The sequence below is a fragment of the Bactrocera dorsalis genome, chromosome 2 (assembly GCF_023373825.1).
Source record: "Bactrocera dorsalis isolate Fly_Bdor chromosome 2, ASM2337382v1, whole genome shotgun sequence".
Taxonomy (NCBI): Eukaryota; Metazoa; Arthropoda; class Insecta; order Diptera; family Tephritidae; genus Bactrocera; species Bactrocera dorsalis.
This window is the reverse complement of record NC_064304.1, coordinates 80,674,171-80,746,259: the sequence shown is the minus strand read 5'-3', so window position 1 is coordinate 80,746,259 and position 72,089 is coordinate 80,674,171. Positions and strand designations below refer to the sequence as shown.

General features: G+C 35.8%; 2 protein-coding genes across 2 annotated transcripts in view; both read left to right on the top strand.

The window, feature by feature from the left end:
* Positions 1–23,666: 23,666 nt before the first annotated feature.
* On the top strand, positions 23,667–26,050 carry LOC105226619 (monocarboxylate transporter 9). Its single transcript, XM_011205586.3, has 5 exons — positions 23,667–23,820; positions 23,889–24,929; positions 24,990–25,134; positions 25,634–25,754; positions 25,819–26,050. The coding sequence occupies exons 1-5, from the start codon at positions 23,743–23,745 to the stop codon at positions 26,030–26,032; spliced, it is 1,599 nt and encodes a 532-aa protein (XP_011203888.2). The 5' UTR covers positions 23,667–23,742; the 3' UTR covers positions 26,033–26,050.
* A 42,879-nt stretch (positions 26,051–68,929) lies between these two features.
* LOC105226620 (dopamine receptor 2) overlaps positions 68,930–72,089 on the top strand; it is a 17,429-nt gene continuing 14,269 nt past the window's right edge. The window contains 2 exon segments of the mRNA XM_011205587.3: positions 68,930–68,982; positions 68,984–69,660. Of these exon segments, the coding sequence (XP_011203889.3) occupies positions 68,945–68,982; positions 68,984–69,660 (715 nt within the window). The 5' untranslated portion in view covers positions 68,930–68,944.

Genomic DNA, 72,089 nt, shown 5'->3' with positions numbered 1-72,089 from the left:
ATCCGTATGTGTGCATGTTGAAAGTTCCGCTAATGGACCACATGCTCTTGCGGCATCCTTCTTCAAGTGTGACTTGAAATCTTCTCTCCCAACTAAAATGTAAGGGTATGTTTTTTTTTTATCCATCAACCTCCTGGTACCTTTATATGAGAGTTTGGGTTTCCACCGATTTCATTATTATTCATCTCGTGGTTATAAAAAACACTTAATTGCAATAAAATACTCCACATATTGACATTAATATACTGTATAAAGTTAATCGGAATGACGGAATCACTTTGTGGTATATAAATGATAATAGAAGTATTAGCTCAACTGTTATCATTTTCCGCACAGAAACAGACAATTATCGTAGAAAGACGCTCTCCCATTTTATCTGTGATATTTTACATATTGACCGATATACATATACGGTACAAAGCACGGTACATTTTTTACACAAGAGAACATTATTCGGAAATTGAGAATCCAATAATATATAATATTTTAAATGATTGGCATGTCGAACTGAGACGATTTAGCCATTCTGCGCTGTCTGTATATACGCGAACGCCGACACCCGCTAGAAGAATTACAATAACACATCTCTTTCACCACCCAGTTAATATTGTGCAATAAGTTTCTATCAGTTGCCATCAGTTACAGTCACCTGATTATTCGAAAAAAGAAAAAGAAAATCCTTGTTAATGAACAGAACAAGGAGCGAACCATTCGCCAAGAATAAAGTTCTTACGAAATGTTGTAGCGAGTTCCCAACACAATGCCGAAAACGCTGAAAATTCCTAATAATCCGGATTGACTTTTATCAGGTCGCACTGCCGCTGTTAACGACTTATTGACGTTATAATTCGTGTTCTGTGCAATTCCCTTTTCCCTTTCATTCTTTTCATTTCATTTATTTTTAGCATTTTACATATGTATATATAAGTAAGCATATATATTTATGCAAGCCCATGAGTAAGTCTCTGCGTTGTGTTTACCCGAACGAGCTTGAAGGCTGACCACTTGTTTGTATAGGCATTTACTTATTGAGTTACTTGTTTTCAATCCTCGGGCGAATAACGGGAAACCTTTTTGTGCACACTTTTCTATTGGCCACACAATGGCAGAGTCGGCGAAATCGTCGGCTCAATGAGATTAGCGAACTCAAGTTGGCCGCTCAAAATGACACGCACTTTGATTGATGCAGTGGACCTTTAGACGAGCAGCATCTTTCAATCTAAATTGTTTTTCGGTGTGCCATTGACGCTGCTTTCTTGAGATATGCTGTCGTTAAGCACATTCCGAAAATCTTTAATGTATATTAAATATATGTACATCTGTGTGTTTGGATGTACGTATGTAACTAATTGGAAACATTGAAATACTGCACAGTTGATTAATTTTGTCGTGGATTTTAAATTTGCTTTCCGATTGTATTTTATTCAGCACAGCCTTGATTTAAACTCATACACACACATAAAATGCATGCGTTGGCACCTTTTTATATGCCCACAGGCATATATGAAGTTGTTATTGTATGTTGCATTCTTCGATCACTCACACAATTCAATTTCATGCCGCACGCATTCAAATTACTCAGCCTTTTACCAGCTTTTGTTCTCTTCATAATAAAAATTCAATTTTTCTGCCTGCTGAGCACTCGAAAGAGAAAAAGGTGCAGGTCCAGCGATATTGTGCAGTTTTTAATATAGCCCCTGTCCCTGTCATGCCTAAGGCCTGTGAATGGATTGGAGCCAATCTTTATACGGATTTTAGCCAACGGCAAATAAAGGCGTGATTCGTATTGTTTTAACGGTTTAAAACAAGTGGCAATCGGGTGGTGACTATGTGAATGCCAATACCTCCACAAATGGACCCGATTACTGTGCGATATTTATGCAAAAGGTAAAATCAAATAAAGATTCAGTACTGCAGGGATGCATCTGAATACAAACCTGCCACATACAAACTCACAGAATATGGATGTACCTTTTAAGGAGTGGGTGAGTTTACTTTCGCGTTTATAATATTGATTGCCGTGAGAGCCCAATTACTATAATATTGAAGCTGTGCTTTGGTGTTGCAGTGAACGAACCAATTAAAGGGGTATAAGGGGTATTCAGACCGAACTTGTTAAGGGGGTATTCTACTCTAGAATTTTGAAAAATTCGATTTTTTCATATATTTAAAGTTTAGACCCTTAAGAACATATCCTCCAAAGGATTTTTAAAAATTAAAATTATTTTAAGAGCTACAGTTACTTTAGTGACGCAGTTCCTAGCCCGGTAGGAAGGTAGACTCACTTTTTTAAACGCGTTTTTCTCGAAACTACTTTTTTCCACACGGTACCGGCATTATCTCAAGTTCTATACAACCGATTTACTTGAAATTTTGTGTGAATCTTCTCTATATAATTCTTAATCCTTTGTTTTTAATTTTTTTTTTAAATTCAGGAATTTCAAAATTATTCAATTATTTTTATTTTCAGGCAGTCGCCATTTTTCAAAAAAAAATTTTTCGTGTTCCCTGAGGTAGGGATTATAACAGCATCCTTATTGATTAAGAATTTCTTTTGATTTTTTTTCAGACCACCAGGAGAGTCAGGATCAATGTCACCAGGATGCGCCATTTTATTTTTACACCTGTCTCTTCCCCCCTCTAATTATTTTAATTTTTAATATTATTTGTAAATTTTTTTTTCTGAATTCTTAAGATATCAATAAAAATACCATAAAAAATGGATAGTAAAAATAAATAAAAGTAACGACTAACGAATTAACAAAGCTGGTCTGAATACCCCAATAGACTTTCGGTTCTTTATGTTTTTAATTTCAGATGAAAAAAGATATTTGGCGCATCAACACGTTTTTTGGTTCGTAAGAAGTTTCGTAGAGTATAATAAAATAACAGATAGATATAGAGTTGTTTGTCTCAAACAAAGCCGAAGACGATGTCTGTATGTCTGCTCATTCGTCTTTCCGTGCGAGCGACAACTTGAGTACAAAATGTGATATTTATTAGCATCTTAACATGTTTTATGTAAATATCACACAGAGACCTAAGTCTAAACCGAGTGCCAGATTAAGATCAAGGCCGCGGATCGGGCCTCACATTCTGGCCCACAAAATGAAAGAAGAAAATATCTATCAGTAAAAAGGATTCTGCTTACTTTAGCATTTTGGTTTCATTTTTGTTACTGGGCTGATTTAAATAGAGGAGTAAAAAAAACGAAAAACTTTGGAATAAAGAGAAAGGATCATTCAGAAATCTGTGTAAAGATTCCAAATTTAGTCAGTTTTTCCAAGCCAGGACTTCATGTGATCAGAAACAGAAAAATTGCTATTAAACACAAATTCACAGCAGAACAACGGGGGCGGAAATGAAGTCGATACAGCAACTACAGTGTTTTAAAACGTGAAGAAAAAATACACTTACTGAAGTAATGTAAGATTTTTGGATCAAGCAAGGGTCGACTAAATTACATGCGAAGAAAGGGTTCTTGAAAGTTGTTCTAATTCTGCAACCAGGGATGATATACTTATATACTGGAATAGGACAATAAAAGAAAACCATTTACAGTTTACATTTGTAAATTAAGTGTATTCATCGAGAATACCTGTCTATGTTCGTAAAGAACTGGTGAAAGATCCCATTCCAAGAAATTGATAAAACATCTATTTTGTGCTAGTTTGGCGAGAGATCGACTCATCGACTTAATTATTTTAAGTTCAGAAGTGATTCAAATTTTTTTTTTTTTCGATTGGTACTCGGAAAAATAAGTTCCTAGACATCTCTAAGAAAGCCTCTCCAAATATGAGTTTGTTTAGCGAATTGTAACGGGAAGGTTCTCCTACATACAGTTTTCTATTTTTTCTTATTATCAGATGGAAAAATTTATATCTCGCTTTCAACTACTTGAAAAAATATCTTGTTCCTTAGATTTTGTAGGTAATTGAATGCCCTAAAAAGGTCTCGTAAGATTTTTTCAGAAACCCAACCGTTTAAAAGATATTAATAGTTAAAATTTGATTATTTTTGGGAATTTTTTTTTATTTTTTATGGATTTTATATAACTCAATGAAAAAAATCATTATGAATGATGAAACTCATAGGTTTTTTGGAGAGGCTTTTTTAGAGGTGTCTAGGAACCTATTTTTCCGAGTACCAATCAAAAAAAAAAAACATTTTTTTGAATCACCCTAATACATATATATAATGTTATACACTGTAAATAACTTAAAGTATTGATTAATGTGGAGACTTCTGGTTATATTATTAACAAACATGTTGCTATAAATTAATAAGAAATTTTTCGTTAAATTATGTGTATGATGTATGATATGTAATGTAAACCCATAATAGTGTGAGGACTGACTAAAAGATTAGCTCGAGAAAAAAAAAAAACAATTAAAATACCCCACCCCTTTCTCCTTATGCACTATTTTCAACGTCATCACTATAATCTCAACGAAGAAATCGGGAGAAAACTTAACTCGAGTGACCTTACAATTGACAACACTCATCTAGAGATCGAGTCAAGAAACCAGACAGTGAATAAGAGGATCTCTGTGCTTCCGTATATTCTTTCAATATATTAGATATACAACTCTTACTGATTATAATGGGGTCGGGTTTACCCTTGCTCTAGCCCTCATATACTATTTTCGTCGTAAGATTTCGGGTGAGTGCCTAACATAAATTTAATCGATTCAGTTCTCTCTAAACCATCAAATGCCTCATAAAATGTTTTGCACCATTGGTATAATCTGTTTTGATTTGTCCTTACTTTACGGTGAAATTATAGTAACATTCAAAGTGAATTACTGACTTACAAATCTGTATACATTTGATATTCGCGCATTTTTTCACCTACATAACCAAGATTTTCAAATATGAAAAAATAAATTAGTTGGACAGTAGCATAACGCTTTGGTAATTTACATTCTGTCGGCTTTTTGCATTCAAATGCTGGAAATAAACGCTTCCAAAATGTTAAAAATGAATTCTTTGTTGTGATGTTAGGACACTGGAAATGTTTTCATAGCGCTGAAAGCTGCTAACAGCTGATGTTGTGCGCAAATTTTTAACAGTGTTTTAACAGCGTTGGCGCAAAAAATCGTGCATGGCTAGTATTTTTATTAACATTATGCTTATTTATTCTCATTAAAATGTCCACTTTTTACATTTAAGTAATTTGATTTACACGAGGAATATTATAAACACACCGGTGTGTAACTCAAGATAAAAAATGTGTCTGCTAAATTAAGAATTTTTAAATAGATTGTCTTTTCTTGCAGTTTTGTTGTTTTACATGTATACCTATATCTTCTTTTCAAGGATCTTTGTTCATGAGAGTCTTTTAAGGGGGATTCAGTTCTTTATTGAGAACATAAACATTCATATAGGATACAAACTAGAGTAAAAACAGGGTTTTGCGGAATGCGTAGCGAGCAGCTGAAGAAAACTTGTCGCAACCTTTAATGCCCAAATTCAAATTAACCTATATGTACAGTGAGTTCAAAAAGTGCTCACATATGTTAAAAACAAGAACAAACGTTAACTTAGGCTGGTAAACGAGCCCTTCATTTAATAATCTCTAGTGGCTATAGTACATTTAAAGTAATACAATTCATATGAAGATTATTTGAACCCAGAGATAAACTTGAGTCCAAAGTTCATCTATGGGCTTTGTTGTTTCCTTTTGAGCAATGAACCGTTTTTTAATAATCGCCCATAAATTTTTAATAGGATTAATATCGGGTGACTGAGTTGGTCACTCCATCAACATTTTGCATGTTCACATCCGAAAATTTCAAAACTAGGTATAAGTGAATCCTATAGAATGCTAATATAGTCCGTCGGCCACAGAAACAACCCCATAAGTGAACCACTTCCGAATTTAAGTAAGGGCAGCATATTCCTATCCGTGGGACCACATCGCTTGTCTTACCGAGTCCAAATGCGTCCATCTGTCTGAAAATTTAATAGTTTTGATATAAGACCAATTTTTCGATCTCTAATTTTGGTAGAAATCTTAGTAAATGTGAAATTCTTCGCGCAATAAAATTAATAAAAAATGTTGAAAACTATTTTGTAACAACGGAATTATTTAAATACCGCTGCACACCAGCTCAGAATGTGTTCACGTGCGCTAACGCATTTAAACGAAATTTATTCAAATTTAAATAAACATGGAAATCAATAGAAGTGAGCTTTGAAAACTAGAATGTCGATGCCACATAACAGCAAAAATAAATTCTTGTTGCCAAATTCGGTTTAAATTCAATGAGAACAAAATGTGCATTACATGAATACATATACATAATATATATTATGTGGAATTTCTTTAAAAATTCTTAAAATACCTTAAATTCCACCGGTGCGGCTTTGGGGCTTTGACACTCAAAGACAAATGTATTTTCTTGACACTTTTCTGCAAAATAAACTTGAACTGTTTGATTTTCTTCTGTTTTTCCATCTTTTGCATAAGAAAACATTGTAGTTCAAACAGTGGCACTAATGTAATGCATTTTTCTCCAACTTCGTCGCCATTACGTTGCACAGACCAATATATATTCCATGCATGTTGTTATAATACACATATATGTACACACATACATATATATTGGCGATGCAACTGAAATATTAGAGCATTTATTTGTGCTCGACATTGGCTTTTATTTCAGTGAAAAATTGTGTAAAAAGAAAGAAATTACCTCCGACGCAGTCACTAAATGGCAGCAACATTAAATGGATTGAAACAGCATAATCAAAGTCGAAATTCTCAAACAGAATACGAATGAATCAGCAGCAAATAAACCGTATATATGTATTCATGTACATAGATCGATATAAATAAATCTTTAGTCGTCATTTTCTGCTTTGGCTGTGATAAAGCACATATAAAAATATGTATTGACATACGTACATCCAAGTGGCGGACCTGCCGCACTCCTCAGAGGTCGCCAAGGAAGTTTTTCTAGTCATGATTCTTCTGTTAGAAACAATTTTAATTCAAAGTCACGCTACGATATTTCTTTATTTATTTAGAGTAGGATATCTTTCTTAATTATCATTTACTTTTCCCATACGTTTTACATGAATTTTTTTATACTTTGCAATAAAGTTCTTATCTCCAAAAAAAATTCCCCTACAACTTTTAAAAATTATATTATAATACAGAATTTCTCGCTCTACAAAAAAGTCGAATTATCTTTTTTAATAAAAACTTTTCTTTAAAAGTTATACGCAATTGAAATTATGCTATAAATGTTTTGTATCCATACAGCACACCATGTCGTATGAGCAACATTCAATGTAAATATAAACCGCTTGATGAATGTTCAGGTCATTTGAAATATAGTTTTCAAAGGCTCCAGTGGTAAGTAAAAAGTTTTAAGGCTTACGATGCCAAAACGCTTTGAATAATCCTACATTTTTTTTTTTATTAATTTAATTATTTCAATATTGAATGGCTGGATAATGGTATACGTATACAAAGCTATACACTTCAGCTTGTTGAGACCAGTTTTCTATGATTTTATATTTCCTTATAAAGTTAGTTACAAATGTCTCAATTTAGGTTAGGTTATGTAAAATTCTGATTTTTCGTGAGTCTACTAATAATCTCAGTTAAGCAACTAAAGGTGACTGTCCGTTATGATACCCAGAAATACGTGGGATGGATCAAAAAGAGCGTCGCATATCTACAAAGCGCCTAGAGCGAGTCGCACATTTATTGAACTGGTTAATATCTACTCCACCCGATTCGTCGGATTCGTAAAAAGTATAGCAACTGAGATGCTTCAAGCTTAGTTTGTCGAAAGCTGGGCAGTGGACGCGAAAATATATAAAAGCTGTGTCCTCCAAAATCCAACGCACAAAGGCAGGCGAATAGCTGCTATTTACCATACTGATGATACTTTTCTTACTTCTTACTGCTAGTGAGGTCCTGTACTTGTTGATAAGTTCTGAGCTCACTCTCAGCAAGCTTAAAGCATGTACAACAGTTCTTATATTGAAATGGATGCATACCTTCTTAAATGAAGCCGAATTACTTCTGATGCTACCTTAATTTTCTTGAAAAATGTTGCAGTGGTTTAGCCGTCTGGAACGAAAGTTGATTGAGAGGTCCCGGTTTCCCGCTGGAAGCACCCCAGAAATGTGTGACTATATTCAACATCTGAATAAAATAAAAATTGATCGCATGCCGAGCCATTACTCTTTATCTACTTAGTCAAAGAGTCAATTATTTTAATCTCTTCTCGTGAGATATGTACAACGGATTTTTAAACATATTTTTAATAGCATATGTTTAGGACATAAATGTGCTATCTCTTTCTACATCGCTAAGAGTTCTCTCCAAGGAAACACCACCAATCGCTGAAGGAACACATAGGAGTTGGCGAATCCCTTTATTCATGATAGCTTATTAATACTCGTTCTTGCGAATTCGCGGCCGACATGAAATATAGCTTTTTGCTCTATATATGTATGTATGTAACTTTATAGTATATACTGGCTGGTATAGTAAGAAAATGTATGCATGTACGCTTGTATGTGCGTTAAATTCGCTGATTTAGTTCGACCAACAAACTTTCTGAGCTTATCGTATTTTCGCATACCTAATACTGTATGTAGATTTGTATGCACATGTGGGTATACTTGTATGTGTGTCTGCAGTCCTTCACGTTTTATTGCTCGATGCCTCACAGCTAAGTAGCCTCAAATGCGTCGACGCCCCGACAAAACGGGCAATAAATAAGAGATGTAAGTAAATTGTTGGATGCACCACAACTTGGGCCACTTGTGCATCCATACATAAATACATACAAACGGCCACAAGCATTCACCGCATAAAAAGCAGGCTTAAGGTCGATTGCATTTTAGTTTTACTTAAGTTCACACGCCTTTTACATTGCAGAATAAAAAAATGTGTACGGGGCCTTACCAAGTTATATGTGCATACTATGCAGTTATTTGCCTCGAGACGGGCTCACGAAATGATTAAGGAGTTTCTTTCTTTAATGGAAATGGCAGTCTTTAGTAATTTCTAACAAGCTGGAAAAAATACATTTCGAAAAATAAAAGTTTTTTGGAAGTTGTCCCGAGTATTACATAGCTGTGTACGCCAAGTACCTGACTGTCATTTGTGAGGCGATGGGTTCAAATGCTCTTCTTGAAGCCTCCAAATTGAAATGTTTTATGGCCCAATACACTTCACAGAAGATGAAAATATCGCAAAATATAAATAATAACTCTCCAAATCCTTCATTATCAATAAATTATTAAATACAAATCACAAATTTAAATTTTCTTATTTCCTTAAAAATTTTCCTTTCGCCACAGCGTATGAATTTAACTCTTCAAAATCTCTGACTCGAGCGTTGTCCCGAATGAGGTGCCCTAAGCTACCGCACGCTCATGCATGCTGCCGCAAGCTGCAGCATCTTCTAGAAGAATTCCCCTTCGGTAAAAAAAAATAAATATTTCCTGTTGAGCTACGTCAGGTCTATGGTCTATGCCAACACGCCAGCAACGATTGATTTACTTCATACGAATATTGAACGTGAAATTGCAGCAGTATCGGCCGATTTATGCCTGAAAACTGTCGAAAATGGGGTTCAACGTTTGGACTTCTGCAAGTGTACCCGTGGTGACCATGCAAAAGAAATCGAGGTCCATACATAATGTCATCAAATGTACTTTCACAGGAATAAAGAATTTCATTGGCATCCCAAGCCGTTTTGGTTTTTTTTTTAATTTTGTAGCGCTCTTATTGAAAACCCCGTTATGTATAAGTGTGTAAGTGTTGAGCGTTGATGTGAAAATAATATCAGTCCCCTCGACAAATTGACCTCCGATTAATTGCTTTTACAAATTGCTCATGAAACGTTCTTAAACGTAGACACGAGTATATTTGTATTAAATCTTAATATCACACCAAACTGGATATTAAGTGTCAATCAGAAATGTCGGATAGTTTCACCGTTGTATTGAATTTAAACAGATTTCCGGCCAATTATTTAAAAGGCCACAAACTGACGAACGCTCGGTTTGCACGTTATATCACTTTCATTTAACTGATGGCCAACTGCTGTCATTTCAGGAGTGAGTGAAAAGTGAAATTTAATGCAATTTCGACGGACTGGGATATTTTAAGGATTTCTGTGTCTCTAGCCAAAGTAGTGCCTACTTGAGTTCTTCGACACTTTTTGTACAACCGTTGGAGAACCGAGTGACTTTTGAGATGGGTGGCAGCGGTTGAATATGTGGGCTTTAGTGAGAGATCGTAGCTCCTCCGAAAAGAACAAAAAACTCGCACATCTCCCGAGAAATGGAGTTTTATCAATACGTGCATTTTTTTCCACATACATATATAAATCGCAGTAAATTCTTAAAGAAATAAAGTCTTCGGTTGTGTTTAGTGATTTCAGGCACATTGCAAAGCAATTACTCTAAAGCAACAGCAGAAGCTGGAAACTCTTAAGTTGAAAGTGAAGGTGCGCATTTTCATCACTTTAATTACCTAGTCACTTCTCGCGGATGAACATGCAGAGAATATTCCCATTAATCTCTGATCCACCCATTCCATATGCATAGTGATGTAATTCGTAGAACAATGCGCACCAGAAGTTGACTGCTCACTCATACATATTCACAGAAATTAGTGTGTGCGAGGTCGTCTATTCACGGTACATACATTCTCACATCCAGTGGGGAAGTGCTCAAGCATATGCGAGCGAGATAAGGCGCTTAAATTAATCGCGGATAATAACAGTTAGTACGTATTAATTGCAGAAATCTTCGGCTGAGAGATTAGCTCCAGCACATTACAGGAATATTTCCCTTCAAAAAACTGTAAATTCAGTCAATTGTATATTAGGTATATGAGAAAGAAGCCTACCAGATAATCGGAAATCAGTTTATTAGGGATATGAGGTTTGAAAAACATGTCCACTTACCTTCATTAAAATAAGGTGCGATATTGGCCAAAATAAACGGTTTAAGGTTAGCTGGCACGTTGGAAATCACTATATCGGGTATAATGAGACTAGAGGAAGGTATGGATTGTTTGCATTAACTTTTAGTATTACTCAAGTATAATCGAGAAAAAGTTTACAAAGCTTCTTTGTGAAGATAACTCATACATTTACTGACATACTCAGCATAAAGTCTTCTAGAATAGCCAAAATCATTATACTTATGTGCTGAATATGGGATAATTCTAATTTTCGGTAGTATATATAGTTTATTTAAGCGTCTTATATTTTATACTTTTACATAGTTTTGGTAAGAAATATATAAATTGGTCGATATATGTATGTATGTTTACGATACAAAGCTAACCGGTTGTTTAAAGTTCTCATAACTGGGAAGTAGGTGTGGTTGCAATTTGATTTCTTTTGGTTTTGAAACGTCACTTAAAAACAACAGGATAATGTGATGCATTGAATTCGAATTGCATTGGTCGACTAGTTACTGAGGTATGACTTGTCACCTAAAACTAGTCAACGCCACGCCTTTTTAATTTTTTACTTAGAGGTCTATCATCACGAGTGTGAAACTTAATACTTGTGACGAGTGAGTAATCGCATCTTTAGTAGTTCAGAGGGCTGGGCAACATCCTTTTAGCAAATTACAATAATGTACTTTAACCTGAGGCTTAACACTTTATAAGTTGCTTAACGGTGTTTTTCAGGCTTACAGTTGGTCCAAATTAGCGGATCCGCAATATCAACCTCTCAAGGGTGCTAAGGAACACCACAGATTACCATAGAAAAATACAAAAGTTTTACTCAAGTTATCGCTTGAACGGATGGACGGACTGGAGAATGGAAAGAAATTTATTTAGACTTACATATATTCGTATGATGATCCTGGTTATTTACAGTTAGGTGAACGAAACTACGAGGGTCCCAATATTAACACAATATTTAAATTTGGCGCTTTTTATGAGTAAAGTGTTGACAACCCTAAAAATTTCAAAAATAATGAAGGATTGGTGGCCGCAGTTCGAAAATATCATACAAAATATTGTCGGAATGGTGTTTCCTCATCTCATCTGTGAAAATTAATTGGGATGCCGGCAAATTAAAATCTTGAATTAATTTTGGGACACCGTGTATTATACTTCGGAGCAATATCTTGCCAAAGCTTGAAAGCACAACAAGGTTTTGTTACGATTCTGTAAATACAAGTAATACCATCAAATATAAAATGTAATCATTTGTACGTACATTTATTTTTAATTGAAGAAAGAAACAAGAGAATATAAATCACTAATATATATACAAGAAAGTTTGAATATTAATATATTTATAAACTAATTATCAATATCCGATCGTATCAGACGAAACTTTTCCATGTAAAAGCGTGAAATTTCGAATAGGAAACAAGGAAAAACGTTAACTAATACCCAAATACAAAAAGCAACACAAGAGATTATTTACAAGAATTTTAGTCGGCCAGTTTGTATGGCAGATATATGCTATTGTCAGCAGATCTGAACAATCTCTTCGCAGATTGCACCGTTGCCTTGGACAATAATTCGTGCCCAATTTTTTGAAGATATCTCGTCAAATGATTGCATCAATATGCGACAGTGGTCTGATATCTGGCGTTCCGACAAAATGAGTAACTTCTTGAGGATAAGAGAACGGATGAAAAATTTCAGATAGAAGACTGAATAACTAACTATTTCGTATATACAGACAGGCGGACAGACGAATATGCCTAAATCGACTTAGCTGGTCACGTTGATCTTTTATACAGATAATTTATGTGGTCTTTGATGCTTTCGCTTTTGTGTTACTAACTTCGTGGAAAACTTAATATACATTGTTCAGAGTGTAAAAAGAGCGAAGTTGAATTACTAAGAATAATCTCCCTGAACATTAATACACTTGCTCCAACCATCCTCCAATCTGTGGCCCCCATCCCTGAAGTGAGAATCTGGTAGGTCTGCAAAATACGCTTCAACATCCATTTTGACCCCTTCATTTGATGAAAAACACACGCATAAATTTTTTGAGTTTTGAAAAACAAATGGAAGTCGCTTTGGGTCAAATCTGGTGAATAAGATGGAAGCTCCAACAATTCGGACTTTAATTCATGCATTTTAGCCATTGTCAAAATGGTGTTGTGACACGGTGCATTGTCCTAATGAAAAAGGATTTTTTCTTCTGCAAACCGGGTCTTTCTTCACGAATATTTTCCTTCAACTGGTCCCCAAGGTTGCAATAATATTCAGAATTAATTGTATTACCAGTTCGCAAGTAATCCACAAACAAATTCCATTCGCATCACAAAAACTGATGCCAGACCTTCTTGGCCGATTTCCGGAACTCGTTTCGACACCGCACAACCAGGTTGTTTATGAAGAATCATGGTGATAGACTCAAGTCTCATCCATAGTGATGAATCGACGCATAAAATTTACTTCATCCTTTTAAAAACCGCCAAATGTTGCTGAGAAAGTCGCATTCGAATTTGTTTTAGCTCCATTGTTAGTGAATGCGGCACCAATTGTGTACACAGCTTTCTAAAACCAAAAATTTCACTGAAAATATGGCTCACATTGTCTAATCAGATGTATAGAGCCTCTACTAAATCTCTCTAAGTCAATTGACCGTATCCTGCATTTTGACTATGCTTTCTGGTGTTGATGCGCTTTTTGGACATCCTTCACGTGGATCGTCTTCAAGACTTGTACGACCACGTTTAACAGTCTTTCTACTGTTCTAAGTGAATAATCATTATACACTTTTAATATTCGTTCGTGAATTTCTTTTGGTGCTACACCTTCCAAAAATAAGAATTTTATCACTGCACGATATTAAATTTTATGCATTTTAAAAAATACTGTGACATGCCGATACTAAATGGCTTGTGAACAAAGAATAAATTGACGATTGAAATGAAACTTCACCGTATGTGAATGTTGGGCTAGTAGCAACGCCCTCTCTTATCGAACGACAAAACTTATTGAACAATCTGGTACATCCGTTTAATTTTCCAAGTGGGAGAGCCAAACTCGAAATCAGTTTAAATTAAATAGATAAATAACTTGTGGGGTAAGAACTTAATTCTCGCAACTTAACTTAATAGTTGATCATAAGACCTCACGAGCCATTTCAGAAAAAATGAAACCTTTCAAAACCAAATAAATCAAAAAGCACAGAGACGATTTGCTAAATTCGAAATTTGAACTTAAAATAATTGTTTTTCGCACAGATAGAGCTCTTCCCTACCTGCTGTCACTTTCACTTTTTCTCACAGTACAGAAATTAAAATGCAGCTACAGAGACAGAAATATTGCTTGTGAAGTAAATATTATGAGATGCAACACCCAACAGGAAATAAATTATGTAACATATGCACTTTTTATATTTCATTTCGAATGTATGAAGCCAGACACACCCGATGTACTGCTAAATAGCTAAGGTTTGTGTTTCTTCGACTAAACTTTTCGGGAAAAAAGTTTTTCATTTACCAAAGCTAGCCACAAAGTACAAGCAGATGCACCATTAAACTTGGTCTAGCAGAAGCTGTATCCAGAAGCTATAAAAAGTTTTACACAAAACTTTCTTGGTTATAACAACTGACCCAAAAGCGACTGGCCACTACAATCCCTACAACAACATAAACAGATTGTGGCAGACAATGGATGGCACTTGTACCAGAAGACAAGGATTTATACGTCACATTCACTGCTCACTCCACACGCGCACACATATATGTACTATATACATACTCACACATACCAGCCTGGAGCAGTTTGCAGACTAGCACTTGCAACTTGAAGTTAGGAGATGCTACTTTTATTTGCTTCCGACAAAAAGGCGAAAAACCTTGCACACCAGCGCCCACGAAAAATATGTGCGCAAGTGTACTAGAGTGGAGGCATTTTTAATATTTATTAATCTTTATTTTAGTATTTTAAGTTTGATAGTTCACTGTAAAAGGGTCAGCATTCAGGCGAAGTCATGACCGAGGATGCTTATTCTTTTCCGCATTCTACTGGAAAGTAACACCGACCTATGTACGTTTCCTCTTGTACAGAATTTAATATGACGTAATGACATTTATGTTATCCGAAAATTAAACTTATTTTCAAAATTTCTGCATTTGTAGTAATATGTAAGTGTAGTAGATTAAGATCTCGGGTTTCCCTACAAAGGACCTTTTGGAAAGCTTGATTCCAAAGAGACTAAGCCGAGATTATTAGATTAGATTAAAATAATTATTTAAATACTAAATACGTTTTCAATAAAGCTTGAAAGAGAGAACTTCGGATCCACATTTGTTGAGAGTGAGAGCAAAATAGTTACTGTAAATAAATAGCTGTAAAATACTCACCAGGTATGGTATCTCCATCAAAGATTCCACTCAATCGATTCTGTTTATGGGCCCAGTCTTAATTAGCCACTTCATATAACTAAAAAACAACGTCAACTACAAAAGTTAGGTCTTTGGCACATAACTACCAAAATAGTCCATTTGAAAAAGTTAAAAAATAAAAAAAATCATAGTAGGTTGAAACCCATTAGACACGAAAGAAAAAATAACAGAAATGAAAGGAAAAATTATTCACAGACGATCTGAGGTCGGAAGAAGGAAGGTAGAGGCGTGGATGAGTTTTTAAGGGTTAAAAACCATTTATCTCATGAAAACTTTAATGAAAATACAAATACCCAAGCTTTTGAGTTTTTATTTTTATTTTCTACAAAAGAAATCTTTACGAAATTTGGTTTAAACTTACTTTCTTATGTCCAAAACCGACTGCATATTTTTTTAATCAAAAACTCTCATATCAAAATATATGTTTATTATATAATAACGCTTAATGTTTGTTGAAATCTATATTTTATGGTGATATAAAAAATATATACAAGTACCATACATCACAATGGTAAATTAGCATTTGTTAAGTAACTCTATGTTAAATGTTCTATGAGACTCGTAGTTTTGCTGAAAAACGAGATAATCCGTTTTAACCCTTAACAATTTAACTACGCCCCTTCCTTTCCTCTTCCTTCCCTCAGATAGTCTGTAAATTATTATACTCTTGCAACCAGTTGCAAAAGAGTACGAGTATTATAGTTTGTTCGCCCAACGGTTGTACGTATCACCTAAAACTAATCGAGATAGATATAGGATTATATATGATCAGCGTGACGAGAAAAGTTGAAATCCGGTTGACTGTCTGTCTGATCGCAGTGGCAAGGGAAACCTGTGGACAAATTTTTTTGAAAAAGTGGCCATGGCTCCGCCCTCTAACAAGTTTAATGTGCATATCTCCTCAACCACTTAAGCTACAACAACCAAATTTGCTGAGTACAAATATTATAAGACCTACAGTGTGAAAATGGATTAAATCGGAGGATAACCCCGCTTACTCCCCATATAACGGTAGTTTTAATAACTAATCCCTTTAGTACGCCTATCACCACTCTAAAAGTGGATGAAATGGAGGATACCCCTGACCACTCCAGCCAGAGACTTTAAATTTTACCAGTGAGATGGCATGAGCAGGTTTATGGAACCGGTGTGAAAATTGGACGATGGGCGTGGCACCGTCCACTTTTTAGTGAAATCGCATATCTCGGAACCCACACGTGGCATTCTTTTTACATTCTCATGTCACATTGTGAAAATGGACGAAATCGAATATTCAGACTCTGGCACCTATATGTAGTTGACTTTTGATCGAAAATGTCGGTCAATGTGTGATATACATAGCTAACACTAAGGGATAGTCCTTCTCTTATAATGGTATATCTAAATGTCAAAAAAGCATTGAATCGGACCAATACTTCCCTTCGCCCCCATTTACCTAATATAAAGATTTTCGAACTTCGGGGTGGCTTTGTGCCGCATATATCGGCCAATATGTGAGTTATCCCATTGAAAATAAGAGAGCGTGTTTTACTCTCAATAGTGTATCTTTGTGCCTAAAATAGGTAAATATGAGCGAAAACTTGTCCTAGCCCCTATATAACTAATATCAGGATTTTCGAACATCCGACTGTCTTCACTCTATATGATTGTTTTTTTAATATGGGGAATGGTAATAGTAGGTGGTATTGGGAAAAAAAATAAAATTGGGTCGATACTACCCAATAAAATTTTTGGTTTTCGATCCTCTCGTTGACGCTTTACATCTTAAGGTGTTTCTCTGGCTTTGATTCTTGCAAGTTGCTAGAGTACAAAATGTTTGGTTGCACCCGAACTTAGCCCTTCCTTACTTGTTTTTCATTTATTTTTGGTTATTTCATCTCTCATTTCAAAATAGTATTTTTACCTTAGTCTAAATTATTCAAAGTCTTTGCTATTTTGTTTGTAGATTTTCATTCTTATGTAAGTATATAATTTAGAAAGCCAATAGTTCCGTCCGTGTGTAAACCGGCACTTAACAAAGTATTTTCCATTCTCTTGAAATTTTTCTATTGTAAAGAACCACAATAATACTCACACACACATACATACATACATGTGTCTGCAATTACGTGCTGCTTGTGCCCAGCTGCGATTGTTTTAATAATAACTTGCGATTTTATTTATTTGACAGTCACCAATATTCTCTTCAGAGTTGCCACATGTATTTGATAATTAATGCGTATTTAGGAATGTCAGTCGAAATTACTTCGATGCCGACAAGTTTTAAATAACAACAAAACGGACACGCGGTGACAATAACAACCACTTTCAAAAAATAATAGCAATTCCCAGGTCATTTGGTTCGAGTATAATCAATTTTTATTCGTCTGCAGTTGGCATTAATTGTGCGAAAATTTGCTTCCCACCGCACGCAACAGGCAACAACAGCAAAGTGGCGGCGTCTCAGGCAGCAGTTGCGGCATGCACTTCGTGGCGACTCTCTCCCGGTCTGTTCACCAGAATTGAGTCAAAAAGTTTTGCCGAGCAGCAGTTGCGCGCAAATAAACAAACACACTTACACATTTCCAATAGAGTCTACATTGGAGTGTCGTGCGCTTAATGCATTTAATGCAAGAAAGCCTCCTGAGGCAAGTTAATTGGTTGCAAGCGGTGGCTGATATGATATTGATAGCATTTTGAAATTCGAAAACTTTGCTACATCAAAGGACAACTTTTGAGAGCTGTAGCAGATTCTGCGGATCCGTGTAGCTATAAAAGTTGGCCTCCCTGCTCCCCTTTCTTCAACTTCGAACAATCTAACTTAATTTGCAAACCCCTCCCACATCCGATCAACGCAACTGGAACTACTCGTGTTTCGACATTAATTGAACACAAATTCGCCATTGAATAAGCAATTTGCAGTAGTTTAATTGTGAACAAGTTTTCTTTCGGCGGACTAGTGAAACTTGGCCGTTGTCTCTTACGCCAAAGTATTCCAGTTAAGTGCAATAGACTTCACCGGTCGTCGAGAGTTAATGATGATAAAAATGAAGAAAGCAATTAGTAAAATAATTGAGTTCCCGTGATTTGTCTTTAAAGTTGGTCCGAAGAGGTATTACATCAGTGCATTTGAGATCATCAAGAACTTTCAGTTGATGAAACAATGTATTTATTCTTTAATTTGGAAGGCACGAACTAAATTATAGTAAAATTTGGTAAACTTCTTCTTCGCCCTTATTATTCGAACATTGCTCTCCTGTCAAAAATCACATCTCAGCAGTAACATGGTTGTATCGTTTAATACAATACAAAAGATATCTTCCCTTCATTGAAACGTCCATCTAATAAATAAATACATAAGTAAACAGTTTAAAGCTAGAAAATCGGATAAAAATTGAACTAATCAGAAAAACACCCTATGGTTTGGAAAGTTGGTTCAGCAAGGCGTACAAGTAGTTACGTCGATGAATCGCAATTTTTTCAACAAAAACACGGTGGACTTGAACAAAATAAGTTTTTTCCCGAGAATATAAATTAAACTAATTATATGTCATTTTCGAACCGAAATTTTTACCCAGAAATCTTTCAAAATATTTCAGTTGATTACATGGAAAAAAACAATCGGCTGACTAATGAAGCCATCGGTGGTCAAAAAGCTGCTGAGATAGCTAAGAGAGGAAACGACAAAAAGAAATTCAAAATATACATTTGCCGTTTATGTTTCGGGATTGGAGAGCAAAAACAAATTTTAATCATCGCAAATCGCTTTACTGTTTTTTAAAATATGCAAAACATGCAAAAGATCTTAATAGAGAATTTATATAATTTTGCATGCGTTTGAAGCAAGTATCGAAGCAACTTTGCAACTCAGATTGAGGTACATATCTCCAAAACATGTTTCTGAACACATCACACGTCTTTTCTGGTGTCGAAAAACGTTGAATTGTTACTTTATTTTTCCAAACCAGGAATAAAGAAAAGTCATTCAGTGCCAAGTCAAGACTATGCGGAGGATGACTCATCAAAACGATGTTTTTAATGCTCAAAAATGCAGTTCTTTCAGCCGAGGTGTGATTTATCATCTGTAAAGATGTCATAGATGTGTTACAAATCACCGCTATTGTATTTCTTAAGATTTCTCTCTACCAATCGACACGAGCTTTTCCTTGAGCTATTGACAAATAGTGTGGGTTCCATCGTGTACAATTATTTTTACACACAAATTTCCATGTTATATTGAATGTATGGTGTTTCCACTAATACCTATAGTAGTCTTTATCTCACGATAGGTCACATGACTATCTGGAAATATTAGTTTGCACACAGCATCAATAGTTTCCGGAAAAACAACTGATTTTCAACGATCTTAACGAAATCACTCTTGGAGTAATCTGCGATCTTGATTGAAATCACCATACTATCGATAAACACTGGTCTTTGATGAATCTTCATCGTTAAAAGTTGAATTAAGTTCACCTATGCGCTGTTGCTAAGATAATTCACGTCAAAGTTGTGAAAATAATCGCCGAAAGCGTTTGCGACTTATTTCAATTTTTGGCCGATATGGATATTACAAATTAGTACAAATAACAAAGTAGTGTTCGTACGTCAAAACGATCTGAGTATGTATAACATCAAAAACGTCAAACTTTCCGATAAAGTTGTCAACCTCAAGTTGTAACCTAATAGTAGATATTCGTAATGGGAGTTCAGAGAAACTAACAGATTGCCAAAAGTTCACAATGAAATTTCCGAAAGGATTGCCATATTGAACAGTGTAAGTAGGGATGCCTTAAGCGCATGGAGGATCGTCAAAATTATGTGCACGGACGCGGAAGGGAAACACTCATTTCTTTCCCACACGGTTTCGAAAAGATTGCAGGCGTTGGCCGGTCTAGTAACAGGTGACAAATTACTGGCATCGCATGAAAACTGTATGAACATTATTAACGATGACACTTGTAGAAAGTGCTGGGAAGTAGTCATGAGAGAGACGCTACAACTACTTTTCTCTTTATTTCCCATCGTAACGCAGTTCAAAGGACTAGATGAGGTATCAGATATCAAGTCGAAAAACTATTAATTAGTATTACAAAATCTTCCGATCTAAAAAAAGATTCTTAAATATTTTGTGAACTTTTTTCAAATTACGAAGATACTCTAACTATGAAAACCAGTAATTTTATCAAAACTTTCAATATCACTATTAATAACAGTAATTTTCATACTCATACATATATTGAGCGTTGTCATTGCTGGCCTTTTTAAGGGGTTACATGGGTTTCACAGTTTCAAAAAATCGAAAAAAATTTTTTTATCTTATTAAATTCTATAACATTTCTAGAATATTGTCCTAAATTTTCAAGTTGATCTGATCAATACTTTCGGAGACGAGGCAATCTAGGCTAAATGCCGTTTTTTGCCCGAGGAAACCCATGTAACCCCTTAAGCAGCCTTAGGCTGTAAAACATATTCCTTCATTCTTCTCAGGCAATTTAAATGATGGTTGGGCGTCTCTCTGGCCGAATATAAAGCGTTACGCGACAATGAAAACATCATATTATTTTTTATTGAAATGATTGTAATTTGTTTGCCAAACTATATTTAATATAACCCTGTCACATTAAATAAGTTTCCATTTGAGTACCGACTCTTTGTATATGTGGTGCATAATCTTCTTTAAGCGAATGTAAACAATGTCGGATATTTAAATGAAAAGGTTTTATTTGTTTTTTTTTCTACTACATAACATTCCAGTAACGGTATGTGAATGGCAACTTAGTGTCCAAGTGACCTTTTGTAGTTGCTGATAACACGTAAGAGTGACAAAATTAAATGAAATACTATTTGAGTAGGATTCAAGTGTCATCAAGGGTCTACTCATTTATAATTGGGCATTTTTACTGGAAGCCACTCTACAGAAGGACAAAGAAATTTTACGGTATTAAATCGTGTCATTTGCAGAAAATTAACTTTTGGAGACACTTCGTGTGTGTGACACTCAAACATCCTTTCAAATTAGCCTTGTTTAAATTTGCTGGGAGCAAGCAATTATTTTCCACATAATTAAGAAAAGAGAACTTGAAACTTACTGGCTTATAGTAGTAGTATATAGTATATAGTATATGTTGCGTAAGTAATGGAATTTTCATTAATTTTATTATATATATGTATGTATGCATTTAAACTAACAGTTCATTTGAAGCTCTAGTTTGGTACATTATGCCTGGCCTTCAAGTAAGCAGCTAATGGACTCGGCTCGCAATATTGACTAAATTAAGTTTTTTGGAAAATTTAAAGCGGCGTATACCCGGAACCGCATCGAAATAGGATCTGCTATGAAGGTATAGTCTGGTGCACGATGGCAATCCTATGCAGTTAGTTATGGTTATCTAGCAATATATGTTGCTCAAAGAATAAGAAGTTACCACATCCACTTTAAGGCCCAGATCTTAATCCCATGTGGAACAATTATTCATTCGGTATAGTGTGGTAACAGAATCCCTTGAAAGGCTCGTCACCTGTAGCTATCGTCATCTATTTATGTATGATCGAGCAAAAGTAGTCTTGTTCAATGGCATAACACATTCGCTGAAACTTAAATTTTATAAACTCTAAAGAGTGTTCTTTTCCATTTCAGAAAGCCGTAACATGGTCTAAAACCACATCGATGTTGAAACTAAGGTGGTTAATATGACCCCAAATTACATTAGTTTAAAATGCTGCCAATGAGAATGTTGTAATTGGGCGGCTTGTTGACTCGTACTTCTAAACAACGACGCTGCTCGGCATTCATCATCTTTTGTTTTTCATAATCTCTTTCGCTAGTAAAATAATTCGAGACAGAAAAGATTATATCTGACACTGCGAAATTGAGCTCTTGATATTTTTACTCTTAAAAGGGTCGGGGATAGTTTGAGTTTGAAATCAACTCTTAGCGTGCACTCTCTTGGCGTCCTTGCTGCCGTCCCTCATTAACTAAAAGCGGTAGCGGTAAATTACTGTCAAAAATTCCCTAAGCCTTAAACTTTGAATGACGCATACCTAAATAATTTTGGTAATCTAATCCCCGTTGTTGGTTGTCATTTAAGTCACCTAAAAGAAGGCGCAGGTAACGTGATATTTCGTCGAGTCCGATCACAGGGAGAGAGGTGTTAGAAGAGTAGGTTTCACTGGGCGTGCAAACGATGGTTATAGTTACTTTCTTTAGTAATAATCGCGGTTGTATGAGGGAAGGAGCACAGGCTGCCAAGTGTAACTTCTAAAATCTTCGGGCTGTTGACAGACGGCATTTCAACGCCATCGACTGTGGTACGAAAATCCAGTTTGTAAATATGGACACTGTGGATTTAGTGGAGAAGAGTGTCACTATTCTTGCAGAGAAGAAGTGCGAAAGATCGAAAAAATATCTATGGTGGTTGAAGGAGCTTCGAAATATAGAAGTGAAACAGCAGCGAGGAGAGGCGCCACCCTGCAGAACACCCCGTTTAATTCTTCTTAAAATAGATTTTCCTTCTCGAAATAGTACAGATGATTGCCGGCCACTCAAATCTTTCATAGTGCTCTTCTTCAGCCCTGGAGGGAGCGTAGATTGTTCGATATCCTTTAGTAGAATTACGTGATGTGGCAACGATAGGATAGTTTTTTATTTAGGTCTCGAACTACTGTGTGCGATGGTAGTGTTGTGCACTTTCGGAAAGCCATGTTAGTCTCAGATGGTTAGTAACGTCGGGAGTAATAAGGCTTCTAGTGTCTTCATTACTGCAGAAAGGAGAGTTATCAGTTGAAAGAACCCTCTACCACTAGAGTAAATAATATTAAGCTGTGTAAATCCGATAAGGTGTTGAGATCGTACGAAATGTTACTATGGCTATGTTAGTTGACGAAGTCAGGTGGTGAGAAATCGATGGACCAAGGAAAGAGGATAATTAAAGGGATAATGTTGTACAGAACAAGTAATTAAAGCTCGTTTTTTAATTTGAAAATAATATATATGTATGTATAGATATTAAGCATATTTTGTATTATTTACAACTAGAAAATGATTTAGCACCCTTGTTCCAACTACTGCAAAACATCTACCAACTGCAAATTTATGGGTTTATGTCCCAAGGTGTGAGGCATAAAATTTTATCATATGCAATATTGTGCAATTTAAATAAAAGTGCCACTGCATTTGTCAGAAAACAGCACAGGTGTACATAGGTCGTAAAATATAGGAGTTCTGCTTCCGTTACGCACATTACAACCGACACTTATCTTATCACTTGGTAGAATTCTATTTACGTGATAAAACTGTGGTAGATTGAGTAAATGAAGATACTGAGATTGCCACCGAAGATCAGTCAAGACTTCGCAATTAGAGTGTGAGGTTGTGAAATGAAGACGCAAACGCGACTAGTTGCGCCAAATGGCGGCTGGGGAATTTTCGTGTGCATCGGCATGGCGCTTCCATTTGTAGGTCAAAACAAGCTATCATTTTTTACTTGCAATATTCAAACGAACTATGATGAACTATTTTATAGATCAGTGGATTGGCTGCATTGCCTTCGTTTGGACTGATCTTTGGCGACTTTCTGCATACCATCGGGGCTGAAACAAGCGCTGTGGCCTTCATAACCAGTGCCTTCTTTTGTGCCTTCAGCTTTGCGGGTCTCTTCTCTGGGTCGCTGTTCAACCGATACGGCCTACGTGCTGTCGGTTTGATGGGCGGTTGTTTGTACTTTTCTGGCTCTCTCTTACAAATATTCGTGCGCACAACATGGGAGCTATTGTTCGCTTTCAGCGTTATTCAGGGCACTGGGTTCGGCCTCATTGTGCCCACATCGTATACGACCTTCAACAACTACTTCGTAGAGAAGCGGGTTATGTGGATGAGTTTTGCACAGTCGCTTATCGGCGTTGGCACTATGTTCTATCCAGTCGGCATGCAAAAGTTAATGGAGCTCTACGGATTTCGTGGTTGCTTGCTTGTTTTGGCAGCAATCAACTCCCACGCCATTCTGGGAATGTTGCTGATGCAGCCAGTGGAATGGCATATGCGGAAGGTGACCATTCAAATAGAGCCGACTTTAACATCAAGTACCTACATTGGGGATGCAAAGAAGTTGGAGAATGAAGATATCACTCTGATTCTAAGCACAACCATAAATAATAATCAATATATGAAATATAATGGACGAGATACGTCCGCTATGGAATCAAACAACTTGTCGCGCCTAATGCATGGCAAGTCGAGTCCGGTAACTATATCGAGGGAAAATGTGAAAAACATTTCAAATATCTCAAGCCGCACGTCAAGCATAACAAACCTTGGTAATTGGACCGGTCCAATTGTTGTGCGTGACGCCTCACCGGAAATGACGCCGTTTCATTCAATGCTTGCAGTCAATGCGGTTGAAAAGGAGAGCAGCTGCTGGCAAAGTTTAGTGGACTTCTTGGATCTAAAGTTGCTTAAGAAACCTATTTACCTTAACATTGTATTGGGTATCTCATTTGCGCTGTACTCTGATATTGCGTTCTTCACGCTGCAGCCGCTCTACCTCTTTGAGTTGGGTTTCACAAAGGTACGTAATTCCATTATTTTTATTCGTTGTTGTTGACTTACATAGCCTGAATAATTCTAGTCGGATACTGCCAGCATTATCGCCATCGGAGCCGCTGCTGATTTAGCTTCACGCATATTCTTAGCATTCTCGGCCATATTCATTCAAATGCGATCCCGTTACATTTATCTGGCCGGCTCCTTTTTCACAATCATAGCGCGCTTTGGTAAGTACCGACGGCCTTGACAAACTCGTTGCCAGCGATTCGTTTACAATTTGCATACCAAAATGTGTTGACGAAAAGGGGAAGCAATAAATACACCCAAAGTAAACTATTTCTAAGATTTCTCCGATGAATTATGACGTTCTAAGGTTTATCAGTATATCACCCAGATAGTGCGATGGTGATATAGTGACATCCGCTTTCATGTTTATGACCGCTACATTATACCGTCTAAACTAATGTACGTTGAACCCGCTGTGCGGTCCGGAGAAGTAAGTGGTTTGTGGACATACCGATTGGCGCACTCTGCGTTTCCCGAGCGTAATCAATATTTACTTTGGCTGAGATAAACGGGTATGAAATATGACACCATAGTCCGTCGCCGTTATGTGGGTGGGGTTACATTTAAACGTTCCCACGTATTTGTTTTTGTGTGCTTTTATTTGTGCTCCACAAATTGAGTTGAACAAAAGTTTTGCTTTCGTTTTGTTTTTGATTTCAGCATTTTTGAATGTATTCAGCTATGTGGACATGGCCTGTACTACGGCTGCAATGGGCTTCTTACGTACTTGGATCCATGTACCGCTGCCTCTTGTCTTCGCCGAGTACTTGCCAAAGGAGAGGTAAGGCCACCATAGAAGAGTAAATAATCGCAATGAGTTTTACAAATTTTCCACTCTCTCGCAGATTCGCCACTGGTTATGGCCTGTTCATGTTTCTGCAAGGCAATATAATGTTCGCCGTTGGTCCTCTGGTGGGCTATTTGCGCGACCTAACACAAGACTACATCGTGACCTTTTACTGCCTGAACTTCTTTATGGCGCTTTGTGCAGTGCCGTGGCTCATGGAGATAGTTTGTGTTAAATTTAGAAGAAAAGGCAACTTTAACTGCGAAAAATAAACAATTTAGAAAACTTGAGGTTTTTAATTTTATTTCGCTTAGTTTAAAAGTGTTCACTATTCTTCTCTTTTGAAAGTACTTTATATAGTAAGTGCAGCATACATTCAATAGTATATTCTAATTTGTTTAAGTATATAGTATTTATTGCAAAATCTTAAAGATATGTCCAATAACTTCTCGGAAAGTGAATATGAATCCATTCTAAAAAGTCAGAGTCTATTCAGAAGCAGTTTTTGCATTTTGCTTCAGAGATTTCCAATAGGATTTTAAGTTCAATATTCCTCCACATACTAGCCGTTTACTCTATCTTTACGCACGAGAAAAACCGTGATGAGAAATTTTAAAAGTGTTCATCAAGGGTGCCACACCTGAGCCAAGTTCGGAGTTTAACTAATTGACTAAAGTTATTCAACATTCGATTCCGAAATCGTTAACATTGCCTTCTGAGCTAGGACACAAGGGAGTTATTATCGAGAATATATTTTACGTTCTCTTTGTTTAGCAGTAATGTCAAAATTGTCCGTGCGCTTTTTGAGGCTCTGACCACCTTGAAGGTGGTAATCAAAAGCAAAGGTTTATGGTAAGTTATATAGAAATACAAAGCTCCATGACTGCAACTACAGTTGTTTTGATTCTGTCTTAGTCGATTAAGGAAATTTGTTCTCCACAACTCAAGTACATTTTACTCGGAGTTGGTCACTAGATCATAATTTATGGCAGCAATTATGAAATCTTCCGCCTTCCTCCGCCCTTTTTGACAGATTTTTGGTGCATTGTTTCTCGGTGCCAGCATTTCACTTTGCACTCAGGCGCGAAAGGCACATACATACATACATATTTCAGTAAAAGAGGAATAAACTATTTTAAGTAATAGTGACACGTACGAATTTTCAAGCACGCAAATGTGAGCTTTTAATATATTTCACATATGTATGTAAGCACATACATACATACATATTTATTCACTAATCCTTAACAACCTTGAGCCTATTCATTATGCTTCCAATCACGCTTATTTGGTGCTTTTAACAATTTTAATGGCAATTTTGTTGCAATAAATTTATGCCTACGAACTGTTATCCACTAATGCCGCTAATTAATTAAATTCGGTTGCAATTCATCGAATAAGCGAGCCCGCTGACAGTTGCCGCCATCAGATTTTTATTACATATGAGTACACACGACCGCACTATCTCGGTCTCATTAGCGTTTTACCGCTCATTTGCGATTAGTTGATATTTATGCCGAGTGCAATCCCACATGGTACATATGTAGATATGCACGAGGGGATGTAAGCTATAGATTAAAGCATTCCAGTAATTTGGTTTAATGGCTTATGTTGAGGGTTTTCCAATAGGAGTGATATGATTTCATAAAAAATACATTCATTGTTAAGGAAGTTCAAATATTTATCAATAATTTTTTATAAGTACAATCGATTCAATTAAGTTCTGAAAATAATATCTTTCAACGATTTCGATGAACCCAATTTTCGAGTACTTTTTCCACTAAGTCAAGTCGTAAGTTATGAATAGTACGTTCTAAAGCTTAAAGAGAGTCTGGTTTATTGCCAAAGACCAAAGGCTTCAAATAACCCCATAAGAAGTAGTCTAATGGCCTTAAATCACAACTTCTTGGAGGCTATTCAATGTCACAATTTCTTGAAACAATCGAATCTCCAAACTTTTCTCGCAATAATTCGATTGTTGCGCGCTCTGTGTAGCACGTAGCCGCGTCTTATTGGAACCAGATGTTGCCAAGATCAACTTCTTCCAATTGCGGCCGTAAAAAATTGGTTTTCATCGATCAACACGACTCTTCATTAACAGTATCGATATGAGCACTTGATGTGGAAAGGAGTACGGACCGATGATTCCACCTTTAATAAGATAAATGTAACAGTTGCTCATCGATATCTTGTAGAGTTTCTTCGCATCCGAATCGATAGTTTTGATTATGTCCTGCACCACTCCAGTGAAAGTGAGCCTCATCGGAGGGAGTTGTCGGGTGCAACCGGACATTTTATACTCTTGCAACTTGCAGTAATCATAGCCGGGACATACCTTGAGGTGTCAAACTTCAACCTTCCCTGAGTTGCATTAAGTTACTTCACATACAATCACCAATCATGCGGAGTAAAGTCAGCTCAAGAAAGTATTGACCCGATTCAAACCACTTTTTGGTACACAAAGGTACTATTATCAGAAAAAATTATTCTCGCTAAATTTCATTTCTATATCCCATACATTTACCGCCATTGATACTGGCGTCCACATATTAGGTAACTAGGTTTGAAGGGTTTTTGCTGGATGTGAGTAATTATCAATTGATTCTTGATTTGTATACTGGAAAGTGAAAATTTGAAATAGAATTTAAAATTGTGCTATACGGGAAATTGGGGTGGTTGTAGACCGATTTCACCAATTTCCTCACTGTGACGTGGAAATGTGAGAGGAATGCTACGTACTAAATTTAGTCGAAATCGGTCGAGTGTTTCCCGAGATGTGTTATTCCACTTAAAAGTGGCCGGTGCCACGCCCATTGTCCAATTTTTACCTCAGCTCCTACAAAACCCTTGCATTCTGTCTCGGGAGTAAAATTTAATGTCTCTGGCGTACTTCGTAATTAATTTATTGCGTTTTTAGTAGCTTTTAACTATACCGTTATATGGGGAGTGAGCGGGATAATTATCCGATTTCATCCACTTTCACATTGTCGGTATGAGTTTTTTAATAATTGCGCTAGGCAAATTTGTTTGTTTTAGTTTTCGTGGCATAGGAGATATGTACATTAAACTTATTATAGTTTCTGGGCACGCCCATTTTTTCGAAAGTTTTCGGTTCTGGCGTTTTGTGGGCGTGGCAGTGGTTCAATTACACCCATCCATTAGCTCGGTCTCACCTTTTCGCCAAGGAACGGGCATACGAAGTTTTACTTGCATGGATAGGTCACCCGGATCTCACTTGGTCTCGTCATAATAGAAAGCTCGCTATAAAATATGTATTGCGACAACTTAATTGAATGACAAAATGTAAAAAAAAAATTTGAACGTTGAGAACTTAGCTTCCCTTGAATATTATGTATGTACGCTATTAAGATATACATATCTTAGTAAAGCTTAAATTATTTACAGAACATTAAACGACTTCGAACTTGTACGTTGTGAGTAGAAAATTATATGGATACTACGACGGTGGAAATAACAGTATAAATATATTTTTAAGATTTTAGTAGTTTGTACTTGGCGGGTTTTTTAAACCGATAATACAATCTCATAGAAATATAAAAAACTTTTTAGTTTCTAATAATCTTTTAAATTAATAATTCTTTAAGACTCTGTGGTGCCCTGTGCGGCAGAGTCACTTTAATACATAATTTCATATTTTGCGACTTCGTAATACTTTCTATTCTATTTGCATAATGAATTTCCTGCGAAGTGCAACGTTATTCAAAATTATCAAAAGCCAAGCAACTTTATGAACATTATTAGCTTTACGTTTCAACTTTGTAACAAAAGTTTCGCCGTCGTTCGTTGCCTAGATGTAAAGTGGATCAACTGAGAGAGAAAACTAAATCGAAGCCAAAGCAAATAACTCGGTCGAGTGAGATTATTTATAGCATTTGACAAATGACACTCTCCTTTTCGTTTCGCTTTGTGCACGTGGGATGATTAAATATTTCAAACCTTGGCATTTAGTATATCGGAAGTAACAGAGATTTAGAATTTGATTCCTTGATATAAATCTTCTCGTTGACTGTTGAATATTTATGAAGCCCTTATGAAATTATTACAAAGCAGGAAATTATTTAGTTAAGGAGTAATAAAATGAAATGAGAAATGATGATGTGTCATAATATAACAGAGACCATGAAAATAATTAAAAAGTGGCAAAAAATAAATATGAAATTTGAATTCGAAAGTGAAGTCTAAATTAGGCGTGACATCGCCTGCTATTGAGAGTGGAATTCAAACCTCATAAATTTACTAGACCAATTTCACCTATATTTGGTTTATGATTTGCCGTAACAACACCTACTATCTAAAAAATGGTTATATGATCCTATATTAGATAATTCAAGCGGCAATGAATCGAAACATAACTCAAAACAAATAGTGTTTTTCAACTTATGACAATTCTCTCACAAATGTGTATAAAATCGGAGGAGGTATTTTATGTGGTGTTGTGTATATATCGACACCTTTTAACTCAGTTAATAAGTGATATAGCTCAACAATATACTTAGTTTGATTCGGATACCATGGTAGATGCCTTTGATATAGATCCTTACTCGACCTTACGTAATCTTCATTGGTAAATCAGTTCATAGATACTCAAAGCCAAACGTATACTGTTCTTTTGTTGAGTTAATATTTGATATGTTAGATATCTTAACAAATTCTCCCTGCCTCAATTAAGGAAAATATAGATTTTTATCAGCCCGTTTTAATTAATGCTTAAAAATCGTTTAGAACAAATGAGTTTATGTGGCAATGTGAGATGGAAGAAATACTATACTATTGACTTGAAACTCTAGAGCTATCATAGTGTCGTGTATGGAAATTGTGTATCGTTAATTAATTGGATGCGGATAAACGATATTAAAACTATATCATGCTATATGTCTATTCAATATCTGGAAGTTGTACACAAATCATTTTATCTTCTTCAAAGTAATCCCCGCCCGCTGTAATAACTTATGCCAATGAATTTTCCAGTCATCATAGCACTTGGAAAAATCCTCCGTCGTGATGGCCATCAGAGCCTTCTTCGATTCAGCTTTTATATCCTCAATTGAGTCAAAACGGTGTCCTCGGAGTGGTCATGTGAATTTGCTGAATAGCCAGAAGTTACACGAAGGTAAATCAGGCAAATCCGGTAGTTGCGGCACGATATTAGTTGAAAATATGGCGAAATGATCACTTCTTTGTTCAATAAATTCAGACATAGTAAAAAACGAAGAACTCACTTTTAGAGCCTCACGACGTGTATCACAAATGCTAATGAATATCAACTTACTGAAAAAAAATTTAGCGATTATATAAATTAATAATTCACCTTTCAATTTGATCACAGTAGTATGTATCCTCGTTTAAGAGCTCGCATATATATGTACTATAGGAGATAAACTCATAATTAATTAAATCAACTTCAATGCTTGTTTCCCGATTTTTTCGGGTATTTTTAACACACCACGACTTCGGTTTATTAGTTTATGGTTCACGTGGCACTTATTATGGAAATTTATTAAAATTATGTATATAAATGTACGAGTATGTTTGTCATTAAATAAACTTTTCCTCAATCTCCATGTCTACAATTCTCATGGAGATATGTGACACATAATGCGCCCACATTACAAAAAGACCCGGCAAACCATTCATTCTTTCTGCATAGTAATTTAAGTGATAGTGACAGTCCTAGCTCATCTGCTTTATATCACTCATGCCTAAATATTCAATTAAGCCGCGCAACATGTCTTCACACATGCACATCTTAGTATCAAACATCTTTGCTTGGCGAGCTTTGCATTTTCGCTGTAATCATTTTAAAATCTGCTTAATTCCATGCTTATTAAACCGATTTAATCTTACTTATTCTACAAGCAGACATTTGCATAAATGCTGTTTATGCCTCTAATAAGTCAGCATTACAGCTGTCTACACGTAATAAGACACTTATCGTCTTTGCATCGCCACGGGAAACTTCTCAACTTCGCCTGAGATTCGCAACCATGCGCACATAATTTTAATTACCGTTTATGAAAGAATGTAAATGCTTTAAAAAAGAGTGCTTACAGCTGAAGTGCGTCTTAAATACTTTGGGCATTTTCCATGGTAATAAGATATACGAGTTAAAATTCGGGAACTTCTTACAAGCGGACAAACAATGCTGCAATGTAGTCGGGAACTTAACTTTGAAACACAATACTTGTGGGCGGATATTTATGGGCCTCGACAATTTTGTTGTTCGGGCTTAAACTAATTTTAAAAGTTATCGTAATTATATAGATAATCAAAAGAGGTAAGTGACATGCTTTTATATCAATTATTTACGGCATACAATTTCATTCGCGCGGCTGGCTTCCTGTTAGCGTAATCTGGTAACCGGTCTCTCTGTCATTATTTTAGGAGACACTTGCTTTGTATTCGCTTTAAATACTTAAATGTAGAATGCCGATGTGTGTCTTCAGTCTCTCTGTAGCGTTTGCCGTTATTTTATTTTTTTCCAGTAGTATTGCTCCTGGCGACGTAAACGGCACGAAAAAAGTCGACCTTCGATATAGAAAATTTTATTTTAGAATTTTAATATTTCAAAACACAATAACCGTATTATATTTTACTTAAACTGTTTTGTATATTTATAATAAGTGATTTATTTATCGTTTGCATGTTTTATTTTTAGAACATACACACGAGTAATGTTTTTAACATTTTTAGAAGAGAATATTCTATTAAAAATTGTAATTGTTATGTTGCCATTCAGCTGCTGGGTAAGTTAAATACTGAGGCAACTGAATCGGTAATCTGCTTGAGAATGCCTGTATTTGACAGCTTGATTCAGATATGATAGTAAGTGCACTCCTGAAAACTCGAACTAATGAAAAGCATACTTGGTCGAGTCTTAGAATGTTTTGTATTTTAATTTATTTATTCGTGTTCATATTACAACTGTTAACTTTGCCTTGCTTAATTCAAAATATTAGAATTCGTTGAACTCGTTACTTTGCTGTTTCATGATTCACGACCAGTTTATTGGATTTTATTTTACGTTTCTTAATAATAATATTTGTCCAGCACTTTACTAAAGTCTCTCGTTCCAACTTACTCCAAGGTCTATCCAAAAATGTAGCAGGATCTCTCAAGGTCATTTTTTCATTGATTTTTGATCGAATCAATCATTCATTAGAAAAATAGCTGCTAACAGAGAATTTCGATAATGTAACATTAATGTAACAATCAATCGGTTTATTCAAAGGAGTGACATTCCGCGTCAAAATATCGCTGTAATTGAGCCATCTGTGAGAAGTAGTAAAGTCTTTTGAGACAGCTTGTAACTTAATTTTGAACGGCTCCACTAGTTCCGGTCGCGAAGAAAAAATTTCCCCTGTGCTTGAAATAAGGCTTATTCCATGACGCTAAAATTCTGTAATTCTTGCCGTGTTGTAATTAAAACAATTTTTAAAGCGCCTTTTTCATTGTTAGAAGTTCTGAAGCACGGACGGAGTGTTTTACGTGTTATTGTTGACACATTTTAAAATTTTTTTCTTTTTTACAATTCCACAAATTTTGGACTTTGCAATATTGAATTTTTTGGATAGAGCGTAAACGGTACGTAAAAAACACTCCCAATGAAAGGACCAAAATAGGCTTGGTTAAGATACCCTTCTTTCGATGATGATCACTGCAAACTTGTTAAGGATTACGATTCGAGCCAAACGCCTAAAATGTGCGGTTCCTTAATTGAGAAGGTGCCGATGCCCAGCTGGTTGATGGCCTCGTTAGAGTAAAGGCTGACATCACCGCCGTCCAAGAAGTGCGATGGACGGGACAAGGACGAGACAAAGAATTTTGAGACAAGGAGGTCCTTGTGACATTGTATAAAATGATTGAACAATCTTGAATGTGTTTTAAAGTAGCCAATAAAGAAGAAAAAATATTCAAGTTTCCGGACGTTCGAGTTTTCATGAGTATGCAATTTTCATAGATTTTGTAATACATACCATCTATAAAAATTCGATAAAGCCTTACTTAAAAAGCCGAATATCTCGAGAAGTATTAATGATAGCGATTTTTACCTCGAACCTTCTTTATAGAAAATAAAATTCCCTACAAATTTGCCATACACATGTGCACTTTTTCTATAGCTCCTGTCATTTACGAGATATATACAAAAAATGGAAAATTCTTGGAAAATCGGGTTTAGAGCCCCGTACTACCTCGCCGGTGTGAGTTACGACTTTGTTGCACTGGGCACTTTTGTAGAGTGAACAATTCTGAAAAAGATGCGTCTAAAGTCAAAGCGATGCGATAAAATACCTCTAATCTGTAAGAATTTAAAGATAAAAACTCACGATTTTAGTCTATTTTCTATAGAAAATTTCTACAGGCCTTGGTCTAGTTCTTAATGTTAATATTAAGGGCTAAAATTTTCAGGGAATTTTTTTAGGGTATTTCCAAGAAAATTTCGTGACGGGACTGAAAAAAAAAACACCCTAATGTACATATATCATAACCTTTATCATCGTTTGGCCAAACTTGGGCTCTTAAGGGAACGTCCTAGTGTGAAATTTTCGAAAAATCGACTTTTTTGTTTTATTATCGGATAGTATATATTGTAATAAACATTATCTAAATTTGAAATCGGATTTCTAATTACTAATTTACAGTTTTATATCTTAACTAAGTGCTTAGTTTATGGCACTTTATCTGTTTTCGGCTTATGGCGATTTGTGGGCGTGGAAGTGGTTCGATTACGCCCATCTACAAACTCGAAATTTTTTTGTACTAAGAAATCCGCATACCACGTTTCATCGAGATATCTCAATTTTTACTCAAGTTACAGTTTGCACGGACGGACGGACGGACAGACAGACAGTCAACCGGTATCAACTTTTCTCGTCACCCTGATCATTTATGTTATATAGTATATCCCTATATTTATCTCGATTAGTTTTAGGTGATACGTACAACCGTTAGCTTAACAAAACTATAATACGCTGTAGCAACTGGTTGCAAGAGCATAAAAATCGCGAAAATCAGTGATTTTTCGGAGGGTGACACTGAGACTATCCCTTAACAATCTAACAATGTAAGTAATGCATATAAAGAAAATTAATCTATTTATATAATTAACTTTTTTTTGTTATTGTAGTGATTATGAATATAATATTTAAATATAATAATAAAGTTGGCAATATGGAAGGTTGATCCATGAAAACGGTACAAACTATGCTATTACCATATGTTAAGTGGTCGAAGTCATCTGGATAGAATAGATTTTAATGGAATCGGGACAGGTTCTACTAAATTCAAAAAGTCGATTATCTTTATGAACAAATCAATTCTTGACTAAAGTCAGAGTCGTCTTTCTCATCACCAATTGTTTTAAAAATTGATATCCAACTGTTACTCTCTGAGAATACAGTGGCTTCTCCACGAACATGCAAACATTGCAAAACCGTTGTATGTAGATGTGTTCTTGGTCCATGTGTTAAAAATTCAAATCCTTCCACCAAAGGTAGGTATATTGTATTACAACTCTTTACAATATGTTATATAGTTAGTATGCAATATTAAATACGTATACGTATGCATGAGTAGCCAGCTTTAAAAGCGCGTTACATATCCGTGTGACCTAAGTTTAATCGTTCACAATCAGGAAAGTGCGAGCAACTCATATACATATGTATTATTAACAGTTATTTGAGGGCGGCCACAGCGTTGTTGTTGCAAGTGCCAATGTGTGTAAGCTAAGCAGCTAAATGGCGCGTTAAATTAGCCAATTAGTTCGATTATTACTTTAGGAGATTATTTCTGAACAAAAACGTATTACACATATTAATCGCACAGTTTGCACTGACTGCAACTCTGTTATAGAGCTAATGTACGCAGTGATATCATGCCACTGGGACATGTGCGTGGCATTAATTTTGTCCCAAAACATTTGTATTCGATTGTATTCGCTAGAAACAAGCAGTTATGTACATACAGTGGCATGGCAAAGAGAGCTGGGGGTGGGATTTTAGTCACTTTGAAACTTTTGAAATTTAGGCGGATTTCAGTTTGACAAAAAGGAAATTAGTAGATTTTCTATAAAAAGAAAAATAACCGTTATTAAGTTTATTTTAAATTTATTTTATCAAAATATATAAATTATGTGTATAACCGATTTGAAATAGACGGCAACTGTTGAAATCATTAATATATATATTAACTTGTAAATTTCTTTTTAATTAAGCAAAAAACAGGAAAAAACGTTAACTTCTCAAAAAAAAAACCTTTCCAAACAAGACCTCGATGTAGATGCATCAGTTGGTATGTCAGTTATATGCTATAGTGTGATCCAATACCGACTTTCCAACAAAATAGCTTCTTAGGAAAAAAACAATATGTGCCAAGTTTCAGATCGATATCTCAAAAGTGAGGAACTAATTCCATTGAAATTTTCTATTGGGCGTTAAAAATTTCGTGGCATGCTTAATATACCCTATTCAAGGTATAATTTGTATGTGTAAATGTAGGAAATTTTTAACTTTTCCAGTTTCAAAAATTTTTAAAGGTGGCAACCCTTGTTTAAAGTTAAAATTCCATATGGAAAACATTAATTTGCATTTTATTATTCATTCAAATGAATAATTTAACCAATGGCAACTCTTTTAGAAAGCAATTGAGGTAAATCAACGCACTAATGGCGCCATGTACTAGTATACTGCGAGTGTGGCGGAATTTACAGCCCCCTTTTCTAAACGACCATCATTTATGATGTGAAATTTTAAGGGGGCTCACCACAAAAGAACTCACCGCTCACCAAAAGCTTTCTTCAGCCTGTAATTTAAGTATTCACAGTCGCTTAAGACAATTTTTATTAACATGAAGTTATTTACAAAAGTTCTTATTTGCCTCTTTGCATTTTCTAGCCGCTTTAATCCATCCACAAACGTTCCCACTGAATAATATACAACAACTGAAGTCTAATGTGTTGCAGGAGATAAAAGTTTTTGCCGTTCTTTCATTCTTCACTGCAACTAAAATAGTCTAACACAACTACAAACGACACTTTAGTTTACTTGCAGCATATACATACATACCCATAACTTTCCCCTTCCGCTGATATGCAGTTTATTTGAAAAGCTTTATAAAACAGATTGATGGAAACGACAAAATATAGAAGAAAAGAAAAAGATTATTCCGGAATTCTTAAGAAAGTTAGTTATTTAGAGTGAAATGCAACAACAAATACAACCAAAGTCGACTGAACGTTTACTTTAAGGAAAATATACTCTTGTTAATCGGATTCGGCAAAAAAAGCGTAGAATTTTAATACCTAACTGTAACAAAAAAAAAACTTAAGAAGGGATCTTTTCATTTTTTGACAAGAGAACGCGAACTCGAAATGTTTGCTCAAATGTTAATATTTTCACCTGTGATTGTAAAGGATGCCATTTCTCCTGCAGGAGTCATCTCATTTTGGTTCCAACGCAGTTGAAGAGCTTCATTCCAAAAGTTTGGCATTAAAGACGTACTGTTTCAACAGGAAAATCCATATTAACCTGTCTTGATCATAAGGAAGCGGCCTTGGAAGTGAGGTTGCATCCGTCTATACGCATATTTACGGCCAGGCAAAGAGTCATTTCCTATTCAAAAATCAAGCCTTAGTTTGTAGGCGAAGTTGTAGTTTATGATACATATTTTTGTGAATAACTTCCTGCTTTTTCTTTTCCGGATTCAAGTATTATGACTCTAGCGCCTAGTACCTTTCCTGCGCAATTGTCCAGTCGTTCAATGTAAATTACAGCACTTTCTTCTTTTGGAGGATTGTGAGAGCCCCGACTGAGTTTATAGAGAAATGAGTAGCTTTCAGGAGCTAAAATAATTTAAGTATAATTTCAATTCAAATGGTTTTTTGGTTTGGAGTCGTAATATCGCTGACAGTTGTCTTGAAGGATGTCAAGTGTTGGAGCGCAGTAAAAGCACTTGAAAATAATCAACATTTTGTAACTTCTCAACCGTTTCCTTTTATGCAGCATACACTTGCGTTCAAAATATTAGCTTACTCAAATAGAGTTCATAAAATGGAAGATTTTAAGACCTCTACTGAATGAACCAAAATGCTTAAATACACAAATTTCTAAAACATAATAAGGCATACGGAGCTAATTAGGTATGCTCTAAAACTTGGGAAATAAACACAGAACGATTGGATTGTTACATGCCGAACTAAAAGCTAGCAGCTCACATAATTTCCGGTTATTTAGAAACCATTTGCTGGTTAGGAGTAAAATTCCGTATCGAGCTCTTAAGTAATTGGTAAGGATAAAACCGGTATTTCTTGTGCTGAAGTCCAATAATTGGGACAGCTCGTTACGAATTGCGAATGATTCACGTTAGAAGTGTAAGTGAAAAGAGAAATCCCTACAAGCCATCGAACGGTTATATCACCGGCTAAATACCTAACAGCGCTACCTTAGATATCCGTTGAAGTTTGTAAAAAAATTTTTAAGGCCCAATTGGCACTTCTAACCAAAACTCTTATACACGAGTGAAGGCCCAATTGGCCATTCTAACCAAAACTCTTATACACGTGTTATCATTCATCCCTTTCTTAAGCAAAGGCCTTATTAGTTGTAAGGCGTGTATGTGTTAGTTTTCCCGCTAATTCTCTCATTGTATTGGAGGAGTGACTTGCTGGAATAAATATTAAAATATTTTTATGTTGAGGAAAGAAATGTTTTCAAATCTTTTAATTCGTCTTTGTTTCTTATTATTAAATTTTATACAAAATTTCAAATTGAACTAGTTATATAATATTTCATAGTAATGATTAATCCGGTTTGTATACTGAAATGTGAAATAGGCACATGAATATTTAATTAGCGTGTTATCGCACTTCTAATAGTGCATGTGGAGTGGGCGGGGTTCTTACATTTATTGAGGTTGGAAACTAAGCTTAATCATATAAGAAGTGCAAGTCAAATATTTTATTTTTGTATGAGCATAGGAAAAGGGAAATTTTTAAATTTCCAATTTTTACAAGCCACTTTGAGAAGACCTCAAAAGTGATTTAAAAAAAAGGCGATTACATATTTTCACATGTAGGTATGCACTGCTATTAATACGAACACTACTGTATGCCAACATAATCTTAAGCATTTGACAACTTTTTGACATTTCATGCCTCATGGCGGTGACTTACACGTCCCATTGCCCAATCCGCCTAGCATTCCTTTGTGAATTCTCTAAATATTAAAAATGTTTTCAACTTTTCTTTTGTTGTTTTGCAATGGTATGCTTTGTGTACACGTATGCACACATACACAATGACAAGTGGCAGAGAAAAATTTGACGTCAAGCTGCGAAGCGAGAGTTGCAAATATTTGGAGAGGACTTCAAGCGAAACCCGGTAAAAAAAACTTTTGCTTGTGAACTTGAAAGTTTCTATGGAGGTATATTTCCACAATTTAATTGCCGAGCAGTGTACCTTAAAAATTCAAACATAATTACATACACATACATAGCTTCATCATAAAAGTTAATTTAATGAATTAGTATAAATGCTTACTGTACAAATAACCATCTTTATACACATACATATACATATGTACATATGTTCATACATAAATTTGAAAATATACCCGTATAACATGTTTGTTGTGATATAAAGCAGGCATCCTCGAAAAATACTATCCATCAAAGATCTTTCGGAGTAGTGAATTATAGTTGATCCAGATAGATGACACTCTAAAGATATCAGAAGAAAGTGTTGGGCATACCGTTTATGGATGAATCATGGGTATGCGAAAGCTTTTAGGAAATTAGCGTGAGATTCCAATGGCCCAATAATATCAACGAATTAACGTTTCAATGTTATTTTTGGAACAATTACATAGATCTTCGATAGGTATGTTACCCTGGATATAATACCGAACTTGGATATAAATATTTGTGCTCATAATTCATAAGACTATCAATAATTTTTCATTTTTAGTTTTTATTCTCAATTTACATTACAAAAATCACATGACGTGAAACAAAATAACAATTAAATTTGTAACTTTTATATTGAAAAATAAGGATACATCGAAGTAAACAGAGGGAAAAACGTTAAAAAATATGATTTAGTTCAATAAATCGCCTTTTATGAGCATTTCTTTTATAACTTTCCAGTAGAAAATCTGTTTTGAAGCACCAACAGTAATCTGGCAGTTTTGTTAAAGAATATCGATATATCGGTATGATTTAACAGACTATACTCGTATGTATATATATATATTCGAGCGCTAAAAATTAATCCACTTCAATCATCTTATGGCGCTAGAAGATTAATCAATATACATCATTTTCAATAAATCAGGAACTATCGTTAAAATTTTTTTTTTATTTATTAATCAAACCAAAATATGTTTATCAGATACGGACATAAGAAAAACTTTTTGATCTACGTGCTCTGCTCAAAGCCGATTTCTGTTGTTGGGTACTGCGAGACTTAGAGCAGATGCCACTCTCTCTGAGTAAACAAAGTATGTAAACGATATCAAATACTTTAGAGCTTTGCCGGAAAGAACTGAGTAAAAATGTCGACAATCATAACAGAATTTTTCTGGATCCTCTTTTCTAGGTATGACAGGCTGATCTAGATATTGTTTCAGTTCGCTAGACATACCATCAATGGCTGAAAGTAAACTGGAGTTTCCTGAAGCTGTAGCGAAATCTATCATAATTTTTTCATTTCCAGTTCACAACGACGGCGGAGAACGTTTTGAGTTTGAGAGAATTGTGATAGCAGGTCTAAGTTCAGGTGAAGGTTGTTTTCGTCGTATATGTTCTAGGCGTATTTCTTTACAGTAGTTTACGATTATACCGTGTACAAATTACACTCATACATTTTTTTAATCCCGATTTTTCTACACCCGTTAGGGGCATGTTGTCTTTGCAAATCATGTAGATCAAAGCTTGATTTATTTGCAACTGCTAAATTGATGTAAATAGCAAAATTAGAACATACCCTTAGAATAAAATATAAACGATATAGTAATCTGACATTAACAAAAAATCCCTTCATAACTTGAACTTCTTTCAAATATAATATATCTGTGGCAATATATTATTACATCCTAAGTCAAGATAGATCAAAATCGAGTTAAGGACATATTCTAGCTCATCTTCTTGCTATGCATATTTTAATACAATCCGTTTTCACATTCTACATTTTTAAAAGAAAGTTATCGCGGTTTATTTTTCAATTTCCATACTTTTTGAGTATATTTCCTACAACATATTATACGTGTTTTGAAATGTCTAACTGATTTTTAAGGATTTTTTTTATAAAATCTCAATAAAATGTCAACATAAACTCAATATTTACTATTCAATATTGGGCAAACTCAATATTATCACACATCTTATGTTTACTTCGGTCTTAATGTTAAAAACTGTTTTTCAAATTTCCATAACTTAAATGGATATACTATGTGCTTACGGTAAAATTAAAATTATCAATCATGTGAAATATGTCGGTCCATATGTTAGTTTGTGTGTGTGATTTTATTTCTCTTTTGTTCTACTTACACTGTTCTTTTGCTTAAATACTGTTGAACTGTTTAGATTATTTAATTAATAAAAGGGAAAGCGTTGTTGGTCCAAATTTTTATAAAAGCGATTGCATTGCGCCTAGCTCAGATTTAGAAAACGAAGTTGTAAGTTCTAACTCTATTATTGGCTAATACTAAACAAAATTAAAATTTAAAAAATTTTAAATAGTAATGCAAATAAAGTAGTGCCAAAGACAGCGACGCGAAATGAATTAAGAAACCTCGGAGAAAGTTATACTTCAACAGCAGGAAAAGCTGTTCCTCCTCGTGTTGTGCACCTCCTGCTATCTTGCTAAAAAATATGAGTTGATAAAAAATGCTTTAGATTCATAAAAACGGTTGTTAAATTAAAGCTTGAAGGGTGTGGTGTCAGTGGAGACTTGCGTGGAAAACATACGTGTACTAGGCGAGAGTTGCACTATACCCGTCGTGATATTTGTAGCTGATTTGCATCGCCTCTATGGAGATAAATACTTAAACAATCTTAACCCTTTCAGCCCCAAAGGATTGAAACAAACATATATAGAAGTTGCTTAAAAGCAACTTTGGTGCTAAAGGGTTAATCATGATCATGAAGTTGATCTATAAGATGTGTATTTTAAAGAAGTTTTTGTGTATTTGACTTGTTAAACGATGTCAACTTCGGGGCTGAAAGGGTTAACATCTCAATCTAGCACAGCAAGCTTATGATGCTAAGAAAAATGATAAACAAAATATTTAGATTTACAGCAATTACTATACATGACTGTGCAACTAATCAACTAACTTGCTACATGTGCTGAAAGAAAAGCATAAGCGCAACGATCGAAATTTGCGCAACGATCGATGTGCCATACATTTATTATTAAAGGTGAATAATTTAATTTTTTTAGCGTGAAGAACAGTTGAAAAATTTCAATTGTTTAACGCAATTTCATCGGTTTATCTCCAGTAGTTTATGAGAAAATAATTTTACAATTTTATCGTCCTCTAAATTTCATTCTTCAATAACTTTAAAAAAAAAAAAGAATTTTTACGAAATATTTATATCACGGGGTATGAGGCTGGTTCCCTTCCTAATGAACTGCTAATTTTCAAAATCGGAGATTTTTCGAAATTTTCATGGACCACTTTGGTTGGGTCAAATGTTTGTGATTTTCATGCTATTGGAAAACAATGTAAGCACTATAGACCATCAATTTATGGTTCCGAATCACACGCATATAGAATGCGAGTGACCATGCAGCGATAGACCAAAGGAAAAACAAATTTTCAATAAAAATTCATCACCCACCTGGCTGGTACCAATTTGCAATGTATAAGAACAGTTGGAGTAAAGAAAAAATGCCTGATTAACGAAATGGGTCAATTAAATATTTTAGATTTTGCATTCGCATCGAAAAATGTATTTACTTGGAGAAAAGTAGATAATAATGATGATAAATTAAGTTGGCATGACATTAAATGGTTCAGATTTACAAAGAAATATGGTAAAATATATTTTAAAACTTCTTTGAGTGCAGATGATCCTTACATATGCATTCATGTAACAGATCGAGGAATCAATTGTGTTACAATAAAAGATTTAAATATTGCTATGTCTGACTAATAAAAATTAGCGCTAGAAAAAAGGGTCTCATAGACATACTGCCGCTAGTAGATGAAACTTATAGATACTTTTCTACGAATTTAACTTTAGAAGATATGTTACATTGTCATCTAGATCTAATCGAAAACGACGAAAGTAACGAATGATTATTTAATTACATTGAAAGCAACTAACGGGTGATTTTTTTGAGGTTAGGATTTTCATGCATTAGTATTTGACAGATCACGTGGGATTTCAGACATGGTGTCAAAGAGAAAGATGCTCAGTATGCTTTGACATTTCATCATGAATAGACTTACTAACGAGCAATGCTTGCAAATCATTGAATTTTATTACCAAAATCAGTGTTCGGTTTTTTTTTTTTCGGACAAATTTTGTTCAGCGATGAGGCTCATTTCTGGTTGAATGGCTACGTAAATAAGCAAAATTGCCGCATTTGGGGTGAAGAGCAACCAGAAGCCGTTCAAGAACTGCCCATGCATCCCGAAAAATGCACTGTTTGGTGTGGTTTGTACGCTGGTGGAATCATTGGACCGTATTTTTTCAAAGATGCTGTTGGACGCAACGTTACGGTGAATGGCGATCGCTATCGTTCGATGCTAACAAACTTTTTGTTGCCAAAAATGGAAGAACTGAACTTGGTTGACATGTGGTTTCAACAAGATGGCGCTACATGCCACACAGCTCGCGATTCTATGGCCATTTTGAGGGAAAACTTCGGACAACAATTCATCTCAAGAAATGGACCCGTAAGTTGGCCACCAAGATCATGCGATTTAACGCCTTTAGACTATTTTTTGTGGGGCTACGTCAAGTCTAAAGTCTACAGAAATAAGCCAGCAACTATTCCAGCTTTGGAAGACAACATTTCCGAAGAAATTCGGGCTATTCCGGCCGAAATGCTCGAAAAAGTTGCCCAAAATTGGAATTTCCGAATGGACCACCTAAGACGCAGCCGCGGTCAACATTTAAATGAAATTATCTTCAAAAAGTAAATGTCATGAACCAATCTAACGTTTCAAATAAAGAACCGATGAGATTTTGCAAATTTTATGCGTTTTTTTTTTTAAAAAAAGTTATCAAGCTCTTAAAAAATCACCCTTTAGTAGTAAGCTTGAGTGAAAAACTTGAATATTACGTTTCACTTTTTTTTGTTTTAAATTAATATATAAGAACTGAATACTGTAAAATATTTAATTTGGATCCTTTTTGCATGGAATAAAAGAAAAAAGCTAACATCTTACCTCTATTTACTTACTTGCTTCAATTTTAACAGAAGCTCTTATGCTCACTCATAAATTTGAAGAACTGCCATTGCCGGTCTAAGTCCAATAAGGCAATCTTTTACTTTTACTTCGTTTTATAAAGCATCATAAGTACAAAACAACAAAAAAAGGAATATTTTCAAAGAAACAATTTTTAAAAATTTGCCTAAATTACCTTTAAAAGTAGTTTTTATCAGTTTAAATATATTTTATAAAACTGTAAGACAACAGATTTTACACAAACTCATTCATATCGCCATATATTTGTACGATTTTTGGTGTTATGACAAAACAACAAAGATAATATATGAGCAGTCTGTTTCTTCAAGTCTTTGCTATGATCATTTTTAGATGATTTAATCTGAAAAAATCATTCAATATTTATTACATATTTTATTACACTTGTCGCCGTAACTAGTATTAAGTTTAAATGAAAGCTGCAAAATATAAATTTATTGATATGATATATTCAGTAATTACACAACATTAATTGACCGGTTATTAGTTGTGAAAAAGCGATAATTAGATTTTACACCAGTATCAGCGTAAGTAGAAGATTGAGACACTCAATGAAGTTATTCTCTACCTCAACAGGTTTATAAGTTATGGGAATATTACTTGAATTCGTCGACAAAAAAGGTGAACTGGTTCTTAAATATTGTCGTTCAGTGAGGGCTTGACACCTTCGGAATAATATTTACTTCACTTGACATTGCGTTTGTATTTTTAATTCGCAAAAACGCATGGCGATGATATTTTATAGATGTGCAGCCAAATTGGTCGTATTAAAGCTTGTGTTATAACTTTTTCCACACAGATTGCAGGAAACGTTTTGTTTGTTTATTTGTTTTTTTTTTTTTAATTCCATACAATTCTAGGCGGGACTTAGTAAACATAAATTCACTTCAATGCTCACATTATTTTGGGAATTAAATTGATTATTCGTTGAATGTTTGAAAACAGCGCAGAATGGAGAAATATACACATGATGGAGGTCATAATTCATAAGTCAGTAATGCCAACCATACGGACGAGCAGTTAAAATTGAAACTGATTGAGTTGCCTATTTCGAAACCAAATTATAAAAGAGCAAAGCGAGTCGACCAAAAATAAATATACATAAAATATAATATGCGAAAAAGGAAGCAGGATAAAAAATGGTTCCTTTTAGAATTTTTTAACCTAAAATTTATAAACATAATATCGTTTTTTAAAGGTTTTCAATACTTGGAATTTTAAATCGATGTATAGATATCTGCCATCATGGGATGATCTAATCAGTTTTCATAATTTTCTTCCAACATTGATGGGCCACTCACCTCGTTCTTCAGTATAATTCTCTAAATTATCTAAAAACTAATGCAAACGATATTGTTACTTGATACTTGTATTTACTCTTAGAGTCTGAAAGTTTGTTGGCATATTTTTCACAATTCATTCATAGCTTGATGATTTATGGTTATTTTGAAAGTTTTCAACGTCAACACAGTTGTTTCCAAACTTCAATTTCCTGAAGAGTCACAATCTGGATACTTCATTAATTAACGTATTTGAGGACCACAAAATTTCCAAAATTCTTATTTTTTGTGCTAGGCTTGGGTAATATTCAATAAATGAAGTTAAAACAATATAATTTCACGTCCTGAACTTTGAAAACTTGCTTTATCATTACTGACTTGATCATGTATTAAATCACCGATTATGCAAATATTTTTGCGGAAGGCAAGGGGATCCTTGGGTAAAACGGGATATTTTGTAGAGCGTGAGCCTATATTGCGCCACGTTTGATTTTACCAAAACCTTCCACATAATACTTGGCATATTTTTGGTAAGGAGCCTGAGAGTGTGATTTGTTTGAAAAATCATTATTGGTCGCACAAAAGTTACTGAAAATTAACAGTTATAGCGAATGCATGACATCCAAATACAATCTGCGATGCATTTTCCTTTGATAATATAAGAACTTTAGGCTGTTTGGTATTCTTACATACAAATTTATGGAAGTTTGCCAAAGGTTAAAACGAATTCCCAACCTCTTATAACCTCCTATAAAATTCTTACAGAATACCTATATAAATGATCAAGATGACAAGACGAATTGAAGTCATGAAGTCTTAATAAAATTTAGAACGTGATTTTCTTATAACAGTGTACATTTGCGCTCAGAATGAATAAAATCGGAAAAAAAACTCTCCCTAGACCCCATATAACTACTTCCCTAGCCTTAATTCTTTCAATTTGCAAGAGTAAAAAATGTTCGGTTATATGCGAACTTAGCTCCTCCTTACTTGTTGATGTTTAGGTTCAGGCCCAAAACACTTTGATTGTCAGTTACGCCATCAACTTAATCGCCTACTTTATAAACCAAGTACATATGTACAATTAGACTTCTAATATGAAAGAGATAATAGTGAAGCTCCTTGAATTAAAATGCTTTCAGCGTCACTGAGCTTTGTAAATTTTAAAACCATTTTTCATCACTTCCCTTCACTTCGTAAAACGATCCGTCGAAGTAATTGCACAATGTAAATGAATAACTAAAAGAGACTAGCAACAAAAACAAAAATACACACACAAATTGATGGTTGTGGTGGTTAGCTTGCCATTTGTCACAAGAATTGCAGTCACGTTCCGCAACAACAGCATTTTCAGTACACTACAGTTACTCACAACCACCGCCCCCACAATGCAGCAGTTTAGAGGTCTAGTTACGTAGCACAGTCAGATCCTCGCCCCTGTCGAGGTTGGCCAAAGTTAGTTGCGTTGCAAAATGCTTCTGCCAACTGTGAATTTCCATTCCTCCATTTCTTCGTCTAATGACATCATTTTGCACTGTTGTGCAGCCCATTAAGTGCGTCATTTAACAGTAATATTTACATCTACCCCTTTTTGTTGCATTACCGACGTAATTACTTGTATTCACAAATACAAAAGTGCACCTCCATTTGTACGTATTTGCACACCGACTTGGCTGTGTCAATATTTGAATTGGAAAAGTCGGTTTTCTTTCGAATAGAGACAAATGAGCATTTTCGGAGAAGGCCGCTTACATTTTGACGGAATGAAATATTTGGAGTTTCTAAGCGAAGCTATAAACAAGCTGGAAGCTTGAAAAATAGAGTAGACAGAGTTGCAAAATTGCAAACTTTGCATATTTACTTAAACATTTTTCAAAAAGGGAAACTTGAGCGAAGTGTCTTAACAAGAGAAAACGTTAACTGCGGTTCCATCGAAGCTATTATACCCTTCACAAAAACAAAAATATTCCATACCAAAACTTGAGCTTGATCTTAGTTTGTATGACAGCTAAATACTATTGTATAATGGTCCGATATCGACGGATCTGATAAATTATCAGCTTCTTGGAGAGGAAAAGGTGTGCAGATCGATGTCTTATAAACTGAAGGTACGCGTATGCTGATAATATTTTTTTTAAACTTCACATGTTCCCCTATGTTCCTTTTTGGTTGTTACAAACTTTGTGGCTAGCTTAATATATCCCGTTCAGGGTATAAATACAACTTAAAGATTTATGAACTATTTTCCAAGGTTTAACTAATTCAGATTTTAACACTACAGAACGATGTAAGCTTAGTTAACCTAAAAAACGGTGACCAAACCTTAAAACTCGGATCGTTTAAAATAGTACGAGTAAACAAAAATATCATGCTTTCGTTGAAGATTTTCAATTTGACTTCGAGTTTAATTTGTACACATTTGCTGGTATAAATTGGTTCAAATTTCGTCGGTAATAATGCGGCGAATAATCTCTTCCAAGTCGTCAATCGATTGGGGCTTATCTCCGTAGACAGGCGACTTCACAAAATGCCCATAGGTGTTAAACGATCTTGGCGGGTACGCCACTGGCCCTTGACGCGAGATGGTTAATGCGCTCACCAAAAGTTTCCTTCAAGAGATAAATTGTTTCGTTGGCTTTATAGCATGTAGTGATAGATATTAATCCTGGCTCTATAACGTTGCGCACTGACTGTATTTAACATTATGGCTGGCTTCACAGAGCCACACCTTACAGTGACTATTTAAGGATATAATGGCGTCTCAAAAATGGAATCTGTTTGAGGCAATGTTTGAAAAGTTAGCTTCTTCGATGGTCGCACGGCGTCAATTAATGCCAGAGTTGGATTTTTCCAAGGTGCTTCCGCAAAACCGTCCATACTGTGAATAGAAACAACACTTTTTTTCGCTAAACATCGAAAAATTAAAGGGATCACTTATTTTGCATGAAATGCAAGTAACTTTGAGGTGATTTATAGTCCACGTGGAGATATTTTTACATGCATGTTTCGAGTGCTCGCCTTTTTGCAGGTTTTGGAAAAAATAACATATTTTGCTTACACACTTAGTAACCTATAATAATAATTCGTATGAGTTGCCCTGCGAATACAAATTGTACATTTTTTATATTTTTATCTCGCCAAATTTACATAAACAATGTTAAGTACGTAATTGGCTTGAAACCTTCTCCCTCACACCCCTGTAGCACTTTCTTAATTTCTGTTTGCTCTGAAAAACAAATTGTTTCAGCCGAAACGTAAACATGTCAATGACCATAAACACGTCTGCTGGGGTTTGTAGACAACATGAACCATAATTCTTCTCCAACATACACAAATTAAAGTGTGGGCAAAGCATTGCGGCTGCTTGAAGACGCTGCGGCACCAAACGCCTCCGACCCGCTATTAATTGAACTGTAGAAGAGTGTCTGTTGTTGCTTTCTTATTTTGTGGCCTGTTGGCTGACAATACGCGGTTTCCCAATCAACAAGCGAGCATTTTGGCGCGCTTTTCGCAAAATCTTGTATTTGTTTATTCGGACAGTGCGCATGTGCCACACATACACACACATGATTCCAGCGCGCTGGAAAAGTTCACTGCCGCACTCCGTTAACGGTGGCCGAGTAAAGCTGCAGTGCTTTTCTGTTAATTCACACGAAGGATGCTAGCTGCAGAACTGTTACTGACAGCGCCTGCTAAGCAAGCAGAGCCGCACAAATCTTGGCGAATGTTTGCAACAGTTCGGTGTAAACGCTGCTTTGGATCGGTCGTGGTTAGCGCGAAGAATCGTTCACCGTTTTCAGATTGTATGCCCATCAAAGGCATGTAAAGAAGCCAAAAAAAAATTTTAAATTCTTTTAAATGTCTGTGTCCATATGGCTGTTCGCGATCTCTACACAAACGCAGTGCGATTGTTTCTGAGTGACTACGAAGTGTGAAAAGTGCTGATTTGTGCCGTTTGTTTTAATATTTCGGCTGAAAAATGTGTGTCAGCAGTGGCATATGTGCAGAAAAGGTGTTAAAGTGAGCTGTGAATGATTCGTTGATTAGCTTTGGATTCGAAACGACAGCCGGAAACGGAAGTTCGAGACCATGCGTTGAAAAGACGCATGGGCTGAGCGGCTGAGAAGCTGTGAGGTGTGAGTGAAAAGTAAAAATCACAATTTGTATTCGTTAAAACCTTAAGTGAAAGTACAAATAATACGTTAGCGAAACGGAAGCAATTACCGGGTCGCAAACTTCCGCGCCTAAGAGTTAGCAGGCGCATATCAGCGCTCGTCTCGCCTTGGCCGTCGGCCACCCGGTCAGTCGGCCAGTCGTTGGGCCATTATTGCCGCTGATGCCACTTTTATGTAATTTTTATGTGTTCTCTTAAGTGCATAATCGTCAACAACAATTACAACCAGTGGACTTCGGTCAACACTTTTCCACTTGCAGTTCTCAGCGCGTGGGAAAGCGCACAAGCATACTTTCGCCAGCAGTCAGGTAAGTGTATTGTGTTAGCAGCTTCTATTTGTGTTTGTTCAGTGCACTTAAATCTTGCCATCAAACGACTCTCGGCAAGTGGGGTCTTACTCAGCAGTCTTGTCTTGTGGCTTGCGTTGTTGAGAAGCTGTTGGCTTTGATTATTATTTCTGCTGTTCAAATGAGCACCTCCTCAACTGTGTTCAACATTTCATAAGACAGTGAGCAGCAGGTGCCGGCATCCTTACCACTTTTGTCTGTTGCAAGTCGCCGTTGTGTTGGCCGCCGCATTAATGTACTCGAGCCTTAGTTGGTGTTGCCCGGAGCTGTGTGAAGACGGTGCTTGTGATAATAATTAAATGCGAGCACATTTGCTGTCAAAAGTACTGTTCACAATGTAAGTGCTACGAAGGCGAGAATCTGCAGTGAAGTATCGTAATTAACGGACTCAACAAATTCATTTCCTTGAAAGGCCCTAAATTGTTAAGAATTTTTTATGAGCAACATTAAAAAGATGAGATTGTCTGGGTTATGTCTTTTGAGCTTATTTTGTGGGAGTTTTCCAGTGAAAAAACTCAAAAGAAATTATTACATAAGGTGATTCGGAATGAGTGTCCCATAAAATTAAATATCAGTAAAAGACCAAACCTTCAGCTTGCTAAATAATTAAATAAATACATAATTGAACAAAGCACATTTTACAGAGCATTATGTTTAAGACTTCAAAGGGTTTCTGATCCATAAAATTCAGCTTATTTCATAACTTATTGCACACCACTCACTTCTACTATATAAAGGGTGGTCCATTTAGAGATTACCTACTTTTTTAAAGAAAGAACACAGAAAAATTCGAAAGAACTCTTTTTAGCATTTATTTTTTGAAGATTGAGTCCTATTTTCGATGGCTCATTTGAGCATTTCAACTGGTAACTGGCGAATGACACTCGTGATGTTTTAATCCAACGCCTGAATCGAAGCGGGTTTATCCGAATAAACTTTAGACTTTACATACCCTTACAGCAAAAAGTCTAACGGTGAGATATTACATGACCTTGCTTTTCTCGCAATAAATCCATTGCTTGATGTGTTGTGTAAGAAGTGGCGCCGTCTTGTTGAAACCAAATGTCGCCGACTTCACAAGTTTCAATTTCAGGCTTCAAATAGTCGGTTATCATGATAGCGGTCGGCATTGATGGTTACGTTCTCAAAGAAATATGGACCGATGGTCCACAAGCCACATCAATTGCCAAATGCGGCAATTTTGCTAGTTTACATACCCATTGCGTCAGAAATTAGCCTCATCGCTGAAAAAAAATTTGACTCGGAAACATCGGATCTTCTTGGAAATTTTCAGTAGCCCATAGAGCTAAGCGACGTCGCTTGGGAAGGTAGGGCGGCTTCAGTTCTTACACAAGCTGTGTTTTGTACGCTTGCAATATAAGATCTCTACGTTAAATGCGCCAAGTCGTTAACATAATTTCTTTACAGCGTGCTGGACGTGGTCTATTCGAATTTTATCCAGTAATGCATGTTGGGTTTCAAGGTGGGTGATGGTGTTGCGAATAATACGCTCAGTAGATCGTATATGTTGACCATAAGTTGAGCGAAGCGAGCGAAATACGAGTAGATTCTATAAAGTTGAACGATTTGTAAACGAAAGCCTGTCTTAAGTTTCACCACTGAATATTTAATGTAGTGATTTATATATGTATAAAGTGCATATTTTATCGATTTTAAGCCTAATATATTTGTGATTCGAGGCTTTGTACATGAAGAAAAGTTTTTTCTACTTCAAAGTAATTTAAATTTTCCTTCCGTTTATGGCAAATATTTATCGAAGAAAGTTTGACAAACTTTTTCGTATTAAAAGCGAAGTTTATTATAGTGATTCTTGAAAAGAACAATTCTTGTCTACATGAATTGATTATTTACAAGGGCTCTTTGGTCCTAATATTCAAATAGAATGAGAAGGCAATCATTTACAAACTTACTATATGTCCCAGTCAAAAGCCTTACTTTCGAAAAATGTGAACTTGAATGGTATTTTTGAAACATTATATAGATACAGTCACTAGCTCAATAACAATCTCAATTTTACTAAATTACATATAATGTTCATTTTGTTACGAATAAATAAAAAACGGTTCGAAACGGATTAAATCGGTTCATATCTTCCCCTACCCCATTTGAATAGATTTTTTTTTTTAATTTAAAGCATGAGTAAGATCAGATTGTGGATTGAAAACATTTTTTTTTTGTTTTGTCAGACGCGGTTTTCTTTTGTAAGTCTGTTATTTGCTATTATAATTTAAGGATTACCTATTGCATATAGTTTTTAAAAAGTGTAACCGAAGAATCGAAAATCATTAAAATCGAATAGGTGAGCTTTTAGATGAAACAATCGAATTTAATTTTCAGAAGAAAGTTGCTAGATATCAGAAGAAGAATAAAATAAAGAAATCTTTTTTCTTCTTCTTTACTGGCATAGAAACCACTTACACGGTTATAGCCGAGTTAACAACAGCGCGCCAGTCATTTCGTCTTTTTTTGTGGCGCCAATTGGTGATTCCATGCGAAGACAGGTCCTTCTCCACCTGGTCTTTCCGACGGAGTGTATCTCTTCCTTTTCCTCTGCTACTCCTGACGGGTGTTGCTTCGAATACTTTCAGAGCTGGAGTGTTTACGTCCATCCGGACAACATGACCTAGCCAGCGTAGCCGCTGTCTTTTAATTCGCTGAACTATTTTGATGGATTTTGAGGCTGACGTCGTTGTTAGTGCTAATGCTGGTTCCAAGATAAACAAAATTATCCACGACTTCGAAGTTAGGACTGTCAACAGTGATGTACTTAGTCAAAGACCGGAAGTCGTCAGCTGCTTAATCTTTTACATATAATTGTTTCTAATGTTCTTGTAATGAACTTTCAGCTATTTTATTCTTTTCTGATGCTTTGCATGAATAGTCACTAGTAAAGAGAGTAAGCGATAAGAATGTCGCGTTATATAGTTTTTGTTATTATCTTTTATTTTTTACGCAAAAATATTGCCTTATTTCTGCGTCATCAGGTCAGCACATGTAATTTACCTTTCACTTATCCTTGGAGTTTGAATAAGTATTGAAATCAATTTTTTTGTTCTGCTCAAATGTTCTATTTTCTATAGTGTGGATAAAGAAAAATCACTGTTGGTTGAAAAGAAAGCATTAATCGAAGCTTATAAAGAATTACAGCTTTCAATAACTGAAATATCAAACAGAGTGGGCAAAAGTCGAAAACTTACATTTACATAATTCCTTGTGTAATAAGTCGTAGTATGGTCGAATTTGTAAAGACGGTAACAATAGAGAGATTTTTGATGTTGACAATAGAACAACACTGAGGATAGCATTCCCATGAATCGACGGGTAAGATTTGAGCAAATGCCGGTGTCACAGAGAGCTTAGCTACTGTTGGGGTACGAAAGGTGATAAGGACAGCATCATATTCGGAATTTAAACAACTAAAGAAAACAAGTAAGGAAGGGCTAAGCTCGGATGTAACCGAACATTTTATACTCTTGGAACTTCCAAAGGTCAAAACTGGCGAAATATGTATGTATGTATGTATGTATGTATGTATGCATAGGTCTTGGCGAAACTTTATAATACAACGATTTTCGAACTTCCGGTTGACATCGAGAATATGTGAGCTAGCTTAACGTAAGGCCCTTTCAGTATATTATAATAATCGTCTTTACTGTTTCCAATCCTAGCCTACATAAACCGAATTTTTATTTGACCGTCATAATCTAATAGCTAAATCGGTGATAAACAAAACGCACTTGGCTTATTTCATATTTTCGCTTAAAAATTATTATGTTGACAATGCTGGCAAGACATAACAGCTGACCTTCAATTTACTTGGAAATTTTAAATTTGAAAACAGAATATTAATATACTATACAAATAAATTTATTATGTTAATTTGTGGTCTAAAATATAGAAAACTGAAACCAAGTGTTCATATTCGTTTTAATTTCATTTCAATGCCCGTTAAAAAATCTACGATTTTGGTTTGTTTATATTTTCATCTGTCAAAATGAGGCTTCTCGCTATTGCTAACTACGTTCTTTTGGAAAAAACTAATGTGAATGAGAAAAAGCGATGAACAGGCAATGCCTCTAGTTCAATATGCAAGCAATGATAGCTTATGGCAAGCCAACATAATAATGAACATGAAAGAAATCGGTCTAAAAGCTAACTGTTGATATAACAAAAATAGTATAAGATATGATAAGCGATCATTTAATCTACAGCTTAAGTTAAGTTAAGTCAAATGTAATTGTTATCCATTTATAATTTAGGTGTATAATGAACATTGAATTCTTTCGAAATATTTTCTGAAGTAAATATTAGTCAACACCAGAAAATATGACACCGGCTTTGTTCTTCGAAGCTTACTTGTTTCTGCTTGAAGTTAGGCTGTAGCCAAGAAAAAGGAGGTAACTTTGAGAAGCAAAAGCATTTTTTGTAGCCTCTATAATTGCTAGTTATTGAAGATAAATAGATAAATCGACCTTAAATAAGTTACAACGACCGCTCTTTAACTGGCTGGCCGAACCAGTGCAGCCATTGTATTGCAATCTGCAAGTTGAACGACATAAATCACTGTTTGGCGAGCGCGTTTATCCAATTTGCCATTCAATGTTGTAAAATTGAATTACTCTCGCAATCTCATCACAATTCAATTTTAAAATTATTCTAATTTGTATGCGCACAAAGAGACGTTTGTGTGCGATTTTGACGTCGACAACGATCTCTATGGTGTGCATATTTAGCACAGATGTCGAGCATATTCACGAATGCGTTGAACGGTTTGTTTTCAGACACCAAATCGATATGGAAACTGATGCGCCAAAAGAATGCTGAAATAACAAAGTATCAAATGCCGCATTGGATGCGCCCTCCAGCCATTGTTGCTCGAAACAATAGCGCCGTTAGCCGCTTTCCCGGCATCACCTATGTTCTGCAGCTTGCTACACAGACACTTTGCATCCCCATGAATATCTCTACTTTACATATGTACACATATACATATGTATGTGGTGGTTATTCCCACTTGCATGCAAATTGGGAAAATGAAATGCCAAATCCCGCATTTTGTGAGCAATGTTGGTGGCGTTTGCTGCAGACTTTGCAGTGGTCTCGAGTTGCATCCAACTGTTTGCACTGAATGCTACCACATACCCAAAAATGTTTACAGTGACTGCAACATTTGAAACAAGAAGACACGTTGACTTTGTCTGCATCGAAGCTATAATACCATTCGCAGGTGCCTTTTTTTGGCATAAAAGGGTGATCCGCAACTATGTACATGCTATAGTTGTCCGATATCGTCGGTTCTACGCAAATTTTTGGTGAGCTAAGGACGTATGCAAAATTTTCGGTTGATTTCTCAAAAACTGAGCAAATAGATATGGCTAAATCGTTCCAGCTTGTCACACAGATCATTTATGTAAATATATATGTATATGCTTTTTAAGGACTCCGACGTTTAATTTTGAGTGTTCCCGAATTATGGCAAACTTAACATACCCTGTTCATTGTATAAATACATATATACTTATATACTCCCGCGACATGGCACGCATATAAGCTTTAATTAATCCACAAATTAAGCTCGAAGCTGAATGTGATATTGGCAATTAGAGAGGTTCTCATGTGTTTTAAGGGTTTTTAAATCTGCCGAAAGGGAAATAGTATTTGCTTTCCACTATCTCATGTCAAAGGTTACAAATGAGTGAGAGCGGAGGATAAACACTCCACATATAATTTAACAGTAATTATAATAAAGCAGGTGTAAAACGAATAATCAGCATGACATCTCATATTCCAGTGATTATTAAAGCAAATTCGAATTTGCCATGCCTACTTGCTTCATTAGCTTCACTATTAAAGATCAGCTTTGCAATGTAGATTTCGTAAAGGAACTAAGCAGAAATAGTTTATTTTTTTAAGGTGCTGAAATTCTCATGGATAGAAGGGAAGAATAAGTACTTTACCACTAAATGCAAAATATGAGAATCTCTGTATCCTCCATACATTCAATGTTCCTCACTTCGATTGGCTTTATGTCGTATAAATACAATATACTTAAGCCGGAATACTTCGATTAGCATTAAATAACTCGTTAATAGAAGTGGGTGGTTTCGATCCATACCTACCCTAGCAGTATTATGAGGAATATAGAGGTAATATTTCAGCTAACATACAAAACTAAAACAGTCTTCTAAGAAGTAGTTTTCCTGTCTTTCCTGAATCGAACCGGTCCCTAGGGTTAAAAGTCATGAGCTACTGTTGGGCGTAGCAGTGACCCATAAACACACAATTATATGAAACTTTAGAACGTTTATGTACATATGTATGTAGACGGTTACATGTGTGCGCAAATATGTATCTTTGTTGTTTTCAGACTCTATTGATTTTTACGCTTTTCATTGGCAGCCGTCAACGCAAGTTTTTTGGTAAGCGGCAAAGCGGCATTCATTTGAGTTGCGACCTTCATCTGCCAAAGCAAAGTAAAGCGTTGAAGTCAATATTTATATTTAATTTGAATAAAATTGGAACAATTCGTTTATCTTAAATGGCCCGCTATAATGGCAGCTTGGATTCAATTACACAGTGTTTTTAGACTGTTCGAACACAATCAAAACATTGGGCGCTTTAATATATTCAATTTCGAGGAATACTTTATATCGTTTCATGTTGAATTACTTTGTTATACTTGCATATTTGGGTTTTATTAAGGCCAGCCATAAAACTTTTTTCTACTCTGGCATATTTCGTAGACATTCTCGATTAACAATTACGCCTACTTCTCATTTATAACAATTTTAGACTCCATAAAATTCTTTCCTCTCATTTCTAAAAATTGTCGAAATCAGACCAAACTCACAGTCACCGAATAAGTGGACCCCAGAACATACTGATCCTTCATTCAACTGTACAAAATACCACGATATGAGTTTCGGCTTGTTGATTGCATTTTTTTTTATCTTTAAAAGGACAATTTAAGTTTGCCACGATATTAGTAAAACCTATATATCTAACATTATAGGACCTACAAAGTACTTATATATCTACATGTCTTCCGTGTGTATGTATACGACCAAAATCTGGCAACCGTATAATGATAACTTGAAGAAATCTAAAAAAGCGGTTAGGAAAGTAAAGGCAGACCCTTGTCATATCTTTCTGCACATATGGAAAGATGCGTTACGAAGGTTACACCTATGAGCAACGAACAACGACCCTTCCCTTATTCGGAGTTACAACACTTTCTATTTCACTCACAATCTGAATGCATACGATCATTAAGCCACCTCCGAGATATCTGTATGGTTGGTTTGGTAGCCAAGCTTAAAAGAAACAATATAATAACATCAGGAAATTAATTAGATTACAGAGAGCAGACTGTTCAGGAGTTACTGATGCTATTAGGTCATGTCCGACTGATGCTCAATGCACACAAGTATCTTTCAAACGGAAGTCCTAGATACAGAAGGCCTATGGTCCTCTATTAAATAACTACAGGAAGATACAGAAAGCAAGTATATGCACCATTGCAAGAAAGCACTGCTGGGCTTGTCGACGTCTTTTATTAATTTCAACGTTGTTAACAATTGCAAGAAGTCTTTAAGCCCACTGGCACTTGGCCTTAGTTTGGGTTCTCTGCGATTGGAACATTTTTTTTTAACGAAAAAGCAGACGAGTTGGCCAAACTAGGAGCCTCTTCAGGTAAATCCGAAGCGGAATTAATATCATGACCGCTATTATATCACTTTGAATACCTAGCTGAGTGTAGATGGAAATCAATAACCAACTGAAAGATAACGCAGATATGGCCCAAGTATGATAAAACTAGAACCAAGTCTTATTACATAGGTCCGGGAATGGTATTTTCAGACTTACAGCTACTTTAACTACACTGACCGTTTAGATAACAGGCGCTTATAATGGTTCTGCTCTGTAAAAATATTTGCCGCAGCTGCAAGCTATAATGGAATAAGGAAACAGTTTATCACTTTCTCTGTGAATGCCTAGCTCTGGCACAAACCAGGCACAGCATACTTGAAGCACATCAGGCAAAAAAGCTTGAATGGCTCTACACAAAAGGCATAGCGGACATAAGTGGTTTTATTGAAAGCACCAAATTGAGCTGCTTGAAATTGCACCAAATGCCAATCAGCTGTTCACCAACTCATTTTGCTTGTCTGTCTTCTATAAATTTGGATCTGATTAAGTGCGCGGTTACTCAGAATTAAAACTGCTGTCTGTCAAGGCTAGCTTATCTACTGGCACTAACTCTCTCTTTTTGATTCGAAACGTACTTTGACAGCCGTTACTGCAGTAAGATCGTTGTTTTTACTTGGAGGTTTGCATTCTAATGATGAGACGAGGAATGTCATGAACTCCATCTTAGCTTCTTTGCTCTTCTACCCGCTCGTCCACAAAATGTCACTCGAAGAATGAGCCCCTCGGCCCTTGAACATTCGACAAGTACATTCCTGAATGTATTTTAAATTGTATTTCAGTGATGAATGACGGTGTATATTAATGTTTGTAGTGCTCCGTGAAGTATTTCGAGGCAGTGTGGACTGCTGAGTGCCGCGTATACGCAGTTGCAAAAATTTATTAATGCAACATTTTTTTATAATATTTCAATGTAAATATAATTTAATTCACATTTGACGTAGTGCATTATTTTGAACAATAAAAAACACACGTCGCACTACCTTTGTTTTGTATCTCTCTCATCCCTTTTAATAGGACGCAAAATTTTAACAGAAAACATGAAATTGGTTTCTGTGTACGCTGCTGGCCGCAGTTAACATTGTTTCTTGTTTTTTACTCAATTTGACATTTCTTGAAAGTGATGAATTAACATGAATTTTGAGGATGATGAATTTAACGTTCAAATACATGCAACCATTCTATTATTTTGATCACTGCTGTTAATATATTGTATTGTGTATTATTAAAGTAACAAAAAATTTGTATTAAAACGCACCTGAAGTATAAAATCTCAAATTTCCCAACGCTAAAGAAATAAGTTAAATAAAAATTAAATGAAATTTGTCTCTAATTACATGAATTGGATTTGAAGGGGCCTAAATGGAAGTTATCTCTCCTAGGAGTGATAGAGTAGTTAAAATATTATTTCATCACAGTTAAAATGCCATTAAATACCTTGAATCTTAATTTTTGTGATCGATTTATTAAAGTTCATTTAGGGTTTCTGTTTATTTTTTTACGCCAATATTGAAAACTTTTGTTGTTGGGAGCCCTTTGGCGGTAAGCATTTAATCTCTCATTCATACTATTGCTTAGTCATGGTTGTAACACATATTACAGTTATGTTTGTCCTGCCGTAATGTAAATATTATGTTCATTTTAGGCACTTTCCTATTATCTCTTTATAGATAATAACTGAAATGGATTTTGACATTTACTGTGTTAATGGCTCTCTGGTGGAGCTAAGCAAGTCAGCTGTGTGAATGTGCTAAATGTTAAAATTATCTCTGCAATGCATTTGTAATTTATAGCCAGGTGTTTGCTCAGTGTTAAGGCTGTTCATGCTGAATTATTGCAGTGAGCAATATCAATTTCACTCAGCTGACACCCATGACACGGAAACATTTAAAACAGAGTTACAAGCATAAACGCTCAAATATCTTAGAGCAGACAGCAAAGCGAAAATCATATTCCAGGAATGTCTGCAACTTTATATGAACACTATGCCTACAATAATTAAAATAAGATTCGTACTTGCATAAATAAGGATAATCTGTAAAAAATTAGTGATACTTGAAATAATCCCTGACCAAGAGTTGTGGTTAAGTGAAGTTCAGCAAATGGCTTCAAGATGAATTATTTATAATATTATTTACATGAATTTAAAATAATGCTCCAATAATGATTAGCATTCTTATTGGTACTGTTTGAAAAAAATCCTGAAATATGGCAACACTCACAAAATGGTCGACATCTTATCTCACCGGTATATACCGAACATGAGAATGAACTGTGTTGTTTTGGGTTGCGATTGCCCAAAGCCCGAAATTAAATCATATTGAGCACTTATAGCAAGCTCGACCGATTTTCTTGTCGTTCCAATAAATGAGAGATTTTTAATAGATTGAAGGACTCTTGGAAAAACATACCAGTTATATATTTTATAAATACATATATATATTGATGTTATATACAAATCAGGCAAATTCCTTGCGTTATCGAGTTTCCTTCTCAATAGCCGGCATAACAAACTACTTGAAGTGGTTCAGTTTACCAACAACTCGTGCTTCCAAAAGTACCCTTTCACTAAAATATATATGCATTATGTAGTATATATATATAATTGTATATCGGGTTGTCCCTGTTGTCATTGCAGTTTATTAATGTAATTTCATGCAAATTATTCAATTACGCAAGTTTCGCTTCAGATTTAGATGCAATCCCTTTTCTTGCTTCCTTGCAACGAATTTCAAAGCATTTCATTTGCCTCAACGAGACTACACTTACGGTGTCTTTTAATTAACTAATCTTTTGAGTCAAAGCAAACTATTTCAAAAGCGCACCACAAATACTTGTCTTGGCGTGTCGCTTTGAATTCACTTTAAATGGGTTCGTTTGCAATTGCCACACCTTCGCCTTCGCCCAATATCACTAGCTGCCTCTAATACCCGTTCTCAGGCACTTTGCACTGTGGCGACTTAATTACGAGATGCGCATAAATTACCGTCACAACGATGGCCAGAGCTCATCATGAATTTCACAGCAGCGAAGGGACTGTCTGGCCATGAGGAGGTAAGAGACAGGGCTAGCACCGATGCCAATACACCCATGCATTGAAGAGCAAAAACTGCGGTTATTTATAAGCCAAGTTGGTTTGACACTCTATCGGTGTTGGGGTTGGTGTAGCAAGTGTTACTTAATTCTCGCAATTAGCAGGAACCATACAAAAGATATCAATGGGGTCGATGGGTACAAGGAATAATGCAAAATAATGTTGGTTAAAGCTTTGGCACAGTCTTGATGTTTTCATCCTATTGCAACATGTTGCCAGAGAGTATAATAGTTTTGTTCTCCGTCCGGTTGTATGTATCACCTAAAACTAATCGAGATATATAAAGGGTTATATACAAGTATATATAAATGATTGGCATGACGAGACGAGTTGAAATACGGGTGACTGTCCGTCTGTTCGATCGTCCGTCCGTGCGTCCGTGTAGACTGTAAAATCAATAAAAATTAAGATATTTTGATGAAACTTGTTACACATGATCCTTGGCAAAAGAGTAAGGCGAATTGGACCATTGCCCCGCCTACAAAAGGCCATAACTAAGCACTAATGGCACAGGAGATCGCAGTAGCAAGAAGCACCTGTGTGCTAAAAACTTTGAATAAGTGGGCGTGGCCCGCCCTCTATTTAGTTTAATGTATAATATATATCTCCTAAACCACATAAGCCAAAATAACCAAATTCGCTTAAAAAAATCCTTTAGCACCCCTAGCGGCATTTGAACATGGATGAAATCGGAAGCTAATCCCGTTCATCTTCAAAACGGTAGTATTAAAAAATACAAAATGTGCGGTACAACAAAGGCAAAATATGCCAGAGAGGGGTCTCTTATCCGACGCAGTTTTCTTCTTTTCATTGGTGATGCTTTTTATGTGGTGAATGCTAAACCTAGCGCACAACCCTGGGGAGGGGATGGTTCGCCTTCTCACTTGAGCTCGCCTTCAAACGGATGGCGGGGTCTAAGACCGAAAGTCATGAGCATGTAAAATGTTCGTTTCTGACCACTCACAAGTGAACGGCGCCCAGAGAACTTTCCTCACTTGCGTGTGAAACCAGTATTAACACCATTAACAATGTCAGCTTCTAAATTCATTGCAGAATAACTCTTGCCAACAGGTGCTACTTCGGAGTGAGTAGGCAATTGAGAAGTAAATTCCTCTTTCAATGAACCAAGACTCTATAAGTCACTCGTTGTTCCCGTCCTGCTATATTGTGCATAGGCTCTAGGGAATATTTGGGGTCCTTTGCATATTGGCAACGGCGAATATCGAATTCGATGGAGCGATGAGCTGTACGAGTTAACGACGACATTGATGTAGGTCTAGCTAGGTCATGTCGTTCGTATGAATGAACTCCTGCTCTGAAAGCCTAGCACAGCAAGAGCAGAGGAAGAGGAAGACCTCCACTACGTTGGAAAGATCAGATGGAGGAGGACCTGGCTGCACTTGGTATCTCGAAATGGCGCCAAATCGCTAAAAGAAGAAACGATTGGTGCGCTATTGTTAACTCGGCTAGAACCGCGTATGCCGGAAACACAAAATGTTACACCAGAAAGGTCCTTAAGGCAACCGGGATAAAAATGGACGATGGGCCTGGTACCGCCCACTTTTAGGTAAAATCACATAGGGACTCGACCGATCGATTTATAAATTTGATACGTGACATTATTTTCAAATTCTTTTGTGACAGTGCGGAATTAAGCGAAATCGGACTACTACCACGCCTACTTTTCATATAGTACAATTTTAAATTCCACTTGCTTCTTTCAATTATGTGTCTCAACACCTCAAACGCAACAAAGTTGTATCCGGATATATTGATTGCTTCTTGATTCGTTTACTAGAAAGTGAATGAATAGATTAAAATTGTGTTATATCGGAAGTAGGCGTGATTCCTATCTGACTTTGCCCACTGAACAATGGTGTATAAAGCTCTCTCAAATCATCGTAGCTGCGGAATTTCATGTCTCTGGCTTGTTTCGTTATTTCGCACTTTTATCACTTTCTAACAAAACCGTTACATGAGGATTGAGCGTGATTGTCATTTGATTTCGTCAATGTTCACGCTGTCGTAAGAGCTGTCGAAACGATTTGATTTATATATATTATAAAATAGAATAAAGTTGTCACATTTTAAACAATTTTGCAAATAACCCCTATGCGGAGGTATGCGTGGCCAAATTCAATGTCCAAATTTGTTTAGCAGTGTATTGTACGAGTACAGATATAAAACCCATTTATCAATAACTTTTAACCAATTAAAATCGTTCTCCTAGTAGCTCTTTGTGTAAAATATTTTTTTTAGCTGAATTAGTAATTGCTTTGTGTGTAAGATTAATCTTTGTATTAGCTCTATAAACTAAGCTCTTCAAAAATGAAATTAAAGCGTTAATTTTTTATAAGACCATTTTTCACATATTTTGACACGAATTAGAAAAAAAACTGCAATGATGAAATAAAATAGTAACACTCGGTAAGTGCACGTCTGGAATTGTCAAAAGGGATACGATGAAATTTCGATATTTCTATTGCGTCAGAAAATATTGAAATTATTTAGCCATTGATGACACCATTTGTTTGACAGTTCAAACTATAAATTGACACACATATTTCAATAATGCTTTTCATTTGGATCTGTTTGAAAAATATTGGAAATTAAATAAGTAAGTGATAAAAACAGCAATAGTTGATCGTGAAAGCAATGGTATGAAGCCAAGCAAAGCAGAATTTATGTGTATGTAAAGCAGCTTTATGTGTTTTTATACGCTTTCAAAGCCAATCACAAAGGATTGTATGCCCGTGCCTTAAAAAAAAGGAGTATAATGACAAGTATGGATAAAGTTAGTCGGGGTATAACCGAATATTTAATACTCTCGCAATTTGAAAAGACCAAAGACCTTCAATAGTTGGCGCAACTTTGTAACGGGTGCGCCATCTAACGTTTTAAATTTGAATTAACTATATTTGACATTGAAAACGTCAAATACCAATCGGAAAGTGACAGATATTCAGTAAAAAGTCTAAAATTTACGAAATTGGTCGCTATTCACTATTCTACAGTTCGCAGATTGGGCAGAAGATCGTTTAACCGAGGATGGTCAATTTTACCGAAAAAACTTATTTTCGGACGAGGTTCATTTCCACCCCGATGGTTACGTTAACAAGCAGAATTGTCGCATTTGCAGCACAGAAAACCCGCACGTAATCGTCGAGAAGCGAATCACTGTATGGTGCGGATTTTGGTCTGGTGGAATCAATGGTGAGCGATATCGCGTACCGAACCGAATTTTTCTTCAAGCAAATTGAAGAGGAAGACTTGGGCAACATTTGGTTACAGCAGGACGGCGCTACGTGCCATACAGCGAACGCTACACTCAATCTTTTACGCCCTACCTTCGAAATTTAAAATTTTATATGGCCCACCCTATATTAAAAACTGTTCAGAAAAAATTCAATATTCGTTTTTCGAAGAAACCGAATGGATTACAAACCGATTTACTATCAAATTAAATTATGTATATTATAACCCGCAGACTAATTGTGTTTAATGACTAAATTTTGCATTGTGTGCCAAGTATTTATTTGGAATTCAAACTAATTAACTCAAATGAGATGTATGTGATATAAACTCGACCGAAGAGAATAAATTTATTATGTGGAATATATGAGCAACTAAATAATCGGAAGTCATTATATTACTGATATGAGATTATCATGTTCAACATTAAGTCACATTATTTTGTAGAAATTTACTTAATTTCATTAAAAAATCAGACATTTGAGGTTTGATGTTATTATTGACCCTACTTGAATAAGTTTAGACATACTTTTATTGGAGCGGGATGCTCTATGAAGATATATCACCGGTATGTACAATGTAAAGTCAACAGAAAGTGCGAAAATGTTTCTACTAGATATATGGGGGCTGCGTGAAGTATTGAATCGATGTTATCCCTTTTTGGTGGTACCATATATAATTTTTAGAAAAAAATTTCGCTTGAAATTAAAACATCTCTTATATTGGCCAAAATTTTAAGGAAAAAGTCAGCCATAGCAATTAAGGCCTTGATTAAAGGCCGATTTTGACTTTTTGTACGAGAGATCTCATACCTTAAAAGTTTTATTTGAAGCTGTAATACCAACATCACACGGGTGACAAGAGACATATGTATGAAGTTTCGATAAGACATCTTAATTTCTACTCAAGTTATCGCCAGGTATACTCGTCTTCTCATCCTGATCCAGTAGTATCAATGGACAACTTTGCAAAGTGGCGGAGACCAGATATTAATCCATATATACATACATATGTATGTATATTAAAGTATCGAGTTGCCTCTACTTATTCTTTCAACCGAAAGGTGGTGTTGAGTCCACACTTGCAAAAGCAAAAGTCCATAAGTATGTAGGCACCAGAGAGTTTTTAATGCACTCGCCATTTGAAGGACATCAATACATTTGGGAAACATGTTTGGTATATTAGGTAACAAAAATACCGATTACATTATGAAATCAAGTGAAGGAATTAACTTTTAAGCTTTCTGAATTTCTAACAAAGTATGGGAATTTTATTGGAGGGAAGCAAATATTGTGAAGCGGGAACAAACATAACCTCATTAGAAACTTTGAGGCATTACACACTCCTCTTTTCGCATATGTACTGTTAATCCTTCCCAAGGTACATTAAATAACCGTTTGATGAAGTGAATATGTGAGTACAATACAAGTATATGGATTTCTACCCTGTAAAATATAGTTACGTTCTTTTTCTGTTTTTAAAGCAAACTTCTTTTACCAAATCATTGAAATAAACTTGGCGAATACACCCACATATTCTCCGTGCGTTTTGCTGCACCGCACAGCCGCCACGCACCCCTAACTTTCCCATCGAACCGATGCCGATGCCCTTGTTTGCACATTAACGCCTTTGAGGCCCGTTCGTTTTGAAATGCAATTAGTCGATTACCCACACAGGCGAGCGGTTGCAAATGCGTTGGAGGCACGCATTTCCGATCTGCCTCGCAAATTGCGCACACACACACATGCAAGCATACATATGTTTATATAATCACAGCCATTTACTCATACTTAGGCGGCAGTCTCAGTATCAGGTGCTTTAGTCGCTTCAATGCGTGCCGAAAATGCACTCTCAGGCGTATGCGAAAACCGTTAACTTTTTGTTTTTCGTAGTTTGTTGCATTTAGGACGGAAAGCATTGGCCTCGAAGTGCAGTCGCTTGCAGCAAAATGCAATACTCTTGACAATTACGGAGCCAAGTGGAAAACTCTACGGCTCAGCGTTGCCAACTACTTTCAGGTTCTGAATGGCTGTATGCATGCATGTGTATATATGTACGTATTAAAATTAAATCTCTCACACTTAGAACGCAATTGACACTTAACCAAAAAGCCCCTAAAATTCCTTCCATTGGATGCAACTACATATAATTACGAAATATCAATAAGAAACTAAAAAAAAATTAAAATATTTTATATAAAAGTTTTAAAGAACTTTCAGCTAATGCCACGGAAATTCTCTTGAAATAATAATAATTTAGGTGTTGGGAGGATAGACGAGAATCCTCACCAATTTAAAAAATTATTGTTGGCGGGATGTTCTGTAGGTTTATAGTCTACTGAGTGAAATATTAAAGTAATCATTTAATGTCTCAAACTTGAAACATTTACTGCAAATTGCGCAAAATGGCAATATTTCAAAACATCTGTTCATTTTTACATACAATTTATTTTGCAACCATATATACGATATAAAGTCGCCTGGAAGTTTGAAAATCGTTCTGTTAGGTATATGGGAGCTAAGGGAAATATTGAAACGATTCATCCCATTTCTGATACACAGACATACATGGCTTTTCTCTCCCAATTTTTGAAAATTTTCAACCCACAACTCTCCCTTGCTACTGCTATCCTCTGTGTCAAATTACAGTTCTACATTCGATAAATGGTGGTCAGAGTTTCTCCTTAAATGAAGGATTCATTTCGATAGAACTCTTTTACTTTGTTGCCCCTAAACCAACAAATGGTGTTGTGTCTAATGTTGATATCAGAGCAGAAGCGAGAATGATACGGAGACTGAGGCAATAATGGTTCAATCGAAGGCCGATGCTTTGGTATGTCATAGTGAAAACGGCAAAGAGAGGAGAGCTATTGCATTTCTTTTTGCGCTGAAAAGTTCTATAATTCGAAAAGCATGGTTAGCATATCTAGGAATACATGTTGTTAATGAGCAAAGGAATGTAAACAGTGAATTCAACATCTTATCCTTAGAACTACACCAGTACAGATACATTTTAAAACTGCGCATTAATATCCTTAATAAAATTGCACCACATATTCAAAAGAATTGAACAATTTTATTAGCACACTTTTCCACCATGTGATAAATTAATAAAAATAATAATAACACAAAAGGAAAACAGTGAAGAAGAAAGCAACAAACACTAATAATAGCGAAGAGAGTTCAAGCGAGAATAAATATAACTACGGTGTAAATTTGTATACCCTTGCAACATGATGCTTCAGAATATAAAAGTTTCGTTCATGGATATTAGGCTATTGCTGATCAAATTGACGAGACGAGTTGAAATTCCGTTGCCTGCCTGTTGACTGTGGTTGTAACTTCAGTAAAAATTTAGATATGGAAGTTTCGTTCATAAAAGATGAAGATGGGCGAAATCGAACTTCCCACATAACACACTTTTTAATTCAATCTGATTCTTTCAATTTATAGTAAAACTTTGCAAAATAATGCTTGCAAGCTATTTCACTTGTGCTAGAAAATTGTCGAAGTCGCATGACTTTTCATGGATACATATAGTATACTACATACTATAAGTGGACCTCAGTGCACATGACTTTTTTCTTACCGAACATATCGGTCAATATTTTGCTGTAGACTTGAAATTCGGGGAAAATACTTTTCTGATGACATTATGTCAAAATGGGTAAAATTGGATCAATGTATAATACTATATATCTAAAATATATATTCTCAAACTTTAGGTTGATTTTAGACGACCAATAACTTTAACCTTAATGAAATTTAGTTACAATGTTTTTCTTATAAAAGAAAAAATGGAACAAATTATGACAATACGATTCAATAACTTTCAAATATCCACTTGAAAATGGAGTGTTTATGCCTTTCATATTGGTAAATCCTTGAGATTTCTTAATGAAATTCAGAGAAACTGAATTAAAGCGTGTCAAAATGTGCCTTAGTCCCCTTATATCCTATACATATATTTTATACAAGAAAATTTTTTAAAAATTATATAAGAATTTCAAACCTCTGGTGGCGTGTATTTCGGTTGAGATGTGAGAAACCTTAGCAAAATTCAAATGTTATATATATCTATATATAATATACATACATATGTATATTGTTACTCCAATTCCCGCATAAGGAATACTGATTTTGATTGGTTCAGAATGAAATTAGAATTTTCTGGCCTTCCATATATGAAAATTAGCACATTTGATTGAGTTTATATCACAAATACATATCTCATATGAGTTAGTTACGATTTTGAGAAGAAGTCCAGCAATCGACTCCTGAAATTGAGCTGACTCGGTTTCTAGCCTCACTTAATAACGGAAAATGATTTCCGTCGTCACACAACCTACAAAATGTGTTTGTTATCCAGCAACCCTATAAAATTATTATAATGGCCTTATGATATGATACCATACTACAAGACCAACCATAGGAAAGACCTAAAATTCATAACGTTATAAAAGCCTTTTGTGTATAGTATATACATATGTAGAATTGTACCTCCCTGGGGTAATCTTCGGCACAGCACAGAGTGCCTTTTGGAAGCACACATATGTGTATGTACATATGTATGTAAATAGTCTGCCACAGCAGATGTTTTCCGTTATCGGAAGCCGACAAGCTTCAAATTCGGTCAAGAACAAAGCCGTGAGTGGCATGTGTTGAAAAGGATTTGCGTGCAGCGACATCGTGTGGGTGAAAGTATCTGCATAAAAACGAGTATACATACATACATACATATAAATGAATATGTAGATATATACGATTTTTTTTGATAAGTCAAATTTTGAATGATTTCACTCTCCATTTCAGTATCAAACGGCAAACTGAGGACTTTGAAAGCGGCAAAGTGTCTATAATGAGAGTTTGGCCTTCCGATGCAAATTCCGACGAAGACCTACGCCATCATCTGGGCAATACCAGCTGGCACGAAGAATGGCAATGGAAATAACTCGTTGCACAAAATCGCTACTAATGTCCCGTTAATGATGACGCGTAACGAAATTCACAATCGAATGGCACAAAAAATGCCATATGCGATGTATTACAGCGCCAATCGCCACGACAACAACAATAGTCCCTATGATACTGGCAACAGTAGCGCGCAGCTGCTACATGCACCCACAATAAACACAGTGACAACACTAAATGATTCGACACACACGAGTACGGTCATGTATGACGAGCAAAACCTGGAAGACATCAATCGCTCACTCTTGCTGACGACAGCTGTCAGCGCCACCGCAACGCCCGCCAGCGGCAGCAACAACAGCAGTCCGCTTCAAACGGGGTTTATGGCCAACAACACTAATAATGTCGCAACTGCCATTGACGCGGACGAGGAATGGGCGCGGTTCTACGACCTGATGCTGTCGTGGCAGGGCATTTGTCTAATTGCTGTCTTCAGCACTTTCATTGTGGTTACCATCATCGGCAACACTCTCGTCATATTGGCCGTCATAACAACGCGTCGCTTAAAAACGGTCACCAACTGCTTCGTTATGAGCTTGGCCATCGCTGACCTTCTGGTGGGTATATTTGTGATGCCACCCGCTGTAGCTGTCCACTTGATAGGTGAGTCAAATTACGAGAAATGACGGTCCAATGATATTTCCGTTCTATTATGTCGAAAATGATAGCCACAACTCTAATATTGACTTCGTATTTACATACTTACTTATATACATACATATGTATCGAAGTACGTATATAGTATGAACCATATTCATTACAAGATTTAATCTTCTCAATTCAAATTACCGTTTATTATTATCGTAAGCTTTGTTTCCATACTTATTTTTGTAGCATCATCTTAGCAGCTATCAGAAAGAGTAATAATTTAAAAATTGAGAGAATTTCACACCGAAAAACTGTTTTCGAAAAAATTATCAAATGTTGGCCAAAAAATGTGCTTTCAGCTGTTTATAACACAAAATTTTATCATTAATCACGAAGTAATTGATATTACGGACTAAAACTTTGCACTAATAATCCCTTTAAAGTATTTCATCTTAAGGCCAAAAATTGTCCAACTCCAAATAAAACTGTTCAAGCCCCTAGGTACCGCATATGAGGACCGCAGTATCTGTAATTAACTTTTGACCGAAAATATCATTCAATGTGTGGCAAATATGTACAATTGAAATTCAAAGATAAACCTTTTCTGATAGTAGTTATTCTGTGTACCTAAAATGGGTTGAATCGGCTCAATACTTCTCTGAGCCACCTTTTACCAAATATAGAGTTATATATGATTGGTGATTGTATGCGAGGTATCTTAATGAGACCCTGGGAAAATTTTTTTAGTATGTGGCATGATAATATTTAATGCATAAAATAGGGTCAATACAACCCCAACTGCCATGTACTAGGTTTGATAATTTCCGGTTTTCTAACGAACCTTAACCCGGATATGTCGGTCAGTGTATGAGTTATGTGGAGTCTATGTATGTATACAATTACTTGGATTGACATTTTACACCTTAAGGTATTTCCCTGGCTTCGATCACTGAATGGACCCGAACTTAGCCTTTATTTACTTGTTTGTTTCTAGATTGGTACCACGTCAAGTGGTCCATTAAAATTTCTAAAGATCTCCTATTTTGAAAATTAGCAGTTCATTAGAAAGGGAACCAGACGCATACCTCGTGATATAAATATTTCGTCAAAATTATTTTTTTGTTAAAGTTATTGAAGGTTGAAATTTAGAGGACGATAAAATTGTAAAATTATTTTCTCATAATTCTCATTGTGAAGCCAAAGAAAAATGTTCGTGCTATATTATAAATATTTTTTCATGGTCTTTTTTTTTAAATAATAATATTTTATATAATTTTTTGTTAAACAATTGAAATTTTTTAAGTGCTCTTCACGGTAAAAAAATTTGAAAATTATGTGACACAACGTGGAAAATATTCACCTTTAATAATCTGCAAAAAATTTTTTGTTCATTCGTACCATTCCAAAGATATTGATATGTATGGCACATCCATCGTTGCGCAGTTACATCGCAATGCGCTAATGCTTTACTTGCGGCACAGATGTCGGGAGCTAACGAGCGCACACGTTAATATCTTCACACATTCGCTCCAAGAGTAGATTGAAGAACTCGCACGATAGGGAGTCGCCTTGTCTGAAACCTCGTTTGGTATCGAATGGTTCGGAGAGGTCCTTCCCGATCCTGACGGAGCTTTTGGTATTGTTCAACGACAGTTTACGCAGCTGTATTAGTTTTTTGTTAAAACTCAACGAAAAGGTGGTGCGTGTCAATTCTCTTTTCACGGGTATTTTCCAAGATTTAGGGCATAGGGAATCGATAGAACCTTATATCCGATGTTGAGGAGGCTTATTCCACGGTAGTTGGCGCAAATTTTTGGGTCTTCCTTTATGTGGATTGGGCAGAGCGCACTTAAAAAGAGCTTGAAATGCCGTCCCATAGTTCCCTTATACTCGTACCGAGTTGCTGACGAGTGTTCTCGGAGAGCAGGAATGCAAGTCGAGTAGAAAATCATTCCGATCTCCACCCTTCCTTGTATTTGTTGACTTGCATTTTTTCTGCACAGAGACCTCGGAGCGAACGCACATCTACAACACTGTCTTCCGTCTATCACAACATGACCGATATAGTTAATGACTTTTCGAACCGGAGGCAGCCAGGTAGCTTGATGAATTTTCTTCTATTGGAATCTAGAGCTACAAATAATCATATTTCGGGCCCCGGCGATGTCGATCAGCCTCAGCCCATTTGGGGATGTTTCGTAGTGGATGCTGAATTTACCGGCCTTTGTACCAAAGATACCTTCTTTGCCTACCCTGGTGTTAATGTCACCAATGACGATTTTGACACCTTGGGGGATGCGCTCCAAACGTTCATAGAAGACATCTCTGCTCACATCGTCCTTCTCTTCCATCGGGGTGGAGGTGATATGTTGAAAAACTTCGGTTTGATGCGGATTGTGGCCATGAATCCGACAACGAATATGCGCTCATTTATATGGACTCTG

Coding starts and splice junctions, on each gene's coding strand:
- LOC105226619 (XM_011205586.3), top strand. CDS start 23,743: ATGAAGACGCAAACGCGACTAGTTGCGCCAAATGGCGGCTGGGGAATT. Junction 23,821..23,888: donor TCGGCATGGCGCTTCCATTT/GTAGGTCAAAAC, acceptor ACTATTTTATAG/ATCAGTGGATTGGCTGCATT. Junction 25,135..25,633: donor CACAATCATAGCGCGCTTTG/GTAAGTACCGAC, acceptor TTTTGATTTCAG/CATTTTTGAATGTATTCAGC.